This window comes from Patella vulgata, chromosome 6 (genome assembly GCF_932274485.2).
Source record: "Patella vulgata chromosome 6, xgPatVulg1.2, whole genome shotgun sequence".
In the NCBI taxonomy this organism is placed as follows: Eukaryota; Metazoa; Mollusca; class Gastropoda; family Patellidae; genus Patella; species Patella vulgata.
Window position 1 is genome coordinate 4,114,187 of NC_065884.2, and position 71,918 is coordinate 4,186,104.

At 36.3% G+C, this 71,918-nt stretch overlaps 2 protein-coding genes across 2 annotated transcripts; one reads left to right on the top strand and one right to left on the bottom strand.

Annotated features, from left to right (window-relative positions):
* Positions 1-348: 348 nt before the first annotated feature.
* Positions 349-11,087, top strand: LOC130013240 (GTPase IMAP family member 7-like). The gene is made up of 7 exons (XM_056102036.1): positions 349-1,241; positions 2,196-2,529; positions 4,619-4,648; positions 5,051-5,219; positions 7,878-8,029; positions 8,485-8,554; positions 10,961-11,087. Exons 1-2 carry the CDS (start codon positions 479-481, stop codon positions 2,519-2,521), a joined length of 1,089 nt encoding a protein of 362 aa, XP_055958011.1. The 5' UTR covers positions 349-478; the 3' UTR covers positions 2,522-2,529; positions 4,619-4,648; positions 5,051-5,219; positions 7,878-8,029; positions 8,485-8,554; positions 10,961-11,087.
* Positions 11,088-17,457: 6,370 nt separating this feature from the next.
* LOC126825118 (low-density lipoprotein receptor-related protein 4) lies at positions 17,458-42,143 on the bottom strand. The gene is made up of 21 exons (XM_056101588.1): positions 42,130-42,143; positions 40,984-41,185; positions 40,063-40,252; positions 38,990-39,121; positions 38,147-38,284; positions 37,282-37,540; positions 35,442-35,604; positions 34,531-34,753; positions 33,801-33,932; positions 33,307-33,484; positions 31,980-32,092; positions 31,248-31,353; positions 29,943-30,040; positions 29,025-29,173; positions 27,745-27,889; positions 27,010-27,123; positions 26,498-26,567; positions 25,618-25,667; positions 22,890-22,983; positions 22,106-22,253; positions 17,458-21,595 (listed from the first exon to the last, which is right to left on the bottom strand). The coding sequence occupies exons 1-21, from the start codon at positions 42,135-42,137 to the stop codon at positions 21,389-21,391; spliced, it is 2,919 nt and encodes a 972-aa protein (XP_055957563.1). The 5' UTR covers positions 42,138-42,143; the 3' UTR covers positions 17,458-21,388.
* Positions 42,144-71,918: the final 29,775 nt, after the last annotated feature.

A 71,918-nucleotide genomic window follows, 5' to 3' on the forward strand; every position in this document is an offset into this window, starting at 1 on the left:
TGTCAAAAGTTGATTATTGAAAGTAGAAATTCTGTTGTTGAAAGTAGAATATTTACGACTTAAAGTTGAAAAGGTGGACGTATTTCCCACATGAAAATGTCCATTTTGGATAAGAATTTTCTCTTTTGCTTTTTTTTTTCTACTTTCTACTGCAGATCGCATTTTGAACCTGATACCCCGCCATAAAGGAACACTATTAATCCTCATATGAATTCACCTGAATATGAATTGCTCAATGATTTCATCTCCAAATTCAATAATGCTTGTTATGTATATTGCATTTTGTAGTATCTACGGCTGAAATGATTTAAAAAAACTTCTTGTTACAGGAAATGACGATCGGTTGGCCGTAGAATTAATTGTACCACCAATTATAGCTGATCAGCACCAAGCTACTGCATTGACCGAAACTACACTTTTGCAATCATATGGATTCGATTCAGTTGTACAATCTGATGGCTACACCCTCGTTAACCCAATGGAAACAGTGTTGTACAATCAGCCACCATGTGACAACATAGACATAGAGTTAAAAATAGTTTTATCCGGGAAAACTGGAGTAGGTAAAAGTTTTCTGGGAAACTGTTTGTTGGCGAAACAGTTGTTCGAATCCCGAGTAGATTTGGATTCAATTACATCTAAATGTTCGTCCGGTACACGTATACTAAACGACGGCACGGTAATTAGGGTATTTGATACGCCAGGATTGTTTGACACTCAGTATAAAACAGCTGAATTAGTAAAACACTTGTTTTCTCTATCGTCTTTGACTGCCCCGGGACCACATGTTTTCCTGTATGTGCTGAGAGCTGATGATAAACTTACAATAGAAAACAGAGATTCTATTAACCTGTTTTATGAAATATTTGGAGCCGAGGTAAATAAGTATGTGATTTTTGTCTTGAATAGAAAACCAGTGGAGATAGACGCAAACAAACTTATTGACAAGTGCGAATTTTTGAAAACCATTTTGAAAGAGTGTCATAATAGATATGTGACTATAAATTTTGCTGACAGAGACACTGGTGTTGAGAAGTGTGTTGACAATCTTCTACAAATGATCCTTGACACCGTTAGAGACAACCATCTAAAATACTATTCAAGTGATGTATTCGAAGAAGGCGAACGCTTGTACAATGAAAAACAAGAATTAAAGAAACAACAAGAAGATATGCAAATCCAGCTGGCAGATAAAGACAAAAAAATAACCGAACTGAAACATCAACTATCCTTACAAACAGGTTACACAATCTCCATTTTTATATGCATTATCCAAACTATCAGTTCTCTATACAATTAAAAGAGTGGATGAAGACGAACTGCTTGTCACTCTCAGTGACACTCGTGGATATATAGAGAATCCCCTACTCGTCTTTTTTGATATCATGCAAAAAATATCAACACAAGTTGATAAAGTAACAAAAAACGAGGCTCTGCCGTGTTTTTTTTTTAATTTATCAACGAGTGTTGATATTTTTTGATATCAAAAAAGACGAGTAAGAGATTTTATTTATCACCCAATCCTTTCTTACGTGCACAAATAAATAAATATAATTCTTTGCTATAGACTTCACTTTTACTGAACCTGATTACGTTTCTGCGTAGCGATACATCATTTTTTGACAGCAATTCAACGACTGCAAAGTCCTTTATATTGACCCAGTGTTTCCATCAAAGTCAATTAAATAAAAATAATTCAATTTTAATAAAAAAAAAAAAAAAGGAGTTACTTTTAATAAAAAATGAACTGTTCTTTGAAAATACAAAAAAGTAGTTCCTTTTTAACTGACCAATCAAATTCATGATATCGCAGTAGATTATGAAATTTATCACACAAGCGATATCTACTGTATTATTGGGTGATTAATTATCTTCATACAATTTGATTTCCTGATTCTCTGAAACGCAATAAACATAACATGTTCCTTAATTATCACACCGACTTGCCTATGGTCAAAAACATTTATATGCCGTAATTGAATTCCTTTGGACACTTTTTAGAATTTACTTATCATTGACTTGTATTTCTAATAGCTGGTGCTTCCATAACAATAATGCCATTTACATATTAATAGAAAACAATCTGATTGGTGATCATTTGAGGTGATATGGATCTAAACTTTATGTTTAGGCTTTTATGTTATATACTTCTAAATGTGGTACATGTATTCAAAATTACTCACATTTCCTTACAGGCTATATAAAGAAAGAATGTGGCCGAATGCGCGACCAGGATTATGACAAAATACAGAGTAAATTTTCCTTTCTTCTAAAAAACTTGAATAATCCACTGGATTTATGTATTGCATTATTTAGTAGAGGAGTATTCAACTCAGATGATAAATATCAAATAGAGGCAATACAAGATAGGGGAAAACAATGTAACAAACTTTTGACGAAAGTGTTGGATGAATGTGGCCCCAACGTATTTCCAAAATTCATAGATGCACTTAGTTCTACAGGACACAGTCATGCGAGGGCGGTATTACTGGGAGAAAAGTTTCCGGTTTATTTCTACTGAATAGTAAAGTATGTATAAAATGGCGTTAGTATGGTGGCTGAAAGCGTCCATTTAGATCGGCGGGTTTCTAGATACAACGCGAGAGTCGCCGTTAAGCCAGCACGACGAAAAAGGCGCCGATCGGCGACTTTTTCGTCGTACTACCTTATCGGCGACCCGCGACTTTCACAACACGAGAGTCGCCGTTAAGCCACGCGCCGAAAAAGTCGCCGAAAAAATCGGCGCCTTTTTCGGCGACTTACTTAACGGCGACTCTCGCCTCGGAAGTTTATAGTTAGTTACATGCGCAATGGCTACATTTTACGCACACAGATCACCAAATATTTCTACGCCGTAATGTAGGGCGAAAGTTATTTTTAGTCTTTTTCTCCCTTTCCCTTTTCCTCCTTTTGAATGGCGATTTTTGGTGTAGAATCGAAGAAAGGGGTTTGATAATACATTTTCTGCCAGGTTTTGGTGAATATTCATGATTTTGAGAGGTCGGTTAGGTTGAAATGTAGGGCCGAAAATTGCATGTTTACTTGTCCCTACTTCCAGCTTGTGTATTTCAAGTTTTTCATGGTAAACCTCATACATGCTTTTGTGCAAGAGTTTGCCACATTTTGCTCCATCTGTGGCAGAAAGTAGGCTAGCCTACAAGTCCTAACTCATCCAAAAGCTCCTCCATTTTATATACAAGAAGTAAAATGTATCCTAACTCATCCAAAAGCTCCTCCATTTTATATACAAGAAGTAAAATGTAGCCATTGCGCATGTAACTAACTATAAACTTCCGAGGCGAGAGTCGCCGTTAAGCAAGTCGCCGAAAAAGGCGCCGATTTTTTCGGCGACTTGCTTAACGACGACTCTCGTGTTGTGAAAGTCGCGGGTCGCCGATAAGGTAGTACGACGAAAAAGTCGCCGATCGGCGCCTTTTTCGTCGTGCTGGCTTAACGGCGACTCTCGCGTTGTATCTAGAAACACGCCGATCTAAATGGACGCTTTCAGCCACCATACGTTAGTCTGTAAAACTATTTCCTGTAGTGGACTAATATTAGAAATATTTAGGCTCACATTACCGTGTTCAGCATGCAAGGATCAATTGATCCCCGGAGCCAAGTATCAAATTAAAACAAACATAATGAATAGAACTTTGAAGTTCTTAAAAGAAAAGAACTAAGAAACGCCTCATTTGGGCCGTCAATCATGTCATCTTTAGCAAACATCAGGATTGAGAAACTGAGGCGTGTTCAAGCCTTAAATCGTGGCAGCTTCTTAGTTGGCTCGCTTAAGACAATGTCTGTCAGTTCATCATTATGTAATAATTCAGACTTTGAACCAAAGAATTGGAAGCTATTATACTGAGGTAAATAAAGGGGGGTGGGGACTTTAGCTTTAGGATATGCGGCAGACAACCTCTATACGCCATCAGTTTATGTGCTGACTTCACTCATTGCCTATCGGTTAATCCGCCTCGGTGGAGAGTTCCCCTTATAAAGCATCATAGATCTTTCAAGTTGTTGATCCCAATAAAGATATCTTCTTCCCTCCACGCGTCCCATCGTCTGGATGAGATGAAAACCCGAGATCCCGTGTAAACGTTGGCGTGTACGCAAAACACACCTTGAAAAATAAAACTTTCAGTCACAGTACGTGGTGTGGCGTGTGCCCGTCAGCATTAATGGAGACGAGAGAGAGAAAGATAAATGGGGTTTGGCGTCCACTCGGCACAAACTAGGTCATTTCGGGACTAACATATGGTTTAATTTTATTTCAATAATTCGCTTGCACGTAGGGGTCTTTAGCAGTGGGAGGAAACCGGAGGTTAGACAAGCGACCCTAGTCCTTGTCACGTACAACCGGGGATTCGAAACCACGCCAGTTGACTCAATGACAGGCCGTATGATACAGCACGCACGTGCTAACCATTCGGCCACCCAGTGAAATAATATGGAGTGTAAACCTTGGCGTGAACCTAACAGAATCCATGAAAGTTGGAATTATAAATAAAAGTAGGCCGTCTTCGTTAGCCGAGGTGGATCAGAAACGTAAGACGTGTTTAAAAAACCCATTTTATTTCCAATTCATTTAATTCACACCATTTAACCTTTATTACAGATATACACGAGGAGGACTGTGGGAATCCAAGTAAGTATACACCATCTGTAATTATATCCCCGTGTTCTGTAGCATGAATTGGTTTACAAAAGGGCTGCTTCTGTTGGGGTTTGGGGCGGGGGTCTTATACTTATGCCTTGTTTTTATTCATTCCGAATGAAATGAAGTGGGTGATCAATAGGTCTTTATAGATGACGTATTACGCCGTTACACTGTCTGTAGAGGATCTATTTTTTTCAAATTTGGTTGGAGGCAATGTTACGTGGTCAAAGGTGGATGAATCCTATCGTTTCTCAGCGTTCCGCGACTTGCCGTTCCGGAATTCCGAAAACTTTGTGAACGCAAAGTAGACTACAGTTTTGAACGAATACTGCTGTGTGGGCGTGTTTCTACTCTTTTATATAGCTCTCATATTATCATTTTGATTTTTAGGACATTGTGTTACAAATATGACTTTGCCAGAGACTGACTTCCATCCAGATTACAATAATCGTAATAGCCAACAGTTCATGTATTTAGCGAACCACCTGGGAAATGCTATGGTGAAGGAGGTAAAACGTCATGGTTCGGGAGAAACTTGGGCTATTGTAATAGATATAAGGTATGTTGCATTATAATGAAAAGACCTCTGACATTCAAAATCGTATCCATCTTTATAATCGATGAGCCAGATTTTGTATGAATATTCTTAACACACAAATCCATTTATAGTTTTGGACTAACTGTCCATTACATCTAGTTTTTATCAAGTGTGTAATTAGATATTACAATTTGACACCTAAAAAATGGCAAGAAAACGTTTGTATGTGTTTATTTAGGTGTACTTTATAATTGATCTATAAACAAAATCCTAAATGGTTGTGTTAAGACCCTATTATGAACATATAGTTATGGGCCTTGTTTCACTTTGTTGCACCCCGGGGACGCTCTAACAACGAAAGTTGTCATCCGATATGTATGAAATTTATATGCATCATTTAAATTCGTGAAACGAAGAAGCCTATTCAATTTCGCCCATTTTCTTTTATTGCGTCTAGAGTTATGGCCCTTGTATCACTTTGTTGAACCTTAGGAATGCTCTAACAACGAAAGTTATCATCCGATATGTATGAAATTTATATGCATCATTTAAATTCGTGAAACGAAGAAGCCTATTCAATTTCGCCCATTTTCATTTATTGCATCTAGAGTTATGGCCCTTGTATCACTTTGTTGAACCTTTGGAGCGCTCTAACAACGAAAATTATCATCTGATCTGTATGAAAGTTACATTATGCATCATTTAGATTCGTGAAACGAAGACGCCTATTTAATTTCAGCCATTTTCATGTATTGCGTCTAGAGTGATGCCCCTTGTTGCACTTTATTGAACCTTGTGAACCATCTAACGATAAAAGTTAATAGCCTATCCTATCGGTATTGAATTAGTGAAACGAGGAATCCTATTTAATTTCAGCAATTTCTGGCAAATACTTCTAGAGTTATGGCTCTTTTTATACGCCCACATTGAAATGTGGTCGTATATTGCCGTCGCCCCCGTCCGTCCGTCGATCCGTCCGTCCGTCCGTCCGTCCGTCCGCCCATCGTCCACAATTTCTTGTGAACACTCTACAGACTACATTTATCATCTGATTTTTTTGAAATTGATATATGTTGTTTGCTTTGCTGAGATGAAGAAGCCTATTTAACTTCCGCTCATTTCTTCTGGAGTTATGGTCCTTGTTTCACTTTGTTGCACCTTGTGAACGCTTTAACGAAAAAAGTTATCAACCGATCTGTATGAAATTTATATACATCATTTTAATTAGTACAAAAAAGAAGCCTATTGAATTTCGGCAATTTCCGTTGATTACATCTAGAGTTATGGTCCTTGTTTCACTTTGTTGAATCTTGCGAACGCTCTAATGACAACAGTTATCATCCGATCAGTTTGAAATTGATATGCATCATTTAAATTAGTGAAATGAAGAAGCCTATTGAATTTCAATAACTTCCGTTAATTTCAACTAGAGTTAAAGTCAGTGTTTCACTTTGTTGAATCTTGTGAACGCTCTTATCATCCGCTCTGTTTGAAATTGATATGCATCATTTAAATTAGTGAAACGAAGAAGCCTATTGAATTTCAGCAATTTCCGTTAATTACCCCGTGAGTTATGGCCATTGTTTCACGTTGTTGTACCTTGTAAATGCTCTAACGACAAAAGTTATTATCCGATCTGTATGAAATTTATATGTATCATTTAAATTAGTAAAACGAACAAGCCTATTGAGTTTCAGCAAATTTCCATTAATTACATCTAGAGTTATGGCCCTTCTTTAACTTTGTTGAATCTTGTGAACGCTTGAACGACAAAAGTTATCACCTAATCTGTATGAAATTCATATGCATCATTTAAATTAGTGAAATAAAGAAGCCTATTGAATATCAGCAATTTCCGTCGAGTTATGGCCCTTGATTTACTTTGTTGAACTTTGTGAACGTTCGAACGACAAAAGTTATCATCCGATCTGTATGAAAATTATATGCATTATTTGAATTCGTAAAACGAAAAAGCCTGTCGAATTTCAACAATTTCTGTAGATTACTTCCAGAGTTACGGCCCTTGTTTTAGTTTTTAGAATCTTGTGAACCCTCAAGCGACGAAAATTATAATGTCATCTGTATGAAATTGTCTATTAAATTCCCCTAATTACCTACGAAAAAATAAATATGTGACAACCCTTGTCGACTGGATGGACGATTTAGCTGCTGTGGGCGTATGTTTTGTTGCCTGGCAACCTATCTTTCACTTTGTTGAAGCTCGTGAACACTCAAATAGCAACAGTTATTATTCGATCTGTATGAAATGTATATGCATCATTTCAATTAGTGAAACGACGAATTCTACTGAATATGGGTAAATTAATTATGACCCTTGTTTTACTTTGTTGAACCTTGTGAACGTTCGAATGACAAACGCGAATGCATTATTCAAACTGGTAGAATGACGAAGCCTGTCGAATTTCAACAATTCCTGTACATTACTTCCATAGTTAAGGCCATTGTTTCAGTTTGAACAACCTTGTGAACCCTTAATTGATGAAAATTATAATCTCGTTTGTATGAAATTGTCATGTAAATGCCGCGAATTATCTACAAACGAATAAATATGCGACAACCCTTGTCGACGTCCGTGCGATTTAGCTGCTTTTTCGTTGCCTGGCAACCCATCTTACACAAATGTAATCAATTACCGAGGTTCTTCTATATATCTTTTAGGAAAGGATCAATAATAGTAACCTTTGTCTTTACTACCTATCCGAAGACTAACAATATAAATTTACAACCAATCCTGGAACAAATTTTGGAATCAGGATATATTGGTCCATATAAAGTGTCAAGAGACCATTTTTCATTTTGTCGAATTGGAGGTAAATATCACTCTTTTATCCTAGATTAGAACCCACTCGTAAATGTTCTTGTAACTAGATTCAGTCTGTAAGCTAAACAGGGTCGATCTTAGTAGATGGATTGTATCAAAGTTGACCCAATCGGATTAAAACACAGATCCTATTTCGCTTCGTTTTTTATAGTTTAAAATTTCATTTTACTTGTCTTTACTACACTAGGATCTGGAAGAGTTGTTATATATCCCGCAACGGTCTGTTGCAGCGAGTTCTTTGCGTGCGATGCACCGAACTGTGGGTATCCCACTAGAAACATCAACGCTGATTGATTAATCAAAATGTCTGACGTCATTGGTTCAAAAGCCACTCGTAAGACCCCTGACGCGACCTCCCCCTACAACTGGTCAGAAACAAAATATTAATCTGTACACACTTAATTCCTGATTACTGGATACATAAAGTGATGTTTTATTTTTAAGACTGGCAAGGGATACCAGACCAAAGAAAAGAAGACATATTATGTCAGAGTAAAGATACACCCGAACAAATGTAAGTGTACATTAATATTGCTATGATATGATGAGTGTAATTTTGAACCAACCCATTCTTAATTTATTTGTGAGATTATTATACAATCAGTTTCAAATGTTCTAGTCGAACTGGGACGCTAGATTCCAGGTAGGACTTTTCCTACTTGATATTGACCAACATTGTTATAAGAAGTGTTCTTCTCTGTTTCAAACACCTCTAAAGTTCCTCCACGCTACATATCTTAATGATCATATTGAAGAAAGTTATAAAATTGCTGTGTTCACTGCCTCTATTTAACTACAGAGAAAAGATGGCAAGTCATTGGCATGTTGAATTCTGAGTTGCCAATTAGACAGATTGAACGGCAGTTGGGTGGCCATCCCTCAACCATTTGTCGACGACGCTTATTACGAAAACATCAACAGATTTATGACGTTAAGGAATGTAAACATTCTGTTAGGCCTGGTCCTACGTCTGCTATAGACGTTGTAGCACTTGTTGGGGTTCAATTACTGTCTTGAAAAGGGAACGGTTACCGCACCGCCCTCTACCCCACAAAACTGTTCGTAACCCGCTCAAATTGTCTGGGTATAGTGCTCAGAGATTTATCAAACGATCTCTTTTGTCACATGACCAGAAGGCTGCACAACTAGCATGATGTCGAGCATGTCATCATTGGAACATGGCGTCATGGGAGTTAGTTTCTATTGTCCACGACGGATGATAGAAAACGGGTAAGGAACATAACATAGGCTCATCTGTATGGACGGCAGCGCTACATCTCACCGTGCGCAGGCCGTTGCTGATTTTCTGCGTCAGGAGGCCGTGGCTACACTACTTTGGCCTGAATCCCATTGAGCATATCTGGGACATTCATAGGTGCAAAAATCCACCGTGGAATGCACCAATGCTGCAGCATTACGATGAGGACCAGGCACTGTATCAAGGAATGGAACAACGTAAAGCAGACTCAGATCTGAGGTCCCGTTCTGTCAATGAATTGAGTTCAACAGGTCACCATGGACACCAGATATCACAGATTTAACGGCTATATGGAGAACTTGAACATGAAATTAAATTAGTTGAACTGTAGTATTTCCTGATGACCTGTATCAGCCATAGCTGTTGGACTTGGTTTCACCCATTTTTCGCCTCCATTTTCAGAGAGAGAGAGAGAGAGAAATGGGGTTTAACGTCCACTCGACACAAACTAGGTCACATGGTTCAATTTTATTTCAATAATTCGCTTGTGTGTAGGGGTCTTTGGCAGTGGGAGGAAACCGGATGACCCGGAGAAAACCCACGAGGTTGGACAGGCGACCCAACTCCTTGTCACGTACAACCGGGGAATCGAAACCCCGCCAGTTGACTCAATTAGTCAGCACGCTCGTGGTAACCATTCGCCCCCCCCCCCCCGCCTCCATTTTGAACTCGACAACATTACATAATCCTCCAAAACATAAAAAAGGTAACATATCTGATCAAACACTTGCACTATATTCAAATGTGGTGTTGTGTAGTAATATCGTTGTTGCGACATTGTTTTTAAATTTATAGACAAGGAATATAGATATAAGATGGTTTAAACAATATTTGTATCTTTACAAATTATTCTCTATGGTCAGTATATTAGCTATGGTATGAGTTTATTTAAAACGCAAATTAATTGTTTATGAAATAGCGTGAGAATAACAGGAAAGAGGGTCTAAGTTCAAGGATAGATTGTGTCAAAAAAAAAACCCCATGTGACTGGAAATTTACCTATTGCGTCATTTGGTTTAGTTTGACCAATCACATGATTAATTACATTATAATTAGCCAATAGAATAATTAATGGGTGTTAATCTGAGAATATATAATTAATAGAATGTGCGTTCTAGGGTAGACAGACATGTGGTTCTCGTAGGGAGAAGATGTTGGAATTTCCATCATCAGACTTGCCGCATGAGAGCGGGTTAGAGAGAATGTCTTTATTCTACTATGCATTGTACTATATGTAATCAGCTATGTAAATAGTACTGTTGCATTGTTATTCCTGGTAAGACAAACGTCTTAAGAAAACAGTAAGAAGTAAATACACAGCGTGAAGCAGAAGCAAAGACAGCTAGAGACAAATTCTAGACGTTCACAAGGCTACTAAGATATGTAGTTAGAAAAGATGCAGGGGTCATACGTAGGATGTGGCGACCGGTTTTCCCACGCCAGCTCTCCACGTCTGACAGAAGACTCGTGGTGCTACAGTTGAGATACGTTTTCTCTTTTTATAGAGGGTGTTCATTTTGAGATTTTCCTTTCATTGTTGGCGTCTTACGTCTGATAGAAAAATTGCTTTTATCAAAGCAACGAACAGTTTTCTGATTAGATAAACAGAAATAAATTGGCCTTGGCAATAATTTAAAATATCTTACTTTCCATTATTTTCAGATTCTGGAATCGTTTACATCGAGCTAAAGTCGATGGGAATATCCTAGAATTTATAAAGACAATATCACTTGAAAAGAGAAAATCGGACCCGGAGCATCTAGTTTATTCTGGGGAATATCAAACTAACCTTCTTAGCATTGTAAATGAATTATTAGATCACGATGTAGATGTAAATCAGCAGGATGAAATAGGTAACACACCAATATTCTATATAGAATGTTTAGCGAATAGAGATGATGTGTCACTAACTTTAATACCCAACTTAATAAATGTTCTAATTTCACACGGTTGTGATGTGAATCACCAGAACAACCAAGGGCTGACGCCTTTGATGTATTTTATAATGAAACAGGTCAGGGTTGATATATTAAGACTTTTAATTACAAATGATGCCAAAGTAGATATATATGATAGCCATGGTAAGACAGCTTATATCTACTGTATTCAATATCGTAAGCATGACTGTATTTGTGTCTTCAAACTGTTAGACATTGCAGATACCAATCGTTCGGCTGGGAGTCATGTTACATTACTTCATCAAATACTCAAATGTAGAGGACTAGATATTTTCAAATATTGTATAGGTTTAAAACGGCTTTTTAATGGAGTTACCGATGAAGGAGAGAATATGTTTCATCTTTTGGCTAAAGTCAATTACGACTATTCTGTAGCCAAGTCCAATTGGCTGTTTGATAAGGATGTGGATATAAACCAGCAATGTTCGAAAACAAACACACCTATTATGGTAGCTTCGTTCTTACTAAACAGGAAATATTTAGAAGTATTAACACGCCACCCAAAGATAGAAATAAATTTACAGAATAATAAAGGCCACACAGCACTTCATCTGTGTATAATAGGGTTTGCTATGTTAAACGATGGTCTTAATAATAGGCAGTTAAATGATGTTGTTCATAAATACTGTCGACAAATGTATCCAGTTTACTTGGAATGTATAAATATTTTACTGCAGACTGCTGATATAGACGTCAATATTCAAGATAAAGGAGGTAGAACTGCTTTGATGATGGCAGCTTCGAAAAATGATCTACAGATAACAAGATTATTACTTCAAGCTGGAGCTAAGGTTAACATATTGGATTATTCAGGACGAACGGCTCTACAATACCTGAATATCTATAAAAGTATTTTTGACCTGAAATGCTTCAAATTATTACTATCTTGTGGCGAATTTGAGATTCTTGATTTGCCTTGCATCAATGGCAACACAATCCTACAATCTGCGTTACTCTTTCCAATTTTCTGGAATCCCAAAAAAGTTGTAGCGTTCATTCAATTCTTGATAGCCAAAAATTGCTGTGTCCAAAGGCTTGTAGCACAACATGGTGAAAGTAGCTATACTTTAATTGAATTGGATGAATGTCCTGAAATACTGCAGTTGAGACGACTTCTTTATTTAAGTGGGGCACCCAGGGACCAAATTATATCCACTTTACAATTTGGGAAGAGCGCCAACTACTCCGAAGAGAAGGTTGATACGTTTTACAACTTCTGCAGCAGCCTGTCTTTAAAATCATTGTGTAGAAGAATTATCAGAAAGGAAATGGGCACCAAAATAGAATCGAAATTTCTAGAATTACATCTGCCATACGAATTAAAGGAATTTATTCTATTAAAAGACTGTCTACATCCTAGAGATTATTCCATTGATTTTGCTTTGTCTGAACTGGTTGGTGAGTATAGTGACGATGATTATGATTCGTATGATTTTGACAATGAATACGATGTTTATGATGATGTCAGTGTACTAAAAGCAACAAGCGTACCGTCACTTAAAACACGATGTAAAGAGAAGATTAGAGAGATGTTTACCAATGAGGATATTTATAATTTACCAATGAGGATATTAATAATTTACCAATGCTTCCCCCGCCGCTTAAGGGATTTCTTACTACTGAAGACGTGTCAAGTGATATCGCTAAGATTGACCCTCGTACCTATAATTATAAATATTACAGTCTTGAATAGGATATGATGATTATTCCGATGTATCCATCAACAAATGATTAATTAATTAAACATTGTTTAAATTTGCATTATTTAAGATTTAGATAAATAACTGCTCTCTAATAGTTTAAAAATAGGGAATGGGCGAAGTTATGAATTTTGAATGTTTTCGTCAGAATAGCGTAGTCTCGATTTTCATTGATACCACTGTAACGATAATAAACAAAGTCTTGATTATCATTTTTATTTAATTAAATCATTAAATGGCGATCGCGACCATTCAATAGGCTAGAGAATGGATTATGAGCTTGTCACGAGAATAAATGTCTAATTAATAATTTATATAACATTTGCAATTTAAAGGAAAAAATTTCAATATGCAGATTTAGATGTTACCTAATGCATATTTAAGGCAAATTGTTTTGAATTTGACGGGTTAAAGTTCGTTAATCAAATGTCAAAAAGTGACGAAAAAGCTTATGTTACTCAAAATAATGCGCCAGTTAACAAGCATCGCCAAAACAGTCTATTGGGGTTCTCTTTCAGAGTAATTACAACTCCGCAATAATCGACACATTTCTATTATTCAATAGAAGTATATTTGAATAAAAAACGGAAGTATAGCTAGATGTTGTCACTCAGTACACGTGTTAATTACAAACCGATTGATATAACGAAAATTTATTTAAAAAAATCACACAAAAGACAATTCCCTAAATGACATAACAATTAGCTGTTTGAATAAAAGCCATTTGGATGCAATAACAGATGGTGATTTCCGATTAAAATAAATTAAAATATTCCTAAGTAAAGATGCGTAAAATAATATGAATAATAGTTTTGTAAACTATTCGATTGAGCGTTTGTATATTTTGTCCCCTGTCTATTATAATCTAATACTTGGAAACGTTATACATTAGAATATACCAACGCTGTTCTATATATTTGTTATTAATTTGAATTGCGTACAAATAAGTGGACCTAAATCTATTTCTTTTAGTATATTATATTATTGCTCTTCAGTTCTTATATTTTTAGTTTAGATATTTTAGTTTACGTTTTCAAAATATTATTAATATTGAGTATGTATGTCACTAATGCAACATATCTATTTGTATTTAAATAGTCTTAATACTAAACAAAATTGGGGATTTATGTTATATTTTTAAATGTTATATAAATTATGTTATGCTGTGTTATATAGATTTGATAAGTCTGACCTACAAATTCTCTGTTAGATAATAGTTATTTAATTTGTTTTGAAATGATGAATAAACAGGGTGTTGTTCAGTCGTATTATGGTATATAAAATGCCATTTAGAGCCAAGGTCTGTTGACTATATTAGCAACATGGTGTAGCGTTTCCTGAATAAAGAGGGGTTCAGAGAGACGAAAGACATTTTCATTTGTTAATTACAATGAATTAAACCCCCAACAACATATCTCTTGAAGCAGCACATGGACTTTTCCTTCCAATTTTGTGTCACATAATCAACAAATCTCTCTAACCCGGCCTATATTCAAAGCAATCATGATACCTCATTTGAAGAAACGATACTTGGGGACCAAGACAACCTGAAGAACTACCGCCCGGTCAGCAATCTTAGTTATATTTCAAAGCTTATTAAAAGGTCTGTTCTACTTCAACTAAATGATCATATGCTCAGCAATCTTCTGGACAACCGTCTTTAATCTGCCTATAAAGAATTTCATAGCACCGAGACAGCATTACAGAGCCTTGGGCAAGCAGCAATGTATCCCATTAGTCCTACGTGACCTTTCCGTTGCTATTGACAACCTGGACATTCCTGATCTATTAAAATCACTGTTGAATGACATTAGGTTACGTAGAATGGTCTACTTGTGGTTTAAATGTAACCTTTCGAGTCGTAGCCAAACAGTTAAGATAGATTGAACCGTGTCAGATACCTTGGACATGCTCTGTGGTGTCCCCAAGGGGTTCAGTTCTAGGCCCTGTCTTGTGTATAATTTTTACCAAACCAATGAATAGAATCGCCGCCAAATATGGGTTAGAAGCACATGCATTTGTTGATGACTCGCAACTATGATTCAATGTCTCAGGAAACATCAGTGGACGCAATAGAATCTTGTCTCAAAGATCTATACCCCTGGATGGCCATGTACTTCCTGAAACTTAATCCGGTCAGAAAAATGGAATTCCTAGCACAAAGCAACAAATTGCCAAGCTCAAATCAACACAGCTGCAATTTGACAACCCGACCTTCTAACCATCAGCATCAACCAACAACATCGGAGCAACGTTGGATTCAACTTCAATAACTTCAATAAACACGTCTAATCTGTCTGTTCAACAGTATTTTATTATCTCCAGAATACGCCAGGGTAATTCACGAGACTCATTCATGCCTTTATATCATCAACGTTGGACTGCCACAATGCACACTACTCTACAATATACCAGACTATCAAATCCAGAAAATTTAGCATAATTATATAGAACTCATCAGCAAGACTCTTAACCAAAACCCCTTTAACACCGGTTCTTTCTAATTTACATTGACCTCCTATGAAAAAGCGAATTATCTTCAAAATCGCACTCCTTACATACAAAGGAATAAATGACAAAATGCCGAACTACATGAAGGAAATTTTCAAACGCCATGAATCCAGTCAAGGACTACGTATGGGTTACTAATTAAAATTAAACAATCTAAATCTAGCGAAACATTTAAGTCAGCATTGCAAATCTATCTTTTTCAAAATAGTGTTACGTGACCAACGAGAATATACTTGATAGCCCATTATGAACTAGATTTTTAGTAATCATGGGCTGAATAAATTCTAGTTATTATTATTATATTAATCTCATAGATGTTGTAAACTTTGTACCCTGCTTGATATAAAACGTATTTAAGAAGAACAGTTGTTTTCCTGAGTTATTCTGAAGATATTTTGGAAGTCATATTTAGTCCGTGGACAGGTCTATTCCCAAGTCCCATTCTTGTACAGATAGTTTAAGCATCGAATTTGCTAAGCATTGTACTTTAGCTTCCATATTCGACTAGCTATGCTAAATTGGTAAGATTCTATCAATAAACTTATGGGTTCAATTCAAATGTGCTGAATTCGAATAAATTTGAACGATTTTGAGATGCTGTATGGTTAGTAACCAGGTTAGACGAGACTGGCTGATTCTACCAGCTAATAAAAGACGCAAATAAAAGGAAAAGTAGGACAATGCATCCCACATTATTTTGCTGATGGGAGTGATAATACCTGTTCTTTTCTCCACCCCATATACCCCACCCTATAAACTCGCTGATTTAACAATTGTGTAAGAGAAACATCCCATCCATTTCGCTGATGAGAGTGATGAAGCCTCTTTAATTGTGTCCTCCCCCCCCCCCCCATTTACATTAAAGAAACAGGGAGATTCGATATCATCTTTATCAGTTGTCATTCATTAGAATATTTGCACATACGGAGAGTTTGTGATGATTTTAAATTAAACACACGACTATCAGTACAGATTAAGGAGTCAATGTTCTGTTCAGTCCAGGTTGTCATCATCCTCGGTGTCCCCAGTGGACAGTGGTATCATTCCGTTCCACTTCTCTAACCTTCGTAGATAAAAGGGAGATAACTCGCATGTTGTTCCAGCAATCCGAATTTTTGTGGTACATATTGTTTTGCTTGTATGTCACATTTTTGCTACCACATGGCTTGAAAACGTTCTCATAATCGAGTGTACAAGCCGCTATGCTGTTAAGCACGTACACAATGGCGCTAATGAGGATTTGTAAACCGCTGTTTAATTGGTCCGTATCATTAAACCACGTGGCCAATGGAATTATATTTTGATTCCGTGATTACTTCGTGAATGTACCCAGGAATTGGTGGAGTAGAACGGAATGATAAAACTGGAAATTTCATTCATAGCACACTATGTCCGGTATGCAGACTCTAATTATAATTTTACATACGTGATTGAAATGGCCTGACAAGGACAGCTGTCTAATCCTTCGGATGAGACGAAAAACCGAGGTCCTGTGTATACATTGGAATGCACGTAAAAGATTCCTTGGCAGTTGGAATTCGATATATTACAAAAGTGGGTGATAGTGCCGCTGCCCTGGCAAAATTTCCCTCATAGCACACTGTATATGGCGTATGCCCGTCTTCATTAGCCCAGTATAGGAGCAGAACAGTAGGACGTTAAACCCCATTTCATTTTATTGAAATGGTTAAACAGGATCTAAATTATAACATAACGATCTTTGTCATAGTTTATCTTTACGTTTTTAACAAATATTATGAAGGTTCCGAGAGGAATGCAAAATCGATAAATCTGCTATTGAACTTGATAGCGTAAACAGTCACACAGACGCCCACGTCTGAATGGTCCTAGACCACTCCTCGAGAAGTTTTGTTCAAAAATAAGACGTGCTTACTTAAATTATAACAATTCCTATTTTGTTTTAGTTCGTGATATATGAGAACGATCATGTTTGGTTTGTAGTAAAATAAAATAAAGACATGTGAACACATTGTATGTTATATTGTTTTATTGTATATCATGCTGTTTTATAATATAATACAGTAGTTTATATACAATATTGACGACATTTTATAATATAGGACATATTATGTACATTATAGTTACATCAGAGGATATATTTATTTATACAGGGAACACAGTGTATCCCAGCAAACACATTACGTTGCGACGAGAGTATTCTAATACTTTCTTTAAATAAACCTCTGTCGGAAACAATAAGTCAGTATTACGGGGAAGTTATTTTGATGTAAAATACGTAGTAAGGGGAAGCAATCTTACTGAGAAATCAATATTAAGGGAAAAAATCTTGCTGAGAAACTAATATTAAGGGGAAGTAATCCTGTGGAAATGATAAAATATTTGACTGTGTTAAGTATCTAAACCATTAGCTAAAATATTTGCAAAAAAAAACATTCAATAATAAAGACGAATTCTCTATTTCTGGCGCAGTGCCCTTTTCGATTTACTGCCCTATATAACACACCATACAGTAACAATAATAACATGACAAACATATATTTTATTTAAAGCAAATTAGTTGATATATTGAAATATCATAGCACCATTTAGTTACACAACATATAGTTTATATACAATTAGAATAACTAGTTCTTACATCGATTATACACAGTCCTACTGTTATACCATCAGTAATGTGAGTAGTGGGTAGCATCTTACTGTACTACCATCGGTGATATACAGTAGTGAGTGTGTTTCCTATTGTAATACCATCAGTGATGTACAGTAGTGAGTGGGATTCTACTGTAGTACCATCAGTGATATACAGTAATGAGTGGGATCCTAATGTAGTACCATCAGTGATATACAGTAATGGGTGGGATCCTAATGTAGTACCATCAGTGATGTCCAGTAGTGAGTGTGATTCTACTGTAGTACCATCAATGGTGTACAGTAGCGAGTAAGCGTGCAATTGTAATACCATCAGTGATGTACAGTAGTGAGTGGGATCCTACTGTACAGTAATGAGTGGGATCTTATTGTAGTATCATCGTAGTATTGGCTTTAGTATATAATGTACCATGCTATCAGTTGTCTAGTTTATATACAATATTTAATGTCTTTATAAATAAACATCTCTGAGTGTAAAAATCGCCATTTTTAATGTGTTTGTCTGTATGTTGACTTTTAGTTGTCAGAGGTAGTTTATCTTGTTGATTAATAAAAACTTTAATTCAAAATTTAAAAAAAATCTTATTAAATAAAAGAGTAACAGCTCTAAAGGTAATACATGACACTCTTACTTTAACTACAGATTTAGCTTTAAATTTTTTTCTCTGATTATTAAAAGATCATTTCGTGAGAGAGAACGGGACAGAGAGAGGGTGTGTTGTCCACTCAACAAAACCTAGAACATTTCATAACTAATATATGGTACAGGTTTTAATACAAGTCTTTAGCAGTGTAAGGAAAGTGAAGCCTAGGAATAGAAACCACATCACTAGAGTCAATGTCAGATCTTAAGACCTCAAGCATACCCACTTCGAGAAGCAGTCATGTTAATATTGTCAAAGGAGAAGATAAAGTAAGTAAAACTTCAAACAAACTTTAGTCGAAGTAAGAGTGGCATACATATTTTACTCCCTGGCGCCAATAAAATGGATTAAAAAATCCTAAAATACATTATTAAAATAACAATAAAGGTAATAATGTCAGAAATCATTTCATGTGCCATATTTATTTTTGAACGAAATGAACACAGATTTATAAGCACAAAAGATAACAGTGATTAAATACCTATAGGTTTGTGAAGATGTTTTAGATTCTAGCAATCTTTTTATCAAGTGAATAAAATCATTTCATTCCAAGATTCTAGCAATTGCAGTCAAATTTGATTCTTTTTATCAAGTTAATAAAAACATTTCATCCAAAGAGTTCTAGCAATTGCAGACAAAATTTAAATAAACTTCAAATAATTTTAATACATACAAACATTTTTCAGCCAGTGATATGGAAGAGAATATTTTCAATTTATCATATTGTTGTAAGTATTGAAAGGGTTTGAATTATTTTTGGATGACTATTCCTGCTAGAAAGGCATCTTTCACAATAATGTAATTGGCAACCCTAATTTAAACAGATATCTAAACAAAACAAAATCTTAAGTAAGTTTAATGCATACACATGGGCCTGTTCACTGTTGCAATCAGAAGACAAATAGACATATATAACATTTTAATATCATATTGTAATTTAATATGGTAAATTAATATACTAGAATACATAAAATAAATATATACACAAATAATATCTGGCAGTATTTCAATCTAAATTCCATTAATCATTCATAGTCTGAAGTATAATCAGAGTTTATGGTCTGAAGTATAATCTATTTCTAAACTTATAGTTTATGGTCTGAGGTAACATCTATTTCTGAAATCTGCAGTAACAATAGTTCAAAGTCTGAATTATAATCTATTTTTAAAATTATATTATATAGTCTGAATTATAAGCTATTTCTTAAATCATAGTTTACAGTCTGAATTATAATCTATTTCTAAAATCATAGTTTAATCTGAATTATAATCTATTTCTAAAATCACAGTTTATAGTCTGAATTATAATCTATTTCTAAAATCATAGTTTACAGTCTGAAGTATAATCTGTTTATTAAATCATAGTTGTACTTAACCGCAACAGCCTTCATAAACACATAGATAGGTGAAGTTAACAACAGCAGCAGCTTTACAATAAGAATAGTTAATTCACAATAATGAAGACATTTATAATTATCACAGTAATAGCTCCCCTCATTCTCTCTCATTAACCCTCCTTCCCTTTTAATTTATCTGAAGTGACCGGCCATGAGCCTATATAAAACTTGGCAAAAAACAAATTCAATCAATCTTTGGTGCCAAAAAACTATTCTGATTTATTTGTTCAGCCATGAGTAGCTAAAACTTCGCAAAAACAATTCAATAGATCTTTGGTTTTGGAAAACTCTTTGATTTATCTAAAGACTCCGGCCATGAGCCCAGCTAAAACTTCGCAAAGTGTCCGACCATGAGTCTAGCTAAAACTTCGCAAAAGAAACTTGACTTAATCCATGGTTCTGGAAACCCTTTTCCCATTTTCTCAGAATTAATTGTAGATTTAAAATGTTGAATAGTATGTTAGTAATGTTCCAATCACAAAGTTTCTATAGAAACAAATCAATGTTTTTCCAAATTTTGTGAAACAGATCTAAATTTAATAAACATGGCACATAGATTGACAATGTAAATTTTTAGTTTGTAAGATGATCACAACTTTTCTAAAGAATATGGTTAGGTTTATATATTTACAAAGTTTCTACACATATTCCTGTACTGCTGCCTTCTTCACTAATAACAACTGTATCATATCAAACAGAGATTTGATCCCCTAGCGAACACAGTAATCTGGACTCGCAGTAAATTAGGTTCGGTCATTAACATCACTGTCCCATATATGTCAAGTTAATTAATAAGTAGTAATATTAATTATTAATTCACATTAAATTTGAAACGCTAATAATAAAGTTTGAGGTGTGTCTCCATCATGCCCTTACATTTAATACAACTGTTTCCATGACGACACTCTTAACACATTCTGCATTGACCAGAAGGCCTACTTCAACTTGTTTTCCAGTGACGAAAAGGTCATCAATTCACAGGAGTTTTTTAACTTAGCTTTTCTGGAAGATGGATTTCATTGTTTTCAATTCACTTTCATCCCACATCTCAGATCAACACAGAGACGTCATAGGAACAATAGTACATCCATTTGACTCCATGATTGTCAAAGGTTAGACAACTCTTTGGTACTTCTCTACTGTTCCAAATTATGGACACACAAAAGTCTACTGACACATTTTTCATTGTTTAGCACAAATTGCGGAGGGATAAAAAAACAATCACGCATAAATCGCATAATAAAAATAATCAAGTATCAACTGGTTGGTATGGAACATTGGGTAATGTTTCTGTGTAGCGTGGGTTATTTTTAAAGATATTTCGGGTTATACTGCGTGTTTCAGCATGATGCGACGCTTGCGGAGATATGCTGGTCTCCATCTGATGAACTAAAGCTGTTGTCTCTGGATGTTGATTGGCTGAATCTGAATCAGCTGGTATAACAATAATTCTCTCCTGGGGAAGAAAATAAAACACATTTAATACTTCCCTCCCATAACCCAGGTCATATTGAAACACATATGGTTCAGTTTTATTTCAATAATTAGCTAGTAGTGGGAGGACACCGGACAGATGACCCTACTCTACTCCCTGTCACAAATCGTAAACCTCGCACTTGACTCAATGACAGACCTTATGATTAGACTTAACCATTCTGCCACCTCCCACATTGATCCAGAGAGAGAGAGAGAGAGAGAGAGAGAAAGAGAGGGTATTGTCTGAACAGTATCTCATTAGCAATATTAATGTCAACATGTTGGAATGTAATATTTTCATCCCATTTGAAAGGACTGGGCACACTTGCCTCTACTCATCCCAGAACAGTATGGGCCATTTGGGAACCATTGGCCCCTGCTAAATGTTTAAAAAAAAGTTTACTGTATCAACCAACCAACCACTCAACCAACCAATCACTTTTATTATAATGGAAGAATTTCAAGGTATCAAACCAGTACCAGTACTTACCTCACTTTTATTATAGCGGAAGAGTTGCCATCCACGTAAAGATCTTGAATCTGAATTGATTGTTTCTGTACTTGTTTTTTGATAATTAGGATTTGCGTAGGTTAAAGTTGAAAATACGTCAACATTATACCGTCGTCTTCTTTGTCTACTAAAAATACAATCATGTTTGAGTACAAGGCATCATACTTTAGTCTTAGGGGCATACAATTATGGAGTTGTTCCCCGGCATTACCAAATATTTGCACACCACTGTAGGTACATCAAATAAACCATACTAAACTTAGGCTGTCTGTCTACAGTTAGCTTCGCTTGAGAACAGACACTAAGCTAGTTGATCAACATTTTTAAGTCCTAAATCGACGATTTTAGTCGAAAACACTAAGTATACTTCGAGAATTTTGAGAAGTATTTATTCTGCTTCCATTTAATGGAATTGAATAGGTTTATTTAATCTTTGTGTGTATGTCAGATTTGAAATGGAACAGATCCGCATTACAAAACAATATACTTAGTTTTGGACATGGCGGCCATTCAGGACAGAGATTTATTCTCGAGGTATGAAGTAGATGCAAATAAACCAGATATTGACAGGCTATAATAAATATTGGAAAACATTGGCTTGATGCAAATAGTATTGAAGCCAGACAAGGGGGAGGTGGAGACCGTATTATCCCAACGTGCGATGTGGGCTTTTATATTGTGGCATCTGTATACAAGTAAACCATATGAAACTGGGTTTAAAGATAATTATAAAATAACCAAGAATTAATTATAAACTACATACCGTTTCCATACAATAAAGAAGATTATAAAACCAAGTAATATTAAAATAGTTATGACGAGTAGCGCTAAATACCATCCATGTAATTTAGAATTATCTGAAAATAAAGAAAACATTTTGATCAAATCTGTAAATTCAACAATTGAAACATTCAAGATGCCAAAGCTCCTTAATCATTCTAGAATTTTAGAATTATCAGAAAATATTCCCTCCTCCTCCCGATCTTATGACAGAGAGAGAGAGAGAGAGAGAGAGAGATGGGGTTTAACGTTCACTCGACACAAGCTAGGTCATTTCGGGACTAACATATGGTTTAAATTTATTTCAATAATTCACTTGCATGTAGGAGTCTTTAAGTGGGAGGAAACCGGAGGACCTGGGGAAAACCCATGAAGTTGGACAGACGACTCTACTCCTTGTCACCTACAACCGGGGAATCAAAACCTCGCCAAATGACTCAATGACAGGCCTTATGATACAGCGTGCACGTGCTAACCATTCAGCCATCCAATCCCCCTTTATGACAGACGGTAGACAGTTCTTCTTGATCTTGTACTATATAAATTGCATTGTGTAAGAGCCAAAATGGATAATCAAGACTTAGTAGTCTTGATTGCCAAGAACAGTGTCTACGATAATAAACAATCTACTACATCTTCAAACAGTGAAAAAGTAATTTGAATGAAATTTTCAATATATTCATTGTTCATTATCTATTTTGGAACTATTAGAGCAAGAACAGCCAACTCTTTATCTAAATCTTACATAATATACTATTCAAAAAAAGTAGGGGATATTTGATTTTGGGGGCATAATACTAAAATATGCAAATGACTACGAAAAAAGTCACTATAGAACCTAACAGAAGAAACATTTCCAGTTACATGTGACGCCCAAACGCACCAATAGCTACCGCATGGAATGCAGGTGATGCTTGGGATCATCATGGGGGTCCAACCCAAGATTTGCACGACTCTGACTTTGAATGTTACAGTCATTGTGGCATTGAATTCCAGGGTGGAAACATCAGTTTAATTGTTTTAGTGACCAGAAAACAAATTTTGATATGCGTCGGCTTACCCAAAATGAAAGGTTACGTGCCCTTGGCATGCTACAGATCGGCACAACACAGGCGGTTGTGGCGCGGACGATGAATGTTTCTCAATCTGTCATAAGCAGGCTATGGTCCAGATACCGTGATACACAATCTGTACAGGACAGACCACGCTCAGGTCGACCAAGGGCGACAACTGAAGCCCAGGATCGATTTATCCGTACCTTGGCCTTGAGAAATCGTGTCATCACAGCAAATCAGATCAGCGCTCGTCTTCAAACAGACACTGGTGGGAGAGTGAGTGGCCAGACGATTCGGAATCGACTGCATAGGGTTCACCTTCGCGCCCGACGTCCTCGCGTGATCCCTTGTTTGAGAGATCATCACATTCAGGCAAGACGTCGTTGGTGTAGGGATCGTCAACACTGGGATAATCGACACTGGAGCAATGTGATGTTTTCAGATGAGTCAAGGTTCACTGTTGATTTTTTGGACAGACGTAGGAGGGTGTGGCGTCGTCGAAACGAGCGCTTCCAAGACGTTAACGTCATCAGACATTATCGATTTGGGGGTGGTTCTGTTATGGTGTGGGGAGGCATCACTGTTGCTGGAAGAACGGCTTTACATGTTGTTGCAGGGCGTGTTACAGGCCAGTACTACCGGGACAACATCTTGGCAGTCCATGTTGTGCCGTTCGCACGACGTCATGGCCGCCGTTTCATCTTCCAGGATGACAACGCAAGATGTCACAGGGCCAGGATCGTTACAGGTTACCTCCAACAACAGAACATCACCACATTACCTTGACCAGCACTGAGTCCCGACCTCTCCCCCATCGAGCATGTCTGGGACATGCTTGGACAGAGGTTACGTCAACGTCAACAACGTCCTGCCAATGTCCAAGAACATGCTGCTGCGTTGCAACAGGAATGGGACAATCTGGACCAAAATGACCTTAGACGTCTCATTAGGAGTATGCCACGTCGGATCAATGCTTGTTTGGCAAACAGAGGAGGATCTACCCGTTACTGACTTGGTTGTGATGCTGTGGTAACTTTGCTGTTTGACCCCGGGTATCATTTTACCCTTATAATGGTCAGTCTGTGCCTTACTTAGTCTAACGATCATTTGGAATAAATCGATGAATGTGAACTTCATTTCATTTTGTCATTTGTTTCTTCGTCAGTTTCATTAGGTGACTTTAATAACACTTAAAAATCAAATATCCCCTACTTTTTTTGAATAGTATATATCTTTAATGTGGTTGTAAATGGATTTGGATTGTCTGTGATTTGCAGGGGCTAAGTGAGTGGGACGCAATGACGATATTTGCATCATGGTTTTGAGTTTTGCGCCGCAAATGGCAAATAATCATGCGGTTTCAATGCTGGTTTCAACATTATTCTGCATAATGCGAAAGCAATGTCAACATATACCTCGGGTGGTGGGTCATATATACTACAAATCGACTCTACCATGTTCCACACAGCCCAGAATTACAATCTGGTTACACTGAGAAGGACAGCCACCCCACCCCCTCCCCCGCACACACATATAAATATTGTTTTTGGGGGACCTTGTTCCTCATACAAAATCATGGGACACCAAGTCCCTGGTGATTTGTCAGTTGCCCTGCACAGTCTTTATCTTTAACAATAAAACACTTTCGTCACTCACTTTGAATTGCTTTTTGACATAAACCTTTCTTGGCATCTTCATCACTACATCTACAACAATAAAGAATAAATTTATTCTTAATTACTGTATAATAGAAATAGTTTTAATTATGTTTGTAAATATATATTGAAACAAAGTGATAAGGTCATCAGCATCCTACAACCTTTGAAAAAAGTTAAGTCAAATATGTTTCCTTGGAAACACAACAAATACTCTAGGTTGATGTGTGCACAAAGTTTTGTGAAGATATTAATATTTGCTGAGATATGCTCTGGAAACAAAATCGGGATGAACGGACAGAGCCCGTTTCAAAGAATCCTGATTTTGACTCAGCCATATATACCAAAAACTAAGTCAAATTTGTATCCATGGAAACACAATAATGAGATAATCTTAGAAATTACTAATCAGCAAAAGAAACAACTACTATAATAGGTTGATATTTACGAAGGTATATCTTGAATGGTTTATGACATATGCTTCAGAAGGACAGGGCTCATCTCAATATCCGTCCCTAACTTTGTGTGGTGTGGTTTAATAACAGAGGTGGGAATTTGAGTATCTCGACTCAGACTTGACTCAGATTTAAGTTGCATGAATAACCAAAATGGGACGCAAGACTCGACACTCGTGATGACTCGCGACTGGAAAGAGCTTCGGACTCGAGTCACGCACTTAGTTTATTCGCCATTGTTTGCCGACTCATTTGATGAATTGGCAACTTGAACAAGACTCTGGCTTTGTGAAGATTTGGTACTCAACTCGGTAGTTGGACTCGACTCAGACTCGACGTGCAGCGACTTGGGTCTTGACTTTGACTTGAGGTCCCATGATTTATTCCCACCTCTAGTTAATAAAATAACATCATTGAATAACTTACCTATTTTTACTATTACCAGAATTAATATCAATATTAGCGATACCTCCTGACAGTCCATCTCCTAGAGGAACTGAAATATAAATACATGAAGAATGTTCAGACAAGGGTGATTGGTGCCATCATGTTCGGTCTATGATTGTGGGTGCCATGGGAAGGTGATAATTTTATACCTACTAGTCTTCCAATTCAAAGTACCAAGGAGTCTTTTATGTGTAGTGTAAGTCCCTGTGTGGGCCCCAATCGCTACTCATTGGGAAACAATGATTGCTGTTTGAAATTAAGCCAAAGACACTGCCAATTACAGTACAATTTTTGATATGACATCAAAATTCCAAGATGGCTGTGATGACATCATGCATGGTTCCTTTTGTACGCTTGTACTAGTTTTGTCTTGTCAAGACCATGACTTGAATACATCGTAATTCAAAGTCAGTACTTCTATTTGGTATATACCGGTACTAATTATAGTAATCTAGTGATTGATGGTTTTAACAAGAAGAATGGATACTCACATCTAAGACAAGGTCGATTGTCAGGTTCATTTGGACATTCACAGACAAAATCATTAGGTAAAGCTAAACATAGATGTGTACACCCTCCATTGTTATTACCACATTGATTAATACCTGTAAATATATTGTTACAAACCATTCATTAATACCTGTAAATATATTGTTACCATAGTTACTATGACCAACCATTTATTAATACCTGTAAGTATATTGTTACCACAGTTACTATGACCAATCATTCATTAATACCTGTTACCATAGTTACTATGACAAACCATTCATTAATACCTGTAAATATATTGTTACCATGACAATCCATTCATAAATATCTTTAAATATATTGTTGCCATAGTGAGCAAAGTTACTACAGTGACTAGTTGGTCCCATAGTAAAAACAGTTTCCATGGTGATCCGCTGTTACACTATTATTAAGTGCAGGAGGACCGCACTACAGGTAAAACAAAAATCTGGTGATGCATTGGTAAGCACAGTATAAAGTATAATACTAAACAATTGTTAACATGGTGATGAGCAAGGTGATCCACTGTTACCATGGCGAGAATAGTTACTATGGTGATATACAGTACAAACAATTGACTGTTGAGCTTGATTTTTACTGTAGTAACCTATGGTGGTACATAGTTACTGTTACTTAGTGATGGTTTGCAATAGTTTGTCACTATGGTGATATGATATATCAACAGATACATATGGTTACTTTGGTGATTTACATACCTCCTTGTCTGTCAGCTGAAACAAGATGGATGTCCATCAAACCTTCAAGATTTGACTGTACAAGATGACGATTAGTGCCAGTATCTTTGTCAGCTCTTTCTATTCTCTCTGTCTGCCAATCTGTCCAGTAAATATACTTCCCATACTGCAATTACAATATGGCAGTATTTAATATATTTATATGTACTCTAATAACGGAGGGCCTGACAAGTACAGCTGTCTAGTCCTTCAGATGATACGAAAAACTGAGGTCCTGTGTATACATTGGAATGCACGTAAAAGGTCCCTTGGCAGTTGGAATTCGATATAAGAGTAGGCGATAGTGCCGCTGCCTGGGCAAAATTTCCCTCATAGCACACCGTATGGCGTATGCCCATCTTCATTAGCCCAGGTTAGGAGCAGAACAGTAGGACGTTAAACCCCATTTCATTTCATTTCATTTCATTTCTGTACTCTAATAATTTCAATTCATGCTTCACATTGGAATCTACAGACAACAGTCCTGACATCCTTATATACAATAATTGGGAGTTTTGTTATAATTGGGACAACAATCAATGGCTTATTATACACAGGTATGTCGTTTCGCTAAGTATTAGTAAAGTAAAGGTCATTAGTTTCTTAGATAACGATAAGAGGACAATTAACGAAAAGTCGTCCTATATAATAACTGTTCTGCTATTTTCACAATCGCTAAATTCCACCAAAGGATTATATTTAAATTGAACTGATCTAAAATACTTACCACGGTTAAATTGATCAAGTCTACAATACTTATCACAGTTAAATTGATCAAGTCTACAATACTTATCACAGTTAAATTGATCAAGTCTACAATACTTATCACAGTTAAATTGATCAAGTCTACAATACTTATCACAGTTAAATTGATCACAATCTGATTAAAACAAAGATCCTATTTTACTTCGTTTTTTATAGTTCAAAATTTTGTTTTACTTGTCTTTACTACACTAGGATTTGGAAGAGTTGTTATCATTGACCTGTTCTAGATGATGTGAGGGATTAGCCAATGAAACTGTCTGTTTTGGTGAGTTCTTGGCCTTTTTCAACACGGAACTGTGGGTAAACCAGTAGAAACGTCAACGCTGATTGATTAATCAATGTCTGACGTCAAAGGGTCAAAAGCCGCTCGTCTGACCCCTGATGTGAACTATGTCAGATCTTTATGTAGTGTAGGCCATCAAAAGTATAAAAAAAACAAAATGAAATATAGATCTGTATTTTAATCAGATTGAATTGATCAAGTCCATTTTACATACCACAGTTAAACCAAATGGATGAGGAACTTTATTTATCAATGTCACACGATTTCTACCATTTAAATCTGAGGTTTCTATTTTATCAAGTTTAGCATCTACCCAGTATAAACGCTTCATCTCATAGTCTATTGATAAACCATTCGGAAAACCTACAAATAACCAAACATTCTTATAGGTTACTGATTAGAAATGATTCCACGACTGATGTCTTCTGTCTTGTTCACATTTCATTACCTGAGTAGGGTCACACGTCCAACATTGTGGGTTTTCTCCCAGTCCTCTGTTTTCCTCCAACTGCTAAAGACCCCTACGATCAAATGAATTATTGAAATAAAATTGATCCATATGTTAGTCCTGAGAGATGATCTAGTTTTCGTCAAGAGGACTTTAAAACTCTCTATTCTCTTTCTCCCCACCCCCCTCTCCTGCTCTCTCTATTTCCAAAACTTCTATTAAAGATACATTATGGGAGATTAGATAAAGAGTTGGTAGTTCTCACTACAATAGTTAAAAATACTAGATAATGTAAAGGCAATTTGCTGAAAATTTCAATCAAATTGATCCACCCTGAACCGAGAATTAAGCAATTGAATTTTGGGCCTAGTCTCGATCATCATTACTAAAGTCAGTAGGATAAAAAAAACATAGTCTCGATTATTCATTTTTTGATTTAATCAGCAGCAGCAGACCAGGTCCTAATCCAGTAAATATCGCAGGCTAGTGATGCCATCGACAGTTAATTGTGGTCTGGATAAGTTAATTAATGTCTAATTAATAATTTAGATAATATTTCAGGCCTAAAGAAAAACCTGCAATTCACAGATTTAGCTCTTGCATAATGTATGTTTAATTACATTTTTGATTTATTTATTGCCACTGCATTTGCCAAATTCACACATATAAATAAAACTGTCTTACCAAGATTATCATCATTAACTATAACTCGACGTGAGGAACCAGTTAAATACGCTTTTTCTATTTTAGGGTGAACTCCCCAATCTGTCCAAAACATCAAACTACAAATAAAAATGTTAAAATAGAGATTAAATGTCCCTGTTAAACATGAAATCAAATGTAGTTGAAAAAAATATCCAATTTTTAGGGCTTTGGATGAATGTTATATCTTGTAGGTAGGTTTCCTCTGGGTCTCATCTGTCTTCCCATCCTGATTTTCCGACGTGGTTTCCCCTTGTCAGTGGTGCAGAACGGAGGGCCTGACAAGGACAGCTGTCTAGTCCTTTGGATGAGACGAAAAAACGAGGTCCCGTGTATACATTAGAATGCACGTAAAAGATCCCTTGGCAGTTGGAATTCAATATAAGAGTAGGCGATAGTGCCGCTGCCCGGGCAAAATTTCCCTCATAGCACACTGTATGGCGTATGCCCGTCTTCATTAGCCCAGTATAGGAGCAGAACAGTAGGACGTTAAAACCCATTTCATTTCATCTGTCTTCCTCCCACTGCTAATAACCCTAATCGACAAACAGATTATTGAAATAAAATTGTATCACATGGTTTAAATAGTATTTATATCAAGACTATTATAAAATATAAAGGCTTAAAATACAGATGTGATGTCACCCTTTGATACGAGCAACTTGCCAATCTTGCCAATCGTACATTATTTATACTAGTGAAATATTGGACTCGTGTGACGTATTTCACTGTAAAGACATGTGCAGGGTGTCTGTATTTTAAGTCGTTTAATGGTCTCGAGCTTAAGACATTGCGTAATATATTGTAGAAACACTCGGGCCTCATGGCCCTCTTGCAGTTACAATGTCTCGCTCTCGACCATTAAACAATACATAAAGAACAGGATACGTATGTTAATTTGCTTTATTCTGTATAGGATGTATAATATATGTATAATATATGTATAATATATGTATAATTTCAAATAATATTTGATGCAGACAAAAACTAATAACAGTATTTTAGTTATGGTACAAATGTATTATATGATATTAGTCCTGTAATAAGTCATGGACGTTAAACTCCTGGGTCCTTATTCACGAAAACTTAACTGAGATAAAATCCAAATTTTAGTAATTTGATTGGATAATATAAGATTGATTTTAGTTCTTAGCCAATCAAAATTGAGGTATCTACTAAAATTTGGATTTTATTTTAAGTTAAAATTTCGTGAATCAGGGCCTAGTTCTCTGTGAGAAAAGAAGGGCTCCAAATAAAAACTCGAAGCTAATTACATGTTTAACTCACCCTTTTTTAGGAAAGAGAGCAATAGCTCGAGGTTCATCTAGACCTGATGATATCAGAGTTCTTCTACATGATCCATCTGTTCTGGCTACTTCTATCACATCACGTCCTACAATATACAATTGATAGCCTAAGAACAAATCCATATCAATGATACTATCCACTGCCACAACAGAATTGTTATCAAGAGGAAAATGACTATATCATTATGCCATCTGGTACAAAACATCTTAAAGTATGAATCCATATGGATTGAAACACTTTTCAGTTGCACCATTCTTGTCATTATCAGGATTAGTCTTGAAAAGCTGAATTATTTTTATCGTAACATCTCTACTCATGTGTCCTTCGAAATTTAAAATTAACTGCAACCAGTTTCGGTCTTTAATTCGTCTTAGAGCAAGTGGTTGTCATGCAGCAAATATCACAATCCCATATGACACACGTTTATAATAAATTAAGGACCGACACTAAACTAGTTTGTTGATCGTTAGGTGGGATTGAAAAGTCTCCCGCTTGAGAGAGAATCTTTTTAGATAGAAATTCCTTCAAAATCATGTGATTGACTTTTTGTAGGAGATCATACTTCACCTTTCCAAACTGATTTACAAATGTCATTTCTCAGTAACTATAGAGACTAACCTGTATCAGTCCAGTAACTATAGAGACTAACCTGTATCAGTCCAGTAACTATAGAGACTAACCTGTATCAGTCCAGTAACTATAGAGACTAACCTGTATCAGTCCAGTAAATATTTTTAGCGATCCAATCAACAGCGAGTCCATCTGTGGTAGAAAGTTGTTTCTCTATGACCGTTTCTACATTACTACCATTTAGATCAGCTCGTCTACAAATATATATCAATATATCGTACACTTAAAAAATATCAATACTTAAAATATATCAACAATTATATAAACATTTAAAATCAGGACTAAGAAGTTAAGAACAGATCCTCGGTAGCATAATATCTAATAGGGGATGGTCACAAAATTGTTTTCCTTCAGTAATATCTTACCAATTACATTTAAGAATAGATGTATTTAGAGAATGGCACTAAAAATATAAATAAAGAAACTTGTCATGCAGAAAACAAAGACACTTTCTCCAAATCACTAGAACTCCAATTGTAACCCTAATCACTTGTACCCACTGAAACTCAAATCAGATGTACCCACTAGAACTCAACTCACTGAAACGCAAGTCACCTGTACCCACAAGAACTTAAGTCACTTGTACACACTAGAACTCAAGTCACTTATACCTACTAAAACTCAAGTCATATGTACCTACTAAAACTCAAGTCACTTGTACCTACTAAAACTCAAGTCATTTATTTGTACCTACTAAAACTCAGGTCACTTGTACCCACCGAAAATAAGGTCACTTATACCCACTATAACTCGAGTCACTTGTACCCACCGAAAATAAGGTCACTTATACCCACTATAACTCGAGTCACTTGTACCCACCGAAAATAAGGTCACTTATACCCACTATAACTCGAGTCACTTGTACCCACTGAAAATAAGGTCACTTATACCCACTAGAACTCAAGTCACTTGTACTCACTGAAACTCAAGTCACTTGTACTCATTAGAACTCAAATCAATTGTACCTACTTGAGCCAAAGTTTTTTGTACCAACTGGAACTCAAATCACTTGTACCCAATCGTACCCAGACCCAACTCTGCATTTTTTTTATAGTTTAATCAAATGTGACAGGGGTCTGGAGCATTTTTAGCAATGATAAGAGCAAGAGATAAATGGGGTTTAGTGTCCACTCGACACAAACTAGGTCATTTCGGGTCTAACATGGTTATTTCAATAATCTGCTTGCGAGTAGGGGTCTTTAGCAGTGGGAGGAAACCGGAGGACCCGCAGAAAACCCACAAGGTTGGACAGGCGTCCCTACTCCTTGTCACGTATAACCCGGGAATCGAAACCACACCAGTTGACTTAACGACAGACCTTATGATACAAGGCTCAATTGCTAACCATTCAGCTATCGCACACCCCTCCCCCAGCAATATAAGATACAAGTAATAATTTCATTTTTACCTGATAACATCTAAATATACATCAGTATAATAAACTTTATTGTCTTTATAATCGTAATCAAGGGCAATGACATTGTGAAGGTCGTTGATAGGTAAATAGACGTCCGACCTGTCATCGGTATCCATGGAGATATAGCGTATATTGGCACGACTAGCAAATAATAAATATTCACTTGGCACTGAAACAAAGATGAAAGTTCTAATTAATACAGAATATCCTGTTTCACTAAAAATAATCCTGAAATTTGAAGATGGGTGATCAAAAGTTACAACAGACAATCTAGACAGACCCAGGTACACAAAAATGGCGTGGAAAAGGAGCAGCACCTCCTTGGCCACTCCCACTAAATATTGTCATATTTAGGGAGTGGGGTTTTACATAGCCTAAGCTTGTTCCTCATTCCTATTTTGATACCCTGAATAAAATTATTGGCCTAGAAAAAAAAATATGAATATCGATTGTTATTGTTTTTACAGATAATTAAGTTAACTTACTGTGAGGACATGTTTTCTTGTCATCGAGTAGAACAAGACCAGTCGGACAGGCACATGAATAACCTTGAGGTCGTGGCAAACAAAGATGGCTACATCCACCATTGTTGTTACCACAGCGATTTATATACGTTTCTGAAAAATACACAAATGATTTACAAAATATTTCATAGCAGCGAATTGATCACAATTAAATATCTCATCTTGCCTTCACTGTTGATATTTTGATATATTGCTGATTTATTAAAATATTTGGGGATCACGGTGGCTAAGAGGGTAAGACACTGGCTCGCTAGCCTGGAGGTCAGGTGTTCGATCCCTACATTGGCTGAGAAAGTTTCCCCATGTCAGTGATGCAGGACAGAGAGCCTGACAAGGACAGCTATCTAGTCATTCAGATGGGATGAAAAACCGAGGTCCTGTGTAAACATTGGCGTGCATGTAAAAAATCCCTTGACAGTTGGAATTCGATATAAGAGTAGGCCGTAGTGCTGTTGTCCGGGCAAAATTTCCCTCATAGCACACTGTATGGTGTAGGCCTGTCTTCATTAGCCCAGTTCGGAGCAGAACAGTAGGACGTTAAACCTCATTTCATTTCATTTCATTTTTAAAATATTTACACCATGGTAATAATCTCTGATACATCATCACATTGGAGATTTATAAAAAATTTTGATTTTCATGTGGTGAATTTATAGACACAAATTGAAAACATTAAAGTGATATTACATACCAACATGTTTCATATTGACTGCATGGATATCCATAATTCCGACTAAATTTTCTCTTATAATACTGATGTTCTTTCCTGTGTTTTTATTGGCTCGATTAATAGACATGGCCCTCCAGTCTGTCCAGTAGATCCAATTCCCGGAGACGGCCAGTCCATAAGGATGAGCAACTTTTGCTACGAGAACTCGGCGATAATTTCCATGTAGATCTGAACACTCAATCACCTAAACAAATATACAATCACATTAATGATCAGATTTTCCAGCATGGTTTCCCCTTGTCTTCATTTTCTGGGTTGGAGCAGAAACATAGGACTTGAAACCCCATTTTATTTCATTTCATTAATGATCATATTTCTTATTTTCTAAGTACAAAATGTTTAACAATAACATGCTGTCCTATATCATTTCTGTGGCAGATCTTATTTCAGATCTTGACAGAAATTTGGCTTGGATAATCTAATAAAAAAACAGATCTATCTTTTGTTTCATTTTTTTTATACTTTCGATAGCCTCTACTACATGAAGTTGTAGTGGTAGGTCACATCAGAGGTCATACGAGCAGCTTTTGATTCTATAACGTCAGGCATTTGATTAACCAATCAGCGTTGATGTTTCTAGTACGATACCCACAGTTCTGTCACTTCTGTGCATCGCACGCAAAGAACTCGCTGCAACTGACAGTTTTATTGGCTAATCCCTCACATCAACCAGAATGCGTGTTATATGACAACTTTTCCGGGTCCTAGTGTAACAAAGACAAGTAAAACGAAATTTTGAACTATGAAAAACAAAACAAAATAGGATCTGTGTTTTCATCAGATTGGGACTCTGCTGGTAACTGGAAAGTCACTACAAAGGTTTGTCAGTTAATAAAACATTTTTTAATATAACTAAACATGATATAACAGACCTCTGTTTTTGCATCACCCCAGATAATTCTTGAGTTTGCATAATCAACTGCAAGTCCATTTGGCCAAACCATTTGATCGGAGATTAAGATTTTTCTATTTCCACCATCCATGTCTGCTCGCTGTATGGAAGGATTTTTACCCCAATCAGTCCAAAACATATATCTACAATAAAATAAAATAAAACTTAGATGTTGTGTCAATTGATGAGCTCAACAAATACATGATAGACCAATAGAGTTAAGATCTTAAAAGGAGAGAGAGAGAGAGAAAAATGGGGTTTAACTAGATCATTTCGGGACTAACATATGGTTAATTTTATTTCAATAATAAGCCTGTGCATAGGGGTCTTTAGCAGTGGAAGGAAACCGGAAGACCAGAGAAAACCCATGATGTTGGACAGGCGACCCTAATCCTTGTCACGCACAACCAAGGAATCAAAACCACGCCAGTTGACTCAATTACAGGCCTTACGATACATCGCGCACGCTCTAACCATTCCGTCATCCAAACCCCTATTATATGACAGTGCCCCGTTAGACAAAAGTGTTAGACAAAAGTGTTAGACAGACAGGTAAGTTCACCAACTCATCAATTTCAGTCATGACTTGTACAGGCCACGAAATTTCAAATTTTGGCGTAACCAGAAAAATGGTTGCGGGTCTATGCTTTGCGTAACCATTTCCTTTGGTTACGCCAGATGACCATTGCATAACCAATTGGTTACATAAAATGGTTGCGCTGTTTTCATGTTTTATCAAGATTTAAATGGTGCTATTATTCATTTCCACTTGCAGTGAATGTATTTTTTAAAGAAATAACTTGACTAATTTATATTCTTTTATATTTAATATTATATTTTGAGGTTAAGCGTTTATGACTTTAATCCCACGGTGTCCCAATTTAAACAAAAAAACATTAGAAAAAAAATGTTCCACTTCACTAAATCCCTACATTTTAATAATGAGGGGAATCGGTTCCAAAAATTACTAATAGATTTTCGTTTTTATATCATATCTGACCTTCAAAAACCAGGAATGGTAGCTACCACATTGTTTTCGGTCACTATAGACTACATGCGTACTTCATATTACACTTGTCACTTTCAATCATTCATCCAAGCACGTAGCATGAGATAGCTTCACTCATAGGTCTCGACTGATTGACAAACAGTATTTATTATAAACCTCGGCACTCTATACTCAAAGTCTCAAAAGGAAACAGAATAGTTTGATGTCATGAAATAATATTAAAATAGACAGGACAGTAAAATCGTTTACATTATCGCTCGAGCGATGCTGGGAGAAGGGGGTCAAAGTTGACGCATACATACAGGTCATTGGTACTACAGCATGGCTATAGTGAAAACTGAAAGGAACACGTGTAGTAATTTCTTTGGAAATATAGCCGACATGTTAAAGAGTCAAACTCATTTCTCATTTTGTGTTTGAAAATCCAAAGGTACGCTTTCAATAATTTATGGCATAACTAATCATTTAAAGAATTAGGGGTGAGGGGCATTTTTAAATCAACCTGCTTGCAACTGGTCAATAGCCTACCTGGTGTCAAAATACATGATCTGTCAAAGTACCGGTAAGATGGAGAAATGAAATGCCAAGAATGAATGAATGGAGTTTGTGCTAAAATACAAATAATTTAGACCCGTGTCACAAAGTCATCCTGTATAAAAATTGATCAAATGTTTATAAATCTGTTAATGAAATTTGTTAACGTAAAAGAAATTTACGTTAGCGTAACCAGGAAATCGGTCGCACGTTTTTGAGCTGGCGCAACCGCACATAACAATTTTTTTTTTTCCGTAAAAGTAATTAATTTACTCACCCAGCATGATAATGTAAAGCTATAGCTCGTGGTCGATCTAAATCTTCCCAGAATAAAACTTTCCTCATATCTCCATCTAGACAAGCAACTTCTATTCGTTTATGACCGGCGTCTGTCCAGTATATCTTTCTCCCTACCGAATCCACGGCCAGTCCATCTGCCGTCTGTAACCCATGCTTTAACACATGTTCTCGCCGTGATCCGTCTAAATTTGATCGTGATATCGTATCTGATAAAGTATCAGTCCAGTAAACTTTTCCTAAAAAAATTTAATAAAAGCACTTTGGTTCAAAAATAATGTATCTTGAAATATTAATCTTACAGGTCATTATATAAAAGTTGTTTGCGCAGTCCATAAGGCTTGTCGCATCATTTCTTTTGTAGTTAAGTATTTACAAGAAACTAAAAACTGATTAAGAATAACAATACATTAAGTAACTGCTTGACTTCTAGTTCTGCCCTATGCTAACACTTTGGTCTCTAAGAGTGGGCAAAATATATTTCAATGTGATCAATGGTCATAACTCCCGCAGTAATTATCGGAAAACTGTGTATCAATTTAAAGGCAAGCAGATGAATTTTTAAAGATACCAAGGGCCATAACTCTGGCAGTAATCATCGGAAACCAATTGGACCTGGACTGTGTATCAGTTTAAAGGCAAACCGCTGATGACCAAAAGAATTTTCAAAGTTAGCAAGGGCCATAACTCTAGCAGTATTTATCAGAAACCAATTGGACCTGGAACACTGTGTATCAGTTTAAAGTCAATTGGATTTTAACTTTAGCCTCTGTTGACGCCAAACACCAAACAGACGGAGGTAGACAATATACAACCACATTACAATTATTTCTGTTCAAGCCTACCTTCTGCTTTATCAACATCAATAGCTATAGAGTTAGTTAACTCTCCTACTGGTATAACCACATCTGCATAGTACGGAACATCCAGTGATAACTTCCTTATATCAGCTCTTCTAGCAAATATCAGAAAATGCTGCATCTCTGTACAAAAAATAAATATCGATTTCAGAATATATCAAAGTTTTAATGCAAGATCCCTTTAATCAATGATATTTTTCTTGGGTTCAAATATCGGTTGACAACTAAGTCACACAGATTACAAAGATAAGCAAGTTCATGTCTCAAAACAACTACAAGTCACAAGGTTAAAACAACTACAAGTCACAAGGTTAAAACAACTACAAGTCACAAGGTTAAATATGCATTATATAAGAGCTAAAGCCGTCTTTTCTAGGTTTTTATTTTGGCTTCAAATGTTATATAAATTATTATTCAGACATTTATTCACATGACGACATGACGAGCCTATAATCAACTCTCTAGATCGTCGAATGCCCTAGTTTTAATTGGATTTCAACAATTGCGAAAATTAATTGGATAATCAAGTCTTGTTTGTCAAGGTACCATTGCTATAATAATGAACAATCTACACTAGATCTTATCAAGCCTTCAAACAGTCGTAACTTGGCTCAGAATAAAGTAAATTCAATGAAATTTTCACTATATTCTATTCTTGAGCTATCATAGTCAGAACAGCCAGCTCTTTATCTAAATCTTACATAATACACCTATAAACAAGCTCTTTTTCTCAAAACCAAGATAACAAACTTGGCTTGACAAGTGAAAGCCTGACTTGCCTTTAATATTCAAATAAATATTGTTTTGTATGAATTAAATATTGTTTACCTTCTTCACATGTTTTATTATCTGATTTTAACAGGATTCCAGTCGGACACGCACAGCTATGACTTGTGGGTAATGGAGCAACTAAACAAAGATGGCTGCATCCACCATTATTTTCACTGCATGTAGTAGGAACTAAAAAATGATAAAGACGATTTTAAAAATATGTAGTAACAAACAATGAACTAAAGACTTAATGATTTATTGAAATTAAGAACAGCAGCTCAATAGTTCGAGCAGTCCACAAGGGTTGTCACATATTTATTGTTTTGTAGCTAATGGGAGCATTTAAAAGACACAAAACCCGATCAAGAAAAACAACCCATTAAGTAATTAGCCTGTAGAGAGTCCAAAAGATGTTTCAAAGTTATCAAGGGCTATAAATCTTTCAGTAATTATCGGAAATAACTAGGCTTCTTCGTCTAATGAGTTTACATTTCAAGTCAATAGGATAATAACTGATGAGGTTGACAAGATTAAACAACCATATTTCAATGTGGGCGTTTCAGAACTACTTTACTGTCTAAATTATTGTCTAAATACCAATCTTATGCCCATGATCACACGATAGTCAGCAAATCAACGACAAAACATTGGCATACAAAAGTGTGGAATAGAATTCTGATTAATCAATTTGTTAATTCTTGTCTCTTTGATCGACTTCAACTTGTTCTCAAATTTTCGTTAGACTGAACGCTCTGTGCCACAGAAGGAGCAACATCTAGCAATGTTTTGCTCCAAAGTTTGTATAAGGTTGAGTAAGTAAAGTTTAATATGAATTAGCATACTAATACGATTCCCATTACCTATCACAGTAACCACCCCACTATTTCCAAGATCCTTCTTGATCAAAAATAAAGAATATTCACCAATATCTGGCAGAAAATGTCAATCCAAACACTCTCCTTAAATAATTCAAGAAAAATGGTCAGACAAAAAAGAAGAAAAGGGAGAGGGATAGAAAAATGCTATAAATACATTAATTTATGAACTACATTAGTGGGTAATAGGTGGTCTGCATCCATCTATAAAGAATTTTTGAGGTTGTCTCCCTTACTACAGTAGATTCTACTTACTCTCCTCCCTGTTTTGATGATAAACATGAATATCCATCAAATGTCCGAGATCCGACAGTAATACACCTCTCTCACGTCCAGTCTTTTTATTAGCGTAATGTATACTCTCTGTTATCCAGTCTGTCCAGTACATATAATCACCGTGTATCGCCAAACCAAATGGGTGATCTAGACCTAACTCTATCACATACTAAAATATAAAAATACAAGCAATCAAGTTTGACCATCTCCATCTCGAAGCAGAACAACCCTAGTCTGTGGAGACCAAATCCACAAACGTTATGTAGCTAATAATCTTAAAGGAGCGAAACCATTTAGTTTGGGTCACAGATATATAAATAAAGAGAATCTGGCCATCATGATCTACACACTGGGTTATGGGGAGCAAGAAATGTCACGATGTAATAAGTAACAGTCGCGTCTAAAGAGCCGAATGGTATGGGCACTACAACGTTGTTCTCTTGGTTAATCTCTATTATTTCACCTTGTGGTACCAACAGTTTTTGCCTAGACCATGGACGTAAATAAGTCATGATCGTGTACCTACAGTTTTTGGATAAATGAGTACCAACAGTTTTTGCCTAGACCATGGACGTAAACAAGCCATGATCGTGTACCAACAGTTTGTTGCCTAGACCATAGATGTAAACAAGCCATGATCGTGTACCAACAGTTTATGCCTAGCCCCTAAACAAGTCATAGCCATTATATAGCTTAATCTGTGGATCTAAAATTAAAAACGTAGACAGAAACTCAAATCACAATCCATTTAATCAAATCAACAGGTTTTTTTATGCAAGTCAAAAAGTTTTGTTCGTATTATAAAAGACTTGCGACTCATTTTGCTCTCACAGGTCACATCTGATTACCAGAATGAGGATAATCTTACCTGACGATGAAATTTACAATTTTATGATTTACCTTTCTATCTCGTCCTGTCAGTGTACTAGATTCAATAGTTTTCATACTGGCATCCGTCCAATATAATCTTTCATTATTATAATCTATTGCTAATCCATTCGGCCATGTTAGATTATCTTTAAACAATATTTTACGCTCACTGCCGTCCATACCAGCTCGCTCTATTTTAGCCTTTGAACCCCAATCAGTCCAATACATATACCTAAAATATAAAACGAATCAGTCTGTACCTAAATATATAAAACCAACCAATCAGACCAATACATATACCTAAAATATAAAACCAATCAGTCCAATAATACATATAACAAAAAACATAAAATATTAAAAAAAAACCACCCTGTTTTGTTGTGGTTATTGACAGGTGGGAACTCGAGTACTGTGACTCAGACCATGGTCCGAATTAAGTCACATCAATGACCCAATTTGCGACTTGAAATATTTTTTGTGACTCGGCAGTCGTGATGACTCACGACTTGTAAAAGTTTAGGACTCAAGTCGTGGTGAAATTGTGAAATTATCTGTGATGTCATTGTGTACAGTTAAACATGCATTATGCAAGAGCAAAATCGGCTTATTACAAGTCTTTCTTTAGGCCTGAAATGTTATCTAAATTATCAATTAGAGATTAATTAACTTATCCAGACCATAATAAAGTCTCGATGTCAAGGCTAGCCTTCGATGTTGACTGGATTACATTCCTATATGCCGTTGATAATTAAATCAAAAAAAGTGGATAATCGAGACTAAGCTGTTTATATTAATGATTTTAGTAATGATAACCGAGACTATGCCAAAATTTCACCCGCTTCTTTCTCGGCTCATAGTGGATCAATTTGACTGAAATTTTCAGCAAATTACCTTTACACTATCTAGTTTGTAACTATTATAGCGAGAACTGCCATTTCGTTATCTTATCTCCCATAACGTATCTTTAAGTTTCACGCACACATGATTAAATCACCTTAGATTGGTGCAATAATATAGCCCGGTTGGAGCTGACGTGCAATAAAACTCCATTACAACATTATTCGAGAGAATATTTCTATAACTTACCCTAACATGGGATCTACAACAATATAGCCCGACTGGAACTGACATGCCATAAAATATTACATGATTCTAGAGAATATTGCTATAACTTACCCTGACATGGGATCTACAACAATATAGCCCGGTTGGAGCTGATGTTACAACATGATTCTAGAGAATAATTCTATAACTTACCCTGACATGGGATCTACAACTATATCTCGTGGTTGATCAAATTCCTTCCATAATAAAACAGTTCTCATACTACCATCGAGATTTGACACTTCAATACGATCATTCTCAGCGTCTGTCCAATATAACTTATGGCCTACCCAATCTAACGCTAAACCAGCTGGACTTTCCAAACAATTTCCTACCACAATCTGATAAAAACAACACAGAACCAAACAATCAAACATTTTTTTCATCCTTTAATAGTATCAACACCAAGTTTGTTTTCGCATACCTACATGGAATATTTTGGGGGTAAAGTTTGTCTTTATAAAATAACATTTATTTCAATCTGATTAAAATACAGATCAATATTTCGTTTCATTTTATTATACTTTCGATGGCCTACACTACATGAAGATCTGACCAGTTATAGTGGAAGGTCGCATCAAAGGTCATGGAAGCGACTTTTGACCCTACGACATCAGACATTTGATTAACCAATCAGTGTTGATGTTTCTAGTGGGTTACCCACAGTTCCGTGCACCTCACGCCAAAATAACGCTGTAACAGACCGTTTCATTGGCTAATCCCTCACATCATCCAGAACGCGGGTTCTGCTCCGAACTGGGCTAATGAAGACGGGTCAGGTTATATAACAACTCTTCCAGATGCTAGTGTAGGAAAGACAAGTAAAACAAAATTTTGAACTATAAAAAACAAAGCGAAATAGGATCTGTGTTTTAATCAGATTGAAATAAATGGTGTCAAGATTAATATTTACTTGTCTCTCACGATTCTTTATTGCTATAAACTATAACACAAACTTATGAAAAACAGCTACTTATTTATTCAGTGATGTTTCGAAGAGTTTTCTCTCAATGCTATCAAGCCAGTCACTAATTTAATCTTGTGTATTTAGCATTTATTTTTTTCATATTCATTCAATATCAAACCTTTGATTAAAAATATGTAAAAATCATTTAAAATCACCAAAAATCATCTAATTTGTACTTCTGCCCAGTTTAAAGCTGACCATTCAATTTTGATAATGAGTGTCCAATTTACAAGTATTTAATTTCTCGATCACTGCTTAAAAATAAACAACCTAATTGATAATTGATGTATAATGCTTAATTTTTTAACAGTGGTCAGGAAATTAAAATAGTTGTAAATTAGACACACAGCTTTACACTGGACACATGTACAAATTTGATGATTTGGGGTGATATTAAATGATTTTTGGAAATTTTTAAACAAAGATTTGATATTGAATGAATGTGAAAGAAATTAGTGCTAGATACACAAGATTAAATAATACCTGGATTACAGTATATGCCTCTCAGAGATTTTTATTGCTATATTAAATCTGATTGGTCTACTTACCTCTTGCTCTGACCCATCCCATTTAGCTCGACCAATGACATCTGTGATAACATCTGTCCAATAGATATGATCGGTTTCGCTATCCCATTCTACACCAATAGATCGCGATACGTCAGATAATGGTATAACAACATCCGTTAAATCAGGCGTATCCAAGGTAACACGACGTATACCCGTCTGCGTTGAAAATAATATAAACGTGTTGATTTCTGTAAATAAATTATAAATAATATTCATTATTAGAGAAAAAAAAAGAGAGAGAAATGAAGTATAACATCCATTCTACATGAAGTAGGTCATTTTGGGACTGACATATGGTCCACTTTTATTTCAACAATTGACTTGTGCGTTGGGGTCTTCAGAAAGGGGTGGAGGACCCGGAGAAAACTCAAGAGGTTAGGCAGGCAATACTACTCCTTGTCACATACAAGTTTGGCATCAATACCATGCTACTTGACTCAATGACGGCCCTTTCTGACAAACCGACTTAAATCACACCTGAAAACAAACTATAGTAAATAAAGCAATTCAGATATCAAGAAATGAAATGAAATGGAGTTTAACGTCCTACTGTTCTGCTCCTGTATTGGGTTAATGAAGACGGGCACACGCCATACAGTGTGCTATGAGGGAAATTTTGCCCGGGTAGCGGCACTATCGTCTACTCTTCTATCGAATTCCAACTGCCAAGGGATCTTTTACGTGCATTCAAATGTTTACACGGGACCTCGGTTTTTCGTCTCATCCGAAGGACTAGACAGCTGTCCTTGTCAGGCCCTCCGTCCTGCATCACTGTCAAGGGGAAACCACGTCGGAAAATCCGGATGAACTTTCTCAGCCAATGCAGGGATCGAACACCCAACCTCCAGACTAGCGAGCCAGCGCCTTACCCACGTAGCCACCGTGGTTCCAAAATACCAATTTTTACTTGGGGAAAATATCTGCCAGTAACCTATCCTTGGGTTTTGCTGAGGGCCCAGAAATAACTCAACTGCAACCAGGCATAAACTATAGTAATTAACAGAGGGAAATATCTGCTGAACCTATGCATTGGTTTTGCCGAGGGCCCAGAAATAACTCAACTGTACCCAGGCATAAACTATAGCTAAATATCTGTTGTAACCTATGCATGGGTCTTGCCCTGAAATACTTCAATCACACCTCACATATAAACCATAGTAATTAACTCACTAGCTGTACATGTTTTATTATTCTCTGTAAGATGTAACCCAGTCGGACACGCACAACTGTATCTCTTCTGATTGGGTAAACAAAGATGGCTACAACCTCCGTTATTTTTACCACAATGATTCTCGGCTGAAATACATCAAGTTTAGTTTAAACAATTAATAAATTGACATGTCAATAATAATGATTAACCCTTAACCAGTCGATGTCTACTATAGTCACCACAATGATATTATACAGCTAAAAAGGATTTAGAATGATTTGCAAATTATAGATCAACTTATCCCCTTCAACTTTTTTATTGGTGTCAAGAGTCTATCACTTATAATTATTCGGCAGTAGTCGTTTGAAATAGGCATGACGTCAAAATGACGTCTACCGGTTAAGGGTTAAACACGCTATTTATAAAATACAACTATTTTTAAAATTGTATTTTTAAAAAAAAATTGTATTTTTAAAAAAATTGTATTTTTAAAAAAATTATATTTTTAAAAAAAAATTATATTTAAAAAAAAAAAATTGTATTTTAAATATAATTGTATAAAAAAAAAATTGTATTTAAATAAAAATTGTAGTTTAAATTGTAAATTAAAAATAAATTGGAGTCAAATTTGATACCATGAAAAAAAGGGGACGGAGATACAGGCGGAAGTACAATTCGATAATGCTCCCAGGAAAATAATCTAGATCAATTATTTAACGTTGATCGGTACAGGACAATAATCTAATTAATCTTGTAAACGTACCTGCTGGTTGTCTCTGTGGATGAAATGTGTGAATATCCATGGGAAAATGGAGACGATTTCTGACAGTCTCGATATTATTGCCAGTAAATTTATTGGCTTTATTAATACTCTTCGTATGCCAGTCCGTCCAGAATAACTCATCTTCAAATAAAGTCAAGGCAAACGGATGGGGAAGACCTGCAAAACATCAAAAATAATATATTTAGAGGGGATTGGGCGATTGAGAGGCCATTTAAGAACTAATATATGGTTCATTTTTATTTCAGTAATTCTCTAGACTCTTAGGTGTGGGAGGTACGACAGACTTTACTCAATGACAGACTTTATGATTTTAGGGCCAAGTGTAAGACTCTCCATGTAATGAACAAGTTTAACAATATTGGAGAATATGTTCACTATACTGAGCTGGACAGACATACACAGGGCTTTGGTTTCGGTCATATTCACCAGCCTTCAAAGACAGGAACTAAATTAAAGGAGCTAAGTCACTAATATTTGGGACCTGGAAATTGACACAAGTGGGTCGCAACTCATATAATACTGTAATATGAATGTATATAAACTGATATACATTCAATGGTTTCCGTTTTTACTCTAATTTCAAATCAGTTATGTTCCGCGAAATAAGCCAGCAGTCTCAATCGAATGCAAATTTCTAGCGCCTGGTTATTCCAGTCTACATACGCCGTTTGGTTTGGTGCAATATGTATAGCCTCATTCCCCTAGTCTTCTGCTAGAACTGGGGCTGAAACGCATTATGGTACACGATTCGTGTACCAATGGTAAAATGTTTATTTTGTCTTAAATATTGGATATCAGAAGCCCATCTTTTTCCGGTAAGATCACAGCATCAATGTTGATTTAAATTGACAAATAATTTGTGTTTTCAATGTTGAAGATTTTGGATGATATTGAGTTAGAGACTTAGCTACTTTAACAATCCAAAAAATTTGAATTTAAAAAAATTCAACTTTACATCTCATTAACTACCATCAAATTTATAGTTTTTATGTGTATGGGTGATCTAGTGGTTTAACACAAGGGCGTGAAATCAAAAGGTCTGTCATTGTGACGTCAAACTCTATTTCACTCTCTCATTCTTTATAAACAAAGAAGGTCAAACATCATGAAGTGAAAACATTGATCTACAACAAACTCTCATTTTGTCAAATCTTGTCAAACACTTGTCAAATCTCACCTTGGTTGATAACTGTTCGTCTGTGACTCCCGTCTAAATTAGAACACTCAATCACATGATGTTTAGCATCTACCCAATAAATTCTCTCGGCAGCGTAATCCATTGTTAAACCATTCGGCCAGAATAACGACGTATTGGCGATGATCATCCTCTCCTCACCGTCCATTGAACCTCGTTCTATTTTAGGTGTTGTTCCCCAATCAGTCCAAAATATCCACCTTTAAACAATTGTAAAGTAAATTGTATGGTAGAAAAGTAAGATTATTATAAACCCCTATTCTATTTCATTTGTTTTATTTACCAAAATACGCCCTGGGTATTTTACTTAAACGGGTCAGACAAAAAATTGTTTAAAACAAAATTCATCAACTAATTAAAGGTCAGCAACTCATTGATAGTTTGATTACAATATATATTAGAGAATCTTATAGTTTAAATTTGAAAGAATTTAAAATTCTTAAATTAAATTAAAGATATTTTTTACCCTTTATGTGGATAAGCTGCTATCGCTCGTGGTTTCTCTAGATTGTTCCAGTATAAAACTTTACGATATCCGCCATCTAGATTAGAAACTTCAATACGGGATGTTCCGGCATCTGTCCAGAACAATTTATCATGGATCCAGTCTACAGCAAGACCACCTGTTGCAGACAGAACAAATCAATTATATCTTATTAAATAAATCAAACAGACTAAATACAAATATTTCCTCCTGGCATCTGTTTGTAGGAAGACAAAGAATTGGTCATTCTAAATTTATGTCACAGTCATTCCAGATTTGAAACAAATCGAATTGTGTACATGATCATTCCATATTCACCACATGGTTATTTGAAATGTATTATATGATCCTTCCAAATGTATGACATGGTCCTTCCAAATTTATAACATGGTCATTCCAAATTTATAACATGGTCATTCCAAATTGATGACATGATCATTTGAAATTAATGACATGGTCATTCCAAATTCATGACATGGTAATTCCAAATGTATGACATGGTCATTCCAAATTCATGACATGGTCCTTCCAAATTTATAACATGGTCATTCGAAAATTAATAACATGGTCATTCCAAATTTATAACATGGTCATTCCAAATTGATGACATGGTATCTCCAAATTCACGAAATGGTCATTCCAAATTAATGAATTCCAACTATGGTTCCTGATATCATTCACGACAAAATGAAACTTGGGAAATATAAAGTAAAATAGGGGTTTAATGTCCATTCTATGCAAACCATGCTATTTCAGGACTAACATATGGTGATGGTGCAATTTGATTTCAATAATTCACTTACGCTTAGGGATCTTAAACAGTGGTAGGAAATCAGACGACCTGGAAAAACATACAAGGTTATTCAGGTGACCCTACTCCTTGTCACATATACTTGAGTCAATAACAGACCTCATGACTTAAAGAAAAGAGTAATAATTACCTGGGTTATCAAGTCCTCCATGAATTATCTCCATAACTTCACTCCCGTTTAAATACGCTCGTTTTATCGTATCTAACGTAACATCTGACCAGAACACTAACCCCTTCTCATGATGAAAATCTAACGCTATCGCATCACGTAAACCTTTCAATATCGAGGTGTATTCTGATTGGTCCGTTGTAACTCGTCTGATGTCCACTCTGTTTGCGAATATTAAATAGGCTTCTCCTCCTGTAAAATTAGAAACAGAACAATCTCATTTAGCAATTCATCAGTAAAAATCATACAAGTTAACAAGCTAAAATCGATCCATTACAGAGTAATATTTCTAACACATGGTTTACGAATGAAACTTTGGATTGTGTCCTTAAAAACGGACAAATCTTTATCATCAACACAAACTAGGTCATTTCGGGACTAGCACATGGTTTAATTTTATTTCTATAATTTGCATGCGCGTAGGGGTCTTTAGCAGTGGGAGGAAACCGGAGGACCCGGAGAAAACCCACGAAGTTGGACTGCCGACCCTACTCCTTGTCACGTACAACCTGGGGAATCGAAACCCAGACCATATGATACAGCGCGCGCGTGCTAACCATTCGGCCATCCAACCCCCCCTGTATATACAGAACGATCAATAAAATTAAAGTTCACACAACAAAAGCACACAAAGAAATGACACATCTTGTTTTAAATTTGACCTTATCAGTGATGGGATTTCAAAATTTTTCTTGTCGGACATTTTTACCGAAAATAAAGGGACATAACTCTTATCGTTATTTAAGATGGCAGTTTTTAGACCACACACAAAAATCACGTGTAAACAAAATATTCAAATTCGTCCGTAATATAAAAATAGGTGCACCTAGTTATTTTTCATATTTAATTCCCGTACGGCATTCAAATTTATGTCAGTAATATTCCTACAAAATTCGTAATATGATAGAATGAAAGCGTGCCGACTGCTGCCGATCTGTACTGTTTCAAATTCCTCCAAAATTACCGTATTTTGGGTCATAAGTCGCTACATTTTTCAGCAGAAGACCGGCATTCGTCTTATACTCCGTTACGACTTATGTACAGAGGGTAAGAATATGATATCCCGAGGAATGACACTATGTCATGTAAAATTCACTGCCTACACGATCTGATTTGACTGGTTTGTTTGTACGATCTAGCCCATCTGAACACAATATAAACGTGACATGGTCTGTTAGTACGATCTAGGCGATCTACACATGATATAAACATGACATGGTTAAAACAAGTCAGCGTATTTGCTACTTTCGATGGCCCTCTTTTTAATGTGACTGAATCCAAGCCAGCTGATTATCCAATGTGGATAATATGAATTTGTTTTACATTTTATCGTGGATATTTTCCGAAAATGAAAATTACCCACAGAGACTCTGCAAATGTAGAAATAAAAGCCTTTGAGAATAGATTAATTTATTTTCAAATTATTTTTCCTTCAAGAAATGAGAAGAAAAAAAGTGTTCCTGTAAGTGTTACCTATGGAAGCCAATAAGTACCTCTTCGCTCCTTCATGCCTTCGAGTTAACTAGGGGCAAAGGCAGTGACAAGAAGCTGCGCAAATGTTCCCAACCTTGTCCGTCGCAGGCTTTGTCAAGAAATCAGCGTGAAGTCAAGAAATCAACAAAGTTAAGTTAAGAAGTGACTCAACTTCTTCGCTTCGCATTGATTATTTCTTGCAACCTTGTCTTCGCGCTGATCCGCATAACGAAGCAAAGCAGCGACAGGGCGAGATTAGATGCATTTGTTGTGGCTTCTTGGCTTTGTATTCGCACTTAGTTAACATGAAGGCATAAAGGAGCCAAGGAGTACTTATAGTTTTATTAGGAATCATGAATGTTATGATGAACAGAAGGATTGATAATTATCAACCTACATTTGACATGAGATATATCATAACAATCCTGGCACAATTATCGATGTCAGTTTTCAATATTGATAACAATACTGCCACGGTTATCGTTGTCAGTTTTCAATATAAATCTCAATAACTCACCTAAAGCCTTGCAGCCTCTGCCGTCTGATTTTAAACTGTAGCCTTGAACACAGGAACATTTATAGGTACCCTGTGTATTATAACACAGTTGACTACACGATGCTTCAAATCCACATTCATCTACATCTGTTACATACAAAAAACGAATAGTAATTAAAGGCACAATCTTCCAGACTTTCAGTCCAACACAATAAAGATGAAATATGTAAGAGCTAAATCTGGCTATTGCAGATCTTTATTTTGGCTTAAAATGTTATATAAACTATTATTTAGACATTTATTCACATGACAAGCCTATAATCAACCCTCTAATCAATTGGATGGTCAAGATCTAAATGGTTTCGTAAGTTCGACACTCACAACTTGATCATAATAAAGTAATTTGAATGAAATTTTCAATACAATCCTTTTTCATCTTTTTTTTAATTATTATAGCAAGAACAGCCAGCTCTTTATCTAAATCTTACATGATGCATCTTTAACCAAAGTTATTGAGATCAAATGAAATGAAATGAAATGGGGTTTAACGTCCTACTGTTTTGCTCCGAACTGGGCTAATGAAAAAGGGCATACGCCTTACAGTGTGCTATCAGGGAAATTTTGTCCGGACAGCGGCACTACGGCCTACTCTTATAACGAATTCCAGCTGTCAAGGATTCTTTTACGTGAACGCCAATGTGTACATGGGACCTTGGCTTTTCGTCTCATCCGAATGACTAGACAGCTGTCCTTGTCAGGCCCTCCGTCCTGCATCACTGACAAGGGGGAACCACGCCGGAAAATCTGGGTGAACTTTCTCGGCCAATGCAGGGATCGAACACCCGACCTCCAGGCTAGCGTGCTAGCGTCTTACCCACCTAACCATCGTGATCCCCAATTGAGATCAATGAGTTCTAGGTCATTTCGGGACTAACTTATGGTTCAATTTTATTTCAATAATTCGCTTGCGCGTAGGGGTCTTTAGCAGTGGGATGAAACCAGAGGACCCGGAGAAAACCCACGAGGTTGGACAGGCGACCCTACTCCTTGCCACTTACAACCGAGGAATCGAAACCATGCCAGTTGACTCAATGATAGACCTTATGATACAACGCGCTAACCATCACGCCATCCCTAGATGACAAAAGCAAAGAATTGCTAGTAACACAAGTGCGTTGGACCCCTCCCCACTGATTGTTTTTTTTATAAGAAGAATGGAATCATTTCCCAATATTTGGATGACATCTAACCTATGTTTTTCAAATTTAATATCAAGAAAATTATTCTTTAAATACAGCAGCATCAGTGTCTCAGTAGAGCATCTTTAGCTAGCATGATGATATTCCTAGAATTCTACAGACATTTATATCAGAAAAAAAACAACAATTCCAACCTTCACAAGTTCGTCCATTTGGTTTGAGTTGATATCCAACATTACAGGCACATCTTGCTCCGATACTTGTCTCTGTACAACGATGTTGACAGCCTCCATTATTACCACCACAAGATGTCGGCAGATCTGTAAATACCAACGATTTATTTATTATTAGTGTGTCTTGTTTGGGTCTCATTTGAGTTAAACATGCATTATGCAAGAACTAAATCTGATTATTGCAAGTCTTAATTTAGGCTTCAGATGTTATAGAAATTATAAATTAGATCTTTATTTAAACAACAAGACCAAAATCAACTCTGTAGACCTACGGATGGCTCGGCTACAGCTCGGATTTAAATAGGATTTCACTAATTGATTAAATCAAATAAGGGGTAACCTGATGAAAATACGTGAGTTAGATCGAGGCTAAATGATAGAGTGTACTTAGCGAGGCCGCTGTAAAGCGTTTCCGTATGCCATTGAAAACTTTACTTGATAATCGAGATATGTAGGTGGAGTTAACGCCTGTCAATCAAACGATCGGCGAAGGTGAAGACACATTTCGCTACCATTTCTAGTCAAATATTACAACGATGATAACTATGTTCAGAATAAAGTAATTTGACTGAATTTTTCAATATATTCTTCTTTCATCATCTACTTTTGAACTGTTATAGCAAGAATGGCCAACTCTCTATAAAAATCTCCCATAATGTATCTTTAATTGAATGCTCAATCTGATTATAACAAAGATCCTATTTCGTTTCGTTTTTTATAGTTCAAAATTTCGTTTTACTTGTCTTTACTATGCTAGGATCTGGAAGAGTTGTTATCATTGATGTCTTCTGGATGATGTGAGGGATTAACCAATGAAACGGTCTGTTACGACAAGTTCTTGGCCTTTTGATGCATGGAACTGTGGGTAAACCACTAGAAACGTAAACGTCGATTGATTAATTAATGTCTGACATCATAGGGCCAAAAGGCCACTCGTTTGACCCCTGATGTGAACTCCCACTATAACTGGTCAGATCTTCATGTAGTGTAGGCCATGGACAGTATAAAAAAACAAAACGTAATATAGATCTGTATTCTAATCAGATTGTTGAATGCTAGTTAATCAAAAGATTTTCTTTCACTAAATATAGCCTTAAACAATATGTAAATTCTACTTACTACAATTTTTTTCATCTGAGCCGTCACGACATTCATTTTTACCATTACACGCTTTCTGTTGTCCAATACATTTACCATCATCACATAAAAACTGACCACGCCCACATTCTTTCTTCTCTATAAATAATTAAACAAAACATCAGAATTGAATAATACATCATCTTATTTATTGCCTGTTTACTTTCCTGAGACTTACCAACATGGAGGTCCCATGTTCAGTCCCTGCCTGGGCCCAGAAAGTTCATCAGGATTTTCCAGCGTGATTTCCAGCGTGGTGTAGGGAGAAGGGTCTGGCAGGGGTCAACGTATAGTCATTCGGATGAAACTTTACACTGACTCCTGTGTACACATTGGCGTGAACGTGAAATAAGAGTAGGCCCTAGTGTCACATTTTGGGCAAAATGGTTTGAAACTAAAAATTAAATACAGAAACTCCTGCTAAAACAGTACAACTACACGATTATTACACAATAGTTGAGTTGTAATGTCATGAAGGCGGTCATACACCATACAGTGTGCTATGAGAGAAATTTACACGGACAGCAGCACTAAGGCCTACTCTTATATAGCATTTTATGTGTATGCCAATGTGTACACGTGACCTTGTTTTTTTGCCCCATCCAAAGGACTATATGTTGTCCTGTGCCAGGTCCTCCGTCCTGCACCACGGAAAAGGGGGATTACCAGAGATATAATATACTTACTACAGTTAGCTTCATCACTATTATCAGAGATATATCATACTTACTACAGTTGGCTTCGTCACTATTATCAGAACAATCATCATCTTCATCACATACCCACAATTTCTGTATACATTTACCAGACGTACATTCAAACTCATCCTTTTTACATTTTGGTTTACCTGAAAAAACACAATATTTCAATTAATAAGCATTTTTACATCTTGGTTTACCTGAAAAAACACAATATTTTAATTAATTAGCGTTTTACATTATGTTTACCTGAAAGAACACAATATTTTGTAATTAATTAGAGTTTTTACATCAAGGTTTACTTTCTCGGCCAATGCAGGGATCGAACATGCGACATCCAGTCTAGCTAGCCAGCGTCTTACCCACTTAGCCTCCGTGGCTCCCTGTAAGAATAACTTACCGGTATTTGTTCTATTACAGTTCTGTTCATCGGACATATCTTCACAATCGTAATCACCATCACATCTCCATGATTTATTGATACAAACACCGTTCGTACAATTAAACTCTTCATCGTGACAATAATTAGCCCCTAAAATATTATAAACAGAATTAGACTCTAAAATATCTTTCAACTTTTTATTACATGTATTAAAGAGAGAAGTGAGGTTTAAATGTCCTTTAGACACAAACCAGTTCATTTCGGGCCCAATTTTTACCTGTTTGCTTGTGTGTATAGGTCTTTAACAATGAGAGAAAAACTCCAAGATTGGGCAGGGGACCCTACTCCTTGTCATGTTGAAATCATGCCATTGGAATCTGATGTTGTTATTCTTCTTCTTGGTGTTTAACGTCTGCTTCCACCGAAGGTGATATCGCAGACAAGTTGTCTTATTTTTCATTTATATTATCTTAGCGCAGGCGCAGGGGTCTTTCCTGTAGGAGGAAACCGGAGCACCCGGAGTAAACCCAAGAGGTTGAGAAGGTACCCCTATCTCCCAGTCACATACACTCACACCAGGGATCGAAACCACACCCGCAAGCCAGAGGTGACCAGCCAACTTGGGGTCGAAGCGTGACACTCTAGACCACTAGACCATCCCAAACCCCCTGGAATATGATCTAAATCAGAAGTGTTCAGTACTCAATCCCCCCCGACACCCCCCTTAGTGGATGCACCAATCATATCGATGAAGGGCAATTAATTAACCTACCACAACCAATTTCATCTTGCCAATCACCACAGTCATTTAAACCATCACAATGATGCCGTTTCTTTAAACATATTTTACTATGATGACACAAGAATTCATCGTTACGACATCCTAGCCCTTTCTCTGAAAAATAAAAGATAAAAAAAATAAAATCCAGAGTTTTCTGTTTAGCCTCATTGATCATTATAATTGGAAATGAAATGAAATGGGGTTTAACGTCCTACTGTTCTGCTCCTTTATAACCTGGGCTAATGAAGACGGGCATATGCCATACAGTGTGCTATGAGGGAAATTTTGCCCGGGCAGCGGCACTATCGCTACACTTATATCGAATTCCAACTGCCAAGGGATCTTTTACGTGCATTCCAATGTATACACGGGACCTCGTTTTTTCGTCTCATCCGAAGAACTAGACAGCTGTCCTTGTCAGGCCCTCCGTCCTGCATCACTGACAAGGGGGGGACCACGCCGGAAAATCTGGATGAACATTATAATTGGAGTTTAACGTTTTAATATTCAGTAATATTCACCACCGATTGGGCTAATGACTATACCTTGACCCTTGCCGGGTCATCCCTCCTGCACCACTGACAAGGGATTGAATAGACTTCTTCGTTTAACTAATTCATATAACGCATAAAAATTTCACAAAGATCGGATGATAACTTTTGGCATTAGAGCGTTCACAATGTTCAGCAAAGTGAAACAAGGGCCATAACTCTAGACATAATTAAAGGAAATTGCTAAAATTCAATAGGATTCTTCTTTTCACTAATTTAAATCATGCATCGAAATTTCATACAGATCGGAATATAGCTTTTGTCGTTGGGTCGTTCACAAGGTACAAACAGGGAAACAAGGGTCATAACTCCAGAAGAAATCAACGGAAATTATTGAAATTAAGTAAGTTTCTTCATCCCACTAATGTGAACAACATCAATTTGTAAACAATCAAAAAATAGTCTGTAGAATGTTCACAGACCAACAGGCAGGAGGGCGGACTGGGCGTTGGCAATTGATGTTCACATTTCCATGTGGGTGTATAAAAATCTGAACATACCGCAGTTTTTTTCATCACTTCCATCTGTACAGTCTGGATCCTGGTCACACAACCATTCGGCCATAATACACATCTTATTATCACATTGAAATTCATTGTCTTTACACGGTCGGTCGGCTAAAAAACAACAAAATACAACAATACATCATTGTTTTTACGTGGTCTATGGGCTAAAACACAACAAAATACAACAATATATCATTGTTTTTACACGGTCTATGGGCTAAAAAATGACAAAATACAACAATACATCATTGTTTTTACATGGTCTATGGGCTAAAACACAACAAAATACAACAATATATCATTGTCTTTACACGGTCGGTGGGCTAAAAAACAACAAAATACAAAAATACATCATTGTTTTTACATGGTCTATGGGCTAAAACACAACAAAATACAACAATATATCATTGTCTTTACACGGTCGGTGGGCTAAAAAACAACAAAATACAACAATACATCATTGTTTTTACATGGTCTATGGGCTAAAACACAACAATATATCATTGTTTTTACACGGTCGGTGGGCTAAAAAACAACAAAATACAACAATACATCATTGTTTTTACATGGTCTATGGGCTAAAACACAACAAAATACAACAATATATCATTGTTTTTACACGGTCTATGGGCTAAAACACAAAAAAATACATCAAAGTTTTACACGGTCTGTGGGCTAAAACACAACAAAATACATCAATGTTTTTATACGGTCGGTGGGCTAAAACACAACAAAATACAACAATACATCATTGTTTTTACACGGTCTATGGGCTAAAACACAAAAAAATACATCAAAGTTTTTACACGGTCGGTGGGCTAAAACACAATGAAATAACAATTAAAGATGCATCATGATATAAGATTTATTATAAAATTACCGTTAATTGTGTATGGTCTTAACTTATATCTAGGTCTACTTTTTATTTCAGCGCCTTTAAATCAATTGCCAAAAACTTGCAAGAGAGAGAAAGAGAGAGGAAGAGAGGTGGTCTTACTCCTGTTATCATTATTATATTTGTTTTTTAAAATCTAAGCCTTTTTAAAACATGAACAGTATAAATATCTGTATTTTGTGTGGTTTTTAGACATGAGAACTATAAAGTTAATGTAATCCTTATAAGACATATAGAAATAGATTTCACAAATTAAAGACACTTATATGGATATACTACTTCTGAATTTATTAACATGCTACGTTTCTATACACACACAGATATCGTTATCAAGCAAATATGTTAATAAATTCAGAAGTAGTATAACCATATAAGTGTTTTAATTTATAAAGTTAATGGTATTTATTTTGTTGTAAGGTTAAATTCTACAAATCTGTATTTTTTGTGTTTTTTTTAGACATAAATGTAATGGTTGTAAGGTTAAATTCTCTAAGATTCTAATTTCATATGGAAGTTAATTGACAGTATAAGTTCTACAGACTGTCATTCTGATGTCACTGTAAGTACAGTGGTCTGATCCCTACAGGTGATCTTTAACAGACTTCAGTACACTAATCAATAACATAATTCTAATTTTATATAGAAGTCAAATGACAGTCAACTTCTACATCCTGTCAATTCTGACTTCACTTCGTTACCTTAATCAACAATATAAATGTGCTGTCAATCTTGACTTATTTCGATATTAATTACAATTCCCTAGATAGCCATTATATCAATTAAAGTAGCTAAGTCTCTAACTCAATATCATCCAAAACCTTCGACAATGAAAACACAAATTATTTGTCAATTTTAATCAACTTTGGTGCTGTGATCTTACCGGAAAAAGATGGGCTTCTGATATCCAATATTTAAGACGAAATAAACAATTTACGATTGGTACACGAATCGTGTACCATAATGCGTTTCAGCGCAATTTGTAACAAGCGACTCGAAGAACGAGGTTAGACATATTCCACAAGTCATGTCAAACGGTGGCCCCATATTCTTATCTGGAGAGCATGTGCAATAAATATTATCGGTGTAGACTGGAATAACCAGACACTAGAGATTGCCATTGGATTGAGACTTCTGGCATATTTCGTCGAACATAACTGCTTTGAAATTCATATTACATTATTATATACGTTGGGACCCATTTGTGTCAATTTGTAGGTCCCAAATATTAGCGATTTGGCTCCTTTAATAAACACAATTTTAAAAAAAACCCACTTTTTTATATATTTTATCATTAGTTAAAGGATCAATCTAGTCAATATGATATTAATCACACGCCCAATTTAATCAATGGTATATCTATAAAATGTCCAAATATAAATCACATTTATCAAAAAAGATAATAACTTGTGTTATTTAATTACAGTCCTCTCCACTAGTATTTTGTTAGTTTATTTTTTAAAATATAGGTTGCCAGGCAACGAAACATACGCCCATAGCAGCTAAATCATTTGGGCAGTCAACAAGAGTTGTCGCATATTGTGGATACTGGACGGACAGATGGACCAACGGGGGTGACGACAATATACAACCACATTTCAATAAGGGAGTATAAAAAAATATAATGATTGTAGAATAAGAATTATAAACAATGATTTTAGTCAGTTTTATTAATGTTTTAGTTTGTTTATTGAATTAGAATATATAATGATATCTCTTCAATAAACATGATCCATAATAACATATCCATAATAATATATCCTTCAATAAACAATCCATAACATATCCTTCAATAAACATGATCCATAATAACATATCCTTCAAAAAACATGATCCATAAATAACTTGTCCATCAATAAACATGATCCATAATAACATATCCATCAACAGGCATCGATATTTCCGGGCACATGCGCACGGCGTGCACAGGCATATTTGCTTTAAAGAAACTTTTTTGCAGGCACATTTTTAAAGATGTAGCCACGCCGGGCGGCGCCTGCGCCCGGCACTATTTTTTGCCGCCCAGCACAAAGAAAAAATCGAAGAAAGCCGCCCAGTCGTATTTAAACCCCTTCGTCCTTCTCTGTACACAAACTTGGCGCTCGAAATTTACCACAGCAATTAAACGGCAAAGCCATGGTAAAAGCCGACGTACGCAAACCATGTCTGTCACGGCATAATTTATTTTTGTGTGCCGTAGTAGACCCTATCATCCCAAATTAGTTTTAAGAAAGGTGTATTGGTATTTTGTTTATTTATACTTAGAAGATGTGTAGGCCTAGGTCTATTCATTTTACAATTATTCTACGGTGTTTATATTTGTTTATTTGCTGTAAATAGGTCACCCAGACCAATGTTAAAGGTTTGCCTGCAAATTTTCACGATGCTTCTTATTTTATTTCTTACCTGTTTTGACCGTGGATTTGCTACGGTCCTAGAGTAGGACTAGGAGGACGATGAGAGCTTTCTCAGTTTCTGCCTGACCTGATTCTCATTCCACCGTTATAATAATAATATTCGTGAGACACGTACAACAACCAAGTCAAATAATACAACGTGTTTTAATTATCAATATCTACCTGTTGTCATAATTCGTTGTACTCAAATAAAACACAAACACCATTTTAAGAATCGTTTTAATTTTTAATCTCAAAGTAATAAAGTAATATTTGAAAAAAAAACAACAAAACAACAAATACCGAAAGGTCCTCAACTTATCTATCCAGAGAAACAGAGTGGGGTGGGACAATTTTTTGCTCGGTCGGGTGGTGTCAAAAAGTTTTTAGATCCCTGTATCATTGATGAAAATTAAGTGAATTTGGTAAAATTTGAATATATAAATGGATATTTGATTTGCACTGAACCAAATACAAAAGGCAGCAGATGCTCTGAAAAAAACACCAAGAAGGGTTTAATTTTCATAAAAGACCACGCCGCCCTCCCAAAAATTTTTGGGCATCGTTCCGCTCGCCATATATATTTTAACACCACTCACCAAATCCGGGCTACATCCCTGTGTTTCAGTATGACCCTGCACGCACATTTTCAAGTGTGTGCGCAGGCACACTCAACTTTTATAGAGCCCTGTCCATCAATAAACATGATCCATAATAACATATCCATCAATAAACATGATCCATAATAACATATCCATCAATAAACATGACCCATAAATAACTTGTCCATCAATAAACATGATCCATAATAACATATCCATCAATAAACATGATCCATAATAACATATCCATCAATAAACATGACCCATAAATAACTTGTCCATCAATAAACATGATCCATAATAACATATCTATCAATAAACATGATCCATAAATAACTTGTCCATAATAATAAGGTCCCAGGTTCAAAACCCAATTGTGGCCAAGAAAGTTCTTCTAGATTTCTCAGCATTGATTCCCCCTTATAAATGAAAGACAAATTGACCCCTTCTCCCCCACCCAAAGTCCATCAAACAAAATGGAGATAATAGTCAACAAACTTTATATATACATGTAATTAAACCCAACAGTGAAGTCGAATCAGGTGCTCCCGAAAGAGTAAACATACTCTGCCTAGTGTACAGCATCTATCACAACTTCTATAAGGATATCATGAACCTGTAACACGCATGCTAAGTATCATGTACATTGTAGTTGAACTAATGGGAGTCTTAGACTTTTTTCAAAGAGTGTTGCTCTCAAGAAATGAAAATGAAACTTTAAAGGGACAATAACACTCTTGCTGGCTTGACAGCTCCAGAAAATAAAAAATAGCCTTATTCTAAGTACTAGATGTGTTAGTGTCCTACCTGTTGTGTAAATTATCCATTAAATCCTATTTTACTTGTCCAGAGGGTTCAAAAATATTTTTAAATCCAAGTCACATTTGAAAAGCTTTACGTCAGGCTTTTCAAATCATTTAGTTGAATTTTTCCAATTTTTTAAATTAGGTGTGTTAAGATGAAATTTGTATCATCAATTAATTGGAATATTGTAAAATAGTACAATTTGTTGACCAGAATAAAGATTGGGACATATTATTCAGCTACAACAAGAGTGGTATTGAGCCTTTAAAGTCCTACTGTTCTGCACAGACAGGGTTAATGAAGACGGACAAACACCTATGCAACATGCTAAAATGTATGAGGGAAATTTGGACAGCGGTGCTACTCTTATCTCGAATTCAAACAGTCAAGGGTTCTTTTAAGTGCGCCAGTCCTGGAAATAACGGTTTTTGATGTACCTGACAAAATGTCAGGCAAATAGTACCTAACATTTTCAACTTAGTGCCGGACATGTATTAATAATATCAATAAAAAAAGACAAATCAGTGCCGAACAAAATGACAGGCACCAGAGGTTTAGTGCCTGACAAAGCCTGAATCTGTGCCTGACATTGTCAGCGACAGGTGCCCTATTTCCAGGCTTGAGTCGTGTGCACATACAAATAAAAAGAGTTGTCATTGATCTATGATTAGTTTATTGTTGTAGAAGGTTGATTTGATAAAACTCTGGCCTGTCGATAATAGTCCAGATTCATATCTTTTGATCATGACCATTTCGCTCCATGAGTGTCAAGTTACCATACTCCCTGATTCTAACACGATCTTGTTAATACCCTACTCAATAAGCCATGTGATCAGTAACCACGGCGATGTATTAGTATAAACGTGTGAAAGAGATGAAGTAGAGATGAGCGGAAAGACTTGATGTAATATGATTCAAGGTGATTATATCAGATATCAATGTATCTCATCTTCACTGCTGTAGATCCTAATATCACTTAATTCATAAAAAAAATAGATTCATTTAAAGCTGTATTGTACTTAATAAACGTCTACATTATATGGCACTTTACTACCCACAATGCGAAGGACCATCACTTACTTAAAGGGACAATAACACTCTTGCTAGCTTGACAGCTCCAGAAAATAAAAAATAGCCTTATTCTAAGTACTAGATGTGTTAGTATCCTACCTGTTGTGTAAATTATCCATTAAATCCTATTTTACTTGTCCAGAGGGTTCAAAAATATTTTTAAATCCAAGTCACATTTGAAAAGCTTTTACGTCAGGCTTTTCAAATCATTTAGTTGAATTTTTCCAATTTTTAAATTAGGTGTTTTAAGATGAAATTTGTATCATCAATTAATTGGAATATTGTAAAATAGTGCAATTTGTTGACCAGAATAAAGATTGGGACATATTATTCAGTTACAACACAAGTGGTATTGAGCCTTTAACAGAAAAATAGGTTCGGTTAAAGCTGTATTATACTAAATAAACGTCTACATTATATGGCACTTTACAATCCACACTACAAGGGAACATCACTTAAACATACATTATGCAAGAGCTAAACCTGCCTATTGTAGGTCTTTCTTTAGGCCTGAAATGTTATCTAAATTACTACTTAGACATTAATTAACTTATCCAGACCATAATTAACTGTCAATGCCATCGCTAGCCTGCGATATTTACTGGATTAGGATCCGATTTGCTGCTCAACTTTCATCCATGATTAAATCATGAAATGGATAATCAAGACTATGTTTTTTATTGTACCGACTTTAGTAATGATGATCAAGGCTAAGCTGAAAATTCAATCGCTAAATTCTCGGTTCTGAGTGGATCAATTTGAGTAAAATTTTCAGCAAATTCCCATTACATTTTCTAGTTTTTATCCATTACAGTGAGAACAGTCAGTTGCTCTAGTGGCGGCAGCCTTCCTGTCCAGGCAACCAATGAAGATACAACTAACAATAATATAACAAGCCAACAGTGAGGCTGATGTCCCCCGCCGAAATAGGAAAATAATTAGAGGACACATATAAATTTATCACAAATTATCTTTTACAAAGTATTGAACAATCAAACAGTATATCTTTACTTATAGTCTAACAATCAACGTAGGAGAGTTATTGTTTTCCAAAGTCTCGACCAATCAAATTGCGTATCGCTCTGCTTACCCTGAGCAGAAAATGCTCATTATCAAACTTAGTCAAGGTATTACTGTAATGAAACTATACACCAAGTTTCATCAATCTCACTTAATTAGAACTAAAGTTATCGTGTCCCAAAGCATCAACCAATCAAATTGCTTATCTCTGCTTACCCTAAGCGGAAAATGCTCATCTTCGAACTCCATCAAGGCATTGACCTAATCAACACATACACCAAGTTTGAACATTCTAGCTCAATTAGGAAGAGAGTTATCGTGCCCCAAAGTATCAACCAATCAAATTGCTGCTTACCCTGAGCAGAAAATGCTCATTATCAAACTTAGTCAAGGTATTACTGTAATGAAACTATACACCAAGTTTCATCAATCTCACTTAATTAGAACTAAAGTTATCGTGTCCCAAAGCATCAACCAATCAAATTGCTTATCTCTGCTTACCCTAAGCGGAAAATGCTCATCTTCGAACTCCATCAAGGCATTGACCTAATCAACACATACACCAAGTTTGAACATTCTAGCTCAATTAGGAAGAGAGTTATCGTGCCCCAAAGTATCAACCAATCAAATTGCTTATCTCTGCTTAGCCTAAGCGGAAAATGCTCATCTTCGAACTCCATCAAGGCATTGACCTAATAAACACATACACCAAGTTTGAACATTCTAGCTCAATTAAAAGTTATCGTGTCCCAAAGCATCAACCAATCAAATTGCTTATCTCTGCTTACCCTAAGCGGAAAATGCTCATCTTCGAACTCCATCAAGGCATTGACCTAATCAACACATACACCAAGTTTGAACATTCTAGCCCAATTAGGAAGAGAGTTATCGTGTCCCAAAGCATCAACCAATCAAATTGCTTATCTCTGCTTACCCTAAGCGGAAAATGCTCATCTTCGAACTCCATCAAGGCATTGACCTAATAAACACATACACCAAGTTTGAACATTCTAGCTCAATTAGGAAGAGAGTTATTGTGTCCCAAAAAGTGTGACGGACAGACAGACGGACAGACAGACAGACGGACGGACGGACGGACGGACGGACAGACAGACGGACAGACAGACGGACAGACAGACGGACAGACAGACGGACAGACGGACGAACCCATTTTAATAGTCCCCTGCTTTCTTCGAAAGGCGGGGGACAACTAAGGTTGAATATTAGAGATTTATATTAATAGCCATACAACCCTCTCACTGGTGTAGAAAAGTTTAACCCCATATCATTTCATTTCTAAAAGTACCGTACATATAATCATTTGTTCAGTTTGGGCTTTGTTGCACAGTTCTCCTTTGTGGTCTATAAATAAGTTGTTCTAAAAGTTTGACTTCTAATAAGACTATTTCTGTGTACATCTCTTGTTTGAATGATTAGGCTGTATAGAAACAGTATGTAGATTACTAAACAACATGATATTCAAACTAAAGCCCCAATCATCAAGTGACATTTATCTGACTAGGAATGTCAGTTGAGTAGGGATTTGAAGTAATTTGTCCAGGAATTCCCCGGATATTTGTAAGGGAAGCTTGATGAATTATTCTCTAATTGTGTGTGTTTATTACTCCATTAGGCTAACCGTTATTTTAAGCTTGTGATTAATACCCTGCTACCTTTTATACCGCGCTAGAACCGGGATTAATCAAATCTTCGGAAATTACAGCCAGAATTCAAAGGTAATCTTTAATTAGAAATTCTAGACCTTGTTACAGAGCAATGAGAATTAAATGACATTTCTAGATTCAGGAAAAAAATGGTCGCACTGTCATATATGAAATGAAATTAAATGGGGTTTAACGTCCGACTGGGCTGATGAGAGAGAGGGAGAGAGAAATGGGTTTAATGTCCACTTGACACAAACTAGGTCATTTCGGGACTAACATATGGTTTAATTTTATTCCAATAATTTGCTTGTGCATAGGGGTCTTTAGCAGTGGGAGGAAACCGGAGGACCCGGAGAAAACCCACGAGGTTGGACAGGCGATCCTACTCCTTGTCACATACAACCAGGGATTTGAAACCACGCCAGTTGACTCAATGACAGGCCTTATGATAAAGTGCGTACGTGCTAACCATTCAGCCATCCAACCCCCTTGGGCTAATGAAGACAGGGCACTGTCATATAATAAACATAATTTCTAGATTCTGGAAAAACAAGGTCACAGTGTCGAATAATTCTAATAAACTCACAACTGAAACTTGTTGTATTTGAACATAAATGTTTTTAAGTTTGTTAAAGATGCAGGAGTTAAATCTGCCTATTACAGATCTTTATTTTGGCTTAAAATGTTATATAAACTATTTTTTAGACATTTATTCACATGACAAGACTACAATCAATTCTCTAAATCATTGGGTAGCAGAGATTTAAATGGATTACAATGTCCGCGAGATTTAAAAATTTAACGATAAAAGGAATAATCGAGACTCAACAATTAAACAATCTACGCTACATGTAAGCCTACATCTTCCAACACTTATAATTTCGCTCAGAATAAAGGAATTTGAATGACATTTTCAACAAATTCATCTTTTATCATCTATTTTGGAACTATGATAGCAAGAATGGCCTGCTCTTTATCTAAATCTATCGCTCTCTCTTTCTCTAAAAAGTACCTTTCAGATGTGGAGGCTGGGGGAGGGGATGTGAGATTTTTTTTTATTAAACATTCCCAATAACAGCATTATTAAAAGGCCAGAATAAATGTTAAATATTCTGTTATACATAATACTTTTTTTTATTAAACAACATCTATCTGGCTTGTTGTGGCTTTAAATAGTGAACAGGGGGACCACACCACACACAAACAATTACACAAGACAAACCTATGGACACGAGACAATATACACACACACACCACAAACAACAAACGTACTATCAATATACACAGGCACCTCAAGCAGGGAACATGTATATCAGGTTAAGTGAAGGTATCCAGGGGCTAGCTGTAAGCAGCCAATCTGTTTCACAGAGGATTATGAAAGTCTTCTAATATCTCTGTAAAAGATGACTACCTTTAACACGTGACGTCCCATCACGATGCGTCAATCATTGGCTCAATGGCACATGCATTTCTAGTTCGGGCAGAATGGAGACTTTTACTCATTTTAATACCCATTTGTACTAAATAGGAAATAATTTTGACCAACAAATACGTCAATCCCCTTTATTTATTTTTTTAATACATAAAAAAAATGTTTTAGAATTTAATTTGTTGCAGAAAAAAAGTTAATATTTCTGGCTCATTAAGTCGCATCGATGTCATCCTTATCAGTGATTGTAGCGGCCTAGCGAAAATTCACTGCTGATCAGTGTGGTAAGCAGCCACTGCGCTGTACAGTCTCAGATCTATCGAGAATAATATGATCAGATCAATGGAATGGATCAGTCCCGGACGTGTAATGATACAGGCACCACTCAAAATGAAAACAAATATCCAATGATTTACAAGAAGGATATAATAGAAATAATGCGACTAGTTTCAGATTTATCATATTTGAGAGAGAGAGAGAGAAATGGGGTTTAACGTCCACTCGACACAAATTAGGTCATTTCGGGACTAATATATGGTTAAATTTTATTCCCATAATTCGCTTGCGCGTAGGGGTCTTTATAAGCTGTGGGAGGAAACCGGAGGACCCAGAGAAAACCCACGAGGTTGGACAAAACCCTACTCCTTGTAACATACAACCGGGGAATCGAAACCCCGCCAGTTGACTCAATGACAGACCGTATGATACAGCGTGCGTGCTAACCATTCGGCCATCCAACCCCCCATCATATTTGATAATGAGGCTATAAAATAATGAACATGAAGACAACTTAAGACAGATTTCATGCATGTCATCTCCAAAATTTGATAAAGGGCTAGAAAATAACGAAAATGAAGAAAACTTACGACAGATTTCGTCGGTCCCATCACCACAGTCGTCATCGTTATCACACAACCATTCTTTAGCTACACAATTACTGTTGGCACAACGTAACTCATCCTTCGTACAATTCCTTGGTGCTAAAAATAGATTCAAAGGTAAGATAACTCTGAGAGACTTGATATTATAAACCCCTCGATGTCATTAAGCTGAATTATATCACAGGTAGAGTACCCCACCATAAATAAATATCTCCAAATATCTCGACAATTACACCACAATATCTATATATACACCAAGCCTTAAATCAGCTTCAAACATATATAGTCACTAAATAAATGGCCATGTTGTACTAAATAAGCTATGACCATTTAATCATCCATAAATAATACACTGAAAGATGGTTCCGAGTGTCGGCCATAACATCCGAGCACATGTGAGTAAAACATGGGTTTCATGCCCTTGTTTTGAAAGTAGTCTTGCTTAACCCGTCTACCGACCATTCTACGTTTGATTAACAGGCCAGGATAATCAAGACTACTTTTTTACGAAACATAACAGAAAGCTGGAACAATAAATTGAATTTAGAAACACGCACGTTGGCAACTCAACAATTGTTTTAAGAACCGTGTAAAAGTAAAATGAAACTACTGCTAGTATCATGTTCTTGCCCAACGCAAGTATTTCAGAGATGTTATTTGTACTAAACCAATAGATGCCGCTCCTAATGGTACAGTTAATGATAAAGCAATTTAAAAAATAAAATGAACGTAATTTCTAAAGCTGCTGTAATAACCAATAAACTAAATATTACTGCTATTCAGAATCGTCAACAATAGATTTTTTACAGCTGTAATAGTTGATAGATGTGTAGAGAATTGCACGTGCGATGGCTATTTATAGTATCATAGACTCTTCCGCTGTTTGTTATCATAGTGCGTAGTGAATGCGAGAAATCACTTCAAGATAAGCCACTGAAGCGTGTACATTCTCCGCGTCGAGACCAACTTTCTGTACGGTGCACAGGTCACCCTATCACAGGGCCCTTAAATCAACGGTGAAAAGGGGGTATTTTCTGTTCATTATCCATCTCACTCACACAAATGCAATTTGTGAAATGAAATGGGGTTTAGCGTCCTCCTATTCTGCTCCGACTGAGCTAATAAAGACGGGCATACACAAAATAGTGTGCTTTTGCCTAGACAATGGTGCTATTGCCTACTCTTTATTTCAAATTCCAACTGTCAAGGCTTATTTTACGTCCCCGACAACATATACACTGGGCCTTGTTTTATAGTTCCAGCCAAATACTGGGAGAATGTTGCCATACAGTGTGCTATCTGTACCCGGACAACGGCTCTAGATACGATCTGCTCTTATTACACAGAACCTTGGTTTAATGAATATACATTGTCCCTTGTCAGACTCTCTGTCCTTTATCACTGACAAGCGGGAACCATGCCAGAAATTGCGATTGGCGACAAGAATAAATATTCAAGTAGTGTTTTAATGTTAAATAATTAAAGGAAAATTTAAATACACAACATTCAATACAATAATACAAGATGTGTTTCAAAACCGTTGATGAATACGTAACAAGATAAATCTGTTGTAAATACACTAGTAAAAGAAGCAGGGCCCTTATTCACGAAAACTTAAACTAAGATACAATCGAAATTTTAAGAAATACTGCAATTCGATTGGCTGACCAGTAAAATCAATTTGCATATATCCAATGAAGTTGCAGTATTTCTTAAAATTTTGGTTGTAACTTAGTTTAAGTTTTCGTGAATAAGGGCCCAGCAGTCGGTCCGCTATTACCTACATTTATTTACAGGGCCTAAGTAAAATATGTCATTTTTAGAATCCACTGATATTTTTAGTTATTGATTATTTTCGTATGGACCCTTGCGACAAAATCACCTGCACATGCTCTGGCCAAGGGAAATAGCCATCCATGAGCCCTGGCAGACACGAGGCCAAATTAATTTTAAGAATCCATTTATTTTCTTAGTTATCAATTTTTTGCTGGGGCCATGAAAACTACATGTAGCCCCACTCTCAGTGGGCCTGTGAATGTTTTTTTCATGAATTCAAGAGGTATAACATAATAAATATAGAATGTAATTTTAGAATCAATATATGATTTTCAGTTATCGATGTGTTTTTCTCACAAAGGGAATTTATTTTATGGGGCCTCTGAACGGTCTGGCTTAAAACCCTAGCTCCAGCTACCTTTGGACATGTGCAGTACCCGGTATGTTACGTTCCTGGGTAAATGGCAAATGAAATGAAATGAAATGGGGTTTAACGTCCTACTTTTCTGCTCCTATGCTGGGCTAATGAAGACGGGCATACGTCATACAGTGTGCTATGAGGGAAATTCCAACTACCAAGGGATCTTTTACGTGCATTCCAATGTATACACGGGACCTTGGTTTTTTGTCTCATCCGAAGGACTAGACAGCTGTCCTTGTCAGGCCCTCCGTCCTGCATCACTGACAAGGGGGAACCACGCGGGAAAACCTGGATGAACTTTCTCGGCCAATGCAGGGATCAAACACCCGACCTCCAGACTAGCGAGCCAGTGTCTTACCCACTTAGCCACGTGATCCCGATGTAATGCAGTGCCAGTGTCATTGAAAGCATGCAAGAACCAAATAAAGAATATGAAGCTTCCAATGTGTAATTAACTTTAACCGCCGACCGAAGAGGTCAGAATAGTTAAACTGGTTTGGCTTATAGTACATGTACATGTGAACGCAAAACAAACCTGACTTTAAAAAAAACAGCGATTTTTAACTGGTTTAAAAATAAGTGTCTGAAAGGTATATTTGTGGACCTGTATATTTTCATAAATACACAGAAGAACATTGACATTATTCTTACAAATGAAGTCAGTGAGAGAGAGAAGCATTTGATATCTATAATCTCCTGCGTTTTTAAAACCACATTTCACTAGAGAGAGACTCCAGAACCGTGAACATAACCATTCTATTTACTCCCCGGTTGAATAGAACAATGGAAGTTATGTTGACCTGAGGGTTTGAGATAAACCATGAGGGGTAATTTATCAACACTCGGAGCAGTTTATCTCTTGCTTACAAAATAAAAAAACCTTCAATTTGCCTGTCAGTAGAGTAAAAGATATGAATTACCCAGATGTTGTTTGTTATAAATCAACACCCAGTCGTGTAATAGGAGATAAAACATCATATGTAAAAAAATTACTTTGATTTATTATACAAGTTGAAATAAACATTCTCAACCATCACAGTGAAAGATGTTTATATCAGAAATTGGTTATTCTACAGAATCTAGTCAAGAGCGGGCATGGCAAGAAACAGATTCTAGTCGAGGACGGGCTTGGCCGGAAACAGAATCTAGTTGAGGGTGGGCTTGGCAGGGAATAGAATCTAGTCGAGGGCAGGCGGGCTTGGCATGGAACTGAATCTAGTCGAGGGCGGGTTTGGCCAAAAACAGAATCTAGTTGAAGGCGGGCTTGGCAAGGAACAGAATCTAGTCAAGGGTGGGCTTAGCAAGGAACAGAATCTAGTTGAGGACGGGCTAGGCAAGAAACAGAATCTAGTCGAGGGGGGGTTGGCCAGGAACAGAATCTAGTTGAAGGTGGGCTTGGCAAGGAACAGAATCTAGTCGAGGGTGGGCTTGGCAAGGAACAGAATCTAGTCGAGGGTGGGCTTGGCAAGTAACAGAATCTAGTCGAGGGTGGGCTTGGCAAGGAACAGAATCTAGTCGAGGGTGGGCTTGGCAATGAACGGTGTCTAGTAGTTTGAAAGGGTCGGAAAAAAACCCTGAGGTCATGTATATACCTGGCATGAACGTAAAAGAGCTCTTTGCAGTTAGCGAATGTGCGTCCTCGCTAGAGATAAAGGGACATAATTTATAGACGAGGCGGTCCCACGTGACCTCATTGTTTACCTTATAGCACAGTTTCCCTGTACATTCATTACGAACTCGTGTGTTGACAAACGTTAGTTTTTGTCGTTAATATGGAATTTAATACCGATACGGTTCACTTACCATCGATAAGGTCACGTGGAACTGAGTTTTTACTAGCGACACCAGGTGGGAATTACTTTCATTCACAACATTACAGTCTCTAGTCGAGGGCGGGCTTGGCAAGGTAGTTATTTATTTGGAAGGGTTGAAAAACCGGATGTCTTGTATACACCCTGATGTCACGAAAAAGAACCCTTTGCAGTTGAAATTCACAACATTACAGTCTTTAGTTGTTTAAAAGGGTCACAAAAATCCAAAGTTCTGTGTAAACCTTGGCATGCACGTAAAAGAACGCTTGGCAGCTGGAATTCAGTTGCTGTCAAGTCGAAATTTCCCTGGTAGCAGACTGCATGATGTATGCCCATCTTGATCATCCCAGTTGAAACAGAAGAGTAGGACATTAAACCCCATTTTATTCATTCATTCATTTATTACAAGTCAAATAGAAAACATTAATAAATAAAATCAATAGGACTATCTCTAAAAATATTTATGTTTCTGAAACCAGGTCAATATTTGTAGTAAGTGAATACCATTTCTTTTTAAAGAAACTGACTTGAAAGCCTCAAAGTGCCAAAATTGATTTCTTTATTTGAACACAAAGAGAGAGAGAGAGAGAGACACAGAGAGAGAGAGAGAGAGAGAGAGAGAGAGAGTTTAACATCCACTCGAGACAAACTAGGTCATTTCAGGACTGACATACATGTATGGTTCAATTTTATTTTAATAATTTGTTTGCGCGTAGGGGTTGGACAGGCGACCCCACTCCTTGTCACGTACACCCGAGTAATCGAGTTTAACATCCACTCGACACAAACTAGGTCATTTTGGGACTGACATACATGTATGGTTCAATTTTATTTTTAAATTTTTTTGCGCGTAGGGGTTGGACAGGCGACCCCACTCCTTGTCACGTACACCCGAGTAATCAAAATCACGCCAACGGACTCAATGACAGACCTTATGATACAATGCACATGCGCTAACTATTTGGCCATCCAAAATCTATTCAAGTCAGATTAATTTATCAGTTGTTAAATATTTATATCAATTTATAAATTTGTCCAGAATAAACTCTGGTACTTGCTATATTCTTTTTTTTAATGCCCATTATCTATCATTTTACTTACTGTAAACTAACAGTACTTCGGTGGCCAACCATTTCGGTTTTCAATCGCTGTATTTTGGAGAATTTTGTAAGATTCAATAAGCTGATAGACAATACCCTTGTCAGTGGTGTAGGATGAAAGGGACAATGCATAGTCGTTTGGATGGGACAAAAAAACAGGTCTTGTATACACATTAATGTGCACGTAAAAGATCCTTTGGCTGTTGGAAGAGTAGGCAGTAGCGCCACTGTACGGATATTTTCCTCATAACACACTGTATGCCTGTCTTCATAAGACCAGTTGGAACAGAAGAGTAGGACGTTAAAACCCTATTTCATTCCAATATGTTTTTTATAAACTATAAATATTACTAAGGCCTTTAAAGTCAAGGTATTTTGAGGATGAGAGAAGAAAAAAAAAATTGGTTGG

Bases quoted from the DNA above. Each gene is read 5' to 3' on its own strand.
- LOC126825118 (XM_056101588.1), bottom strand. The intron at 29,174-29,942 runs GTAAGACAGTTT...GGTTATTTGTAG, and splicing joins AGTTAATGATGATAATCTTG to GTTTTCCGAATGGTTTATCA. The intron at 22,984-25,617 runs GTGAGTGACGAA...CTTTATTTTCAG, and splicing joins ATGTCAAAAAGCAATTCAAA to ATAATTCTAAATTACATGGA.
- LOC130013240 (XM_056102036.1), top strand. From the start codon at position 479: ATGGAAACAGTGTTGTACAATCAGCCACCATGTGACAACATAGACATA. The intron at 1,242-2,195 runs GTTACACAATCT...ATTTCCTTACAG, and splicing joins TCAACTATCCTTACAAACAG to GCTATATAAAGAAAGAATGT.